Here is a 72,089-nt window from a genome sequence, read left to right as displayed (position 1 = left end):
AATGTGCCCAAACTGGGCTGTTTAGAGGCTCCCTCCACCATGAATTTGCCCAAACTGGGCTGGTTAGAGGCTCCCTCCACCATGAATTGGTCCAAACTGGGGTTTTTAGAGGCTCCCTCCACCATGAATTGGTCCAAACTTGGCTGTTTAGAGGCTCCCTCCACCATTAATTGGTCCAAACTGGGCTGGTTAGAGGCTCCCTCCACCATGAATTGGTCCAAACTGGGTTTTTTAGAGGCTCCCTCCACCATGAATTGGTCCAAACTGGGGTTTTTAGAGGCTCCCTCCACCATGAATTGGTCCAAACTGGGCTGTTTAGCGGCTCCCTCCACCATTAATTGGTCCAAACTGGGCTGGTTAGAGGCTCCCTCCACCATGAATGTGCCCAAACTGGGCTGTTTAGAGGCTCCCTCCACCATGAATTTGCCCAAACTGGGCTGGTTAGAGGCTCCCTCCACCATTAATTGGTCCAAACTGGGCTGGTTAGAGGCTCCCTCCACCATGAATTTGCCCAAACTGGGCTGTTTAGAGGCTCCCTCCACCATGAATTTGCCCAAATTGGGCTGTTTAGAGGCTCCCTCCACCATGAATTTGCCCAAACTGGGCTGGTTAGAGGCTCCCTCCACCATGAATTGGTCCAAACTGGGTTTTTTAGAGGCTCCCTCCACCATGAATTTGCCCAAACTGGGCTGGTTAGAGGCTCCCTCCACCATGAATTGGTCCAAACTGGGTTTTTTAGAGGCTCCCTCCACCATGAATTTGCCCAAACTGGGCTGGTTAGAGGCTCCCTCCACCATGAATTGGTCCAAACTGGGTTTTTTAGAGGCTCCCTCCACCATGAATTTGCCCACACTGGGCTGGTTAGAGGCTCCCTCCACCATGAATTGGTCCAAACTGGGGTTTTTAGAGGCTCCCTCCACCATGAATTTGCCCAAACTGGGGTGTTTAGAGGCTCCCTCCACCATGAATTTGCCCAAACTCTGCTGGTTAGAGGCTCAATCCACCCTGATTTTCAAAACAAATGTTGGTGCCAACCTCAACTTACTACAAGGGCTAAATTCACTGCTGGTGACAAGCTCTCCTCACTGCAAGTGCCAAATACACATGTTTCAAGGTGTTTTCCTACTGTCAGAGAGGTGGTATTGAGTGTGTAAAGTGTGTAGTTGTTAGGCTGTGATGTTGGGGTAATAGAGGGTCTTTGGTGTGTTAGATGCCCCCAGACATGCTTCCCCTGCTGTCCCAGTGTCATTCCAGAGGTGTTGGCATCATTTCCTGGGGTGTCATAGTGGACTTGGTGACCCTCCAGACACGGATTTGGGTTTCCCCCTTAACGAGTATCTGTTCCCCATAGACTATAATGGGGTTCGAAACCCGTTCGAACACACGAACATTGAGCGGCTGTTCGAATCGAATTTCGAACCTCGAACATCTTAGTGTTCGCTCATCTCTATTCAAGATCCCTTCTAGTGAAGCCGCTGACTGGCCTCAGTGGTCACGTGTGGCGAGGATTTATGCCATAAGATAAAAACAGACCGGGAGGACTGGACCACGCTGGGAGGCAACGGAGCACCGTGGAAAGGTGAGTATGGTTTTTTTTTAAATTTTTCCACTGCCACCAGCTGATTTAAATAATAAACTTGTCATATGTCTGTGTATATATACACACAATATATACACACATATCTCACAACGTATAAGGTTTTTTAGATGCTTTATCGTGAAGCACTGATGAACTACTTTATGTTTAGGGAAAAGTACATTTTAGATTTTGCTTTTGGTCATTTCGACCAGTATATAACAAACTATGAAGCTTGTTGAAATTTTTCATTCTGTATAGGGCATTTGCTTTGAGCTGAGGAGCTGAAATATTACAAATACTGTAATAGCTTTTTTCATGATATAGTATTAAAGTCATATAGAAATACACTGACATGAAATATTTGGAATTATGAAATTGATCTAATTGCTACAACTTCACACTCTATTCATTAAATTAGTTCTGTTCAGAAAATAAAGAATCCTGTATTTGCGCAATGACAGCTTTGCCGATACTTGGCATTCTAGCTGTCAGTTTCTAAACATATTTGTTATGCTTTCAAGCAATAAACAGAGAAATAACTCAACTGGATCACACAATTCACCTCCTTCGCAATGACTTTGATTTGTATTTCGGTACTCTTTTGGGAACTGGCAATTGGACGTTAGCAAAAACCAGGCAATGCAGTATAAAATGTTAGACAGGATCAAAGCAGGTTATTAGGCAGAAAGTCAGGAGCAGCAGAACCAGAAGATCAAGTAGGAAAATGGTCAGAAGAATGAGGGTCAGAGGTCACAGTTCAAAATAGAAAATAGACAAAGCTCAGAACTCTAAAGACCACTAGAAAGGCTGCAGGGACAAACATTATCACTGGCACCATATAATGTTCAGTACCAATATTTAACAAGACTTGCTGACTGTATTACCATTGCTTGTACTATAAATGGCTCACCTGACGTTATGACTCTCAGCTCTCAGCATATAAAAGTGGTAGTGCTGAAATCTTTTTTTTGCAATGTTCATGGAAAACTTCAATTCACACCTGTAAAGCCTGTAGCCATTAGCAGTAGGTGTCAACTGTAATACAACCCATTTGTGGAGAGATAGTGTCCAGACTACAGCCATTATTCCATAGGATGTATGGACAGTGACATAACTAAAGTTCTGTTAGTCTCCTTGCAAACTTTGACCAAGACACCCTATCTCATCCCTACAGCATGTTCTTGACAGCGGCAGTTATGGGTGCTGCTGTTGTATCCCAGAGGCTTGAAAGAAAAGCATGTATAATACCATAAAAACAATGCTGGGACGTGTGTGCTTTGGGAAACTGCTGATCTGTGGGGGTCCTGACACACAGACCCCTGACAATCTAAAATGAATGGTCCATCTTAATAATTCACAAGCTATTTTTAAAAGGTGGATAAACCCTTTAGGCTAAGGCCCCATGGGATGTCCTGCAGCAATAAAGCGCTGCAGAAAAACCGCAGCGGCAATGCATCACGGTTCTTCCCACAGCACTTTAGACAGAATGTTCGCTGAGTTTTTCCTCCGCAGACTTTCTGTTACAATTATACCTTTGTGGAAACAGCTTGCGTTTAAGTAGGTATAATTGATATGCTGCAATTTCCAAAACTGCGCCGTTTTTGAAAATCATGACATGTCTACACCAGAGTTTTTACCATAAAGTGGGCTTGGGATTTGCTAGTATCCCAACCACTTTGCCATTAGTGTAAAAAGCCGCAAGTTTTCTTGCAGCGTTTCTGCCGCAGGCAAATAGCGGCATTTACATTGTGTGGGGCTCTGGCCTTAAAGGAGTATTCCTGTTCCTTTGTATTGAAGATGTAAATCATGGCATTTGGGGAAACCCTGATAACCCAAACTCTGACTCCTATGTAAGGCTAATATACATCTGGAAACAGAGATTAGAACTCATGCCTGCTGCCTTAAGAGCAGTACAGTGATCTCCAGAGGCAGAAGAGAGTGCTGACCTCTGCTGTCAGATCTGTATTATCTTTACAAGGGATAAATAATATGCAGATCTATTCTCCAGGATGTAATTAGGAGAACAGTGCCTCTTTATGCTGCCCTCTAGAGGGCAGCCCCCTTAACATCATGCATGACTCAGTTAATAAGCCTACTAACATGATGCAGGGTTTATTGCCAAATTAATATTTCTATTCCAAAAGGAACAGGGACACAATGGTCAGGAAATCAGGCCTCTCCAGCTCGCCTAATCCTTTGGGTGTGCTTGCAACCCACGCCAACAAGATCATTACTCCGCTGCATTGGATATCAGAGGGAAGTCGCCACCTAGTCAAATGCCTCTAATATCTGAGCCAGCCCATTCATTACATAATCAAATATACATTTCTAGAACATGAGTCTTTGTGGCCATACTATATATGAAAAATTATAACTCAGTCATCAGTTATTGAAACAATCGTATTTTAATTATAATCTATTTATATATTATATTTATGCATATCTGGAAACAAAGTAACTTTTGCACATTCTGTGCTTTTTATATATTATATAATTGGTGCTTTATATATATAATGTACAGTGCTTTATACTGTGTATATTATATGACTGTAAATGCTATTTGTGTTTTTAAATAGATGTAAAACTATGTAGCACAGAGTTCCCACAAATTCTCATACCACAGTCCTGCTGTTAGCTGGTTAAGCTTATGACTTCCCGTATGACATCATTCTTGAACCACAAGTAGAGGAATGTTTTCCATCCATTATACTTGCACTTTGCTATCCTCTAGAAAGTTGTAGAACAAAGCTAAATAATGCTTTATAAATATCTGCAGACGGAGATAAATTTCTTTTCTACAGCTCAGTAAACAATTTGCTTTTGGAGTAAATATTGGTCATCAGCCTTTCCTAGGTGAAAATTTACAGTAAACAGATGTGCTTAGTTAAGGATCAGTGAATTTATATGTGACAATTGTAAACAGAATATTGTGTTGGTCTGCAGTGCAGAGAAAAGCTTTCACTACAAAGCTTTAGAAGTAAATAATATTTGTTAATAGTTTCTTTTCTGTGAGCAAATCATTCTAAAAAAAAGTCCTTTTCATTTTCTGCGTGCCCTTTCACTGAAATAAATGGGTAGCAAAAACATGGAAAATAACCCAGACCAGGTCACTTGAATGTGCACCATATCTCCTGCAGTAATTCACCTGTAAGGTAAATGAGCAGCCACTCAGAGAGCTTTCCCCCATTAATAACTACTGACTGCCAGGGTAAGAAAATCTCTGCCACAGTGATCCACAATCTACCAGGGCTAATAGTGACTGTTTCAGTGTGTTCTTGCGATTACATCTCATTTAGATCCTTTTTCATATGACCATAGTCAGGTAAAAAATATGGTGCATGTGTTGGAGAACTGAGTCATCAACATGAATTTTATGATGTTGTGAGCTTTAGAACTATTCTGGTCTACTGTCCCATTGTAAGGGAATTGCAATAGGAGCAATTCCCCAGTAGCTGCTGGTGAACCCTGGGGGGAGGGCACAATAGACAGTGAGCCCTAAGCTGAATTCCCCCCCACTGTCCCTTCCTGCTTGCTGGTCCTATCCTAAGCAATAGACGGCAACTGGTCAACAGGCCCTTCCTATATGAGTGACAACACAGAACGAAGAAAAGACAAACAACAACAAAGGGAAATCAGCTAGCCATGGGTCCAGTAACCGCCGAGCAACGCAGTACAGAATCAAAATCCAAGAGAGTAGCCAAAAGGTAAGCCAAAGGTCAGAGGTCAGTAATACAATAGTAGCAAACTAGGAGCTTAGCAGGGACAAAGTCACATTAGCCAGCAAGCCTGTGAGGGCCGATCACCAGTAAATAGGAAGCCCAAGACCCGCCCTAGGCTTGATTGGAAAGCAGGCTGTCAATCACACTGGGAAGGTTGGAAGAGGGTTGGAACAGTGATGAAGGGACCTGCAGTGGACCTGATGGTGGTGGTAGTTCTATCAAGCCACTTTCAGTTGTGAGGAGTTCTCTCTCTTCACATTGAGTCAGGTGGTTGGAAGTAACTTTGTTGGTCAGTGCAGGAATGACTCGGGATTCAGCATTTGCAGTTCAACCAAATGATATAACTTTACTGAGATAACATAAATAGATGCTGCTTCCAGATGAGTGTTATATTGAAATGGGAGTTCCACTATAAAAGATGGTACTAAGCCTGGTAATGGTTTTCACAGCAAGAAACGGGCCACTGGATGGGTTAAGATATGTGAGAAGATGGTGGGTATGTGAGAGCTGGATATGTGACTAGATGATGCAGGTCTTTGTTCTGTGCTACTGCATGTTTCTTCTGTCACAGTATTCCCTTAAAGGGGTTTTTCCATCTCCCTGTCTTCTCCTACAAGCCGGGGGGAGGCAGCTTTGACTGTTTGATGAACAGGATGCTATGAAGTATTACAATAGATATAGACTTTGTCTTCACCACAAAAGATTATTTATTATGATTATTAGAAATCTAATTTAGATACCAATCAAATAATATTCGCAGTAAATGTATAGAACACTTAACATGCTTCTACAGAAAAGAAACACAATATTAGCCTTGTGTTTACAGAGAGAGATAACAGGAACTGTCTGAGCTTTTATCAGCAAACTACAATTAGCTGAACTGATTGTCCTGACTGCAGAGATGTACATAACTGGGAGAGATTAGAAAAACACAACAATGGGCTAATAACAAAATATTATTAGAAAAGAGTGGAATCAGTTAACGATAAATAGCAAAACATTCCACACAAAATTCCACACAAAGAACAATTCTAACAATATAACTGTATAATGTATATTGTATATTTTTAGAACAAGGAGAGAGAGCTCAGCCACACAGAGAGCAATGGCTCAAGTCATCCATTCTGTCTCAGCTACTGGTCATGTACCATGGAAATGCTGTGTAAACAATTGGAGAATAATCATACATAGCAGACAAACAAAGCAACTACTATAGACAAACTGGGCAAACCATGTGTGATCCATAACATTGGCCAATCTGCAAATGTCCAGGTCAACTTTTTTTATCCTGGTGAGCTGTGCAATGCGAACATTTAATCTCACAGACTCTGCCATTGGCCCACTTTCCAATGACATTTTGCTGCAATGCCTGTTATGCTTCTGACTATGTGAGCACAGAGCACCGTACTGCATACCTCCCAACCGTCCCGATTTCCGCGGGACAGTCCCGATTTGGGTGACATGTCCCGCGGTCCCGGTTGGAGGGAGGTATGTCCCGATTTCAACTCAGATCTGCGTCCAGAGGACACAGATCTGAGTTGAACACATATGCGGCTGAAGCAAGGAGCTGACACAGGTCAGCTCCTCGCTTCGCCGCTGCCCGCCTCTCTCCCTGACACATGCGGCTGAAGCTGCTCGCGTGCTCGCTTCGTCGCTGCGTCTCTCTCTCGCTGACACATGCAGCTGAAGCGAGGAGCTGACCTGTGTCAGCTCCTCGCTTCGCTGCTGCCGCCAGCTCCTGGACTTGTAGACGCGATGTACAAGCCAGGAGCCAGCGGCGAAGCGAGGAGCTGACACAGGTCAGCTCCTCGCTTCAGCCGCATGTGTCAGCGAGAGAGAGACGCAGCGGCGAAGCGAGCACGCGAGCAGCTTCAGCCGCATGTGTCAGGGAGAGAGGCGGGCAGCGGCGAAGCGAGGAGCTGACCTGTGTCAGCTCCTTCCTTCAGCCGCATGTGTCAGCGAGAGAGGCGGGCAGAGAGCGGCGAGGGAGCGGAGGAGAAGGTAAGTTTAATGTGGAGGTGGAACGTGAATCTGGGGGCAGATGAAGGAGAGGACGGCATGACACTGGGGGCAGAGATGGAGAGGACAGCATGACACTGGGGCAGAGATGGAGAGGACGGCATGACACTGGGGGCAGAGATGGGGGACATGAATCTGGGGGCAGAGATGGAGGGACATGAATCTGGGGGCAGAGATGTGGGGACATGAATCTGGGGGCAGATATGGAGGGACATGAATCTGGGGGCAGAGATGGAGTGGACATGAAACTGGGGGCAGAGATGTGGGCACATGAATCTGGGGGCAGAGATGGAGGGACATGAATCTGGGGGCAGAGATTGGGGGACATGAATCTGGGGGCAGAGATGGAGGGACAGGAATCTGGGGGCAGAGATGTGGGACATGAATCTGGGGCAGAGATGTGGGGACATGAATCTGCGGGCAGATATGGAGGGACATGAATCTGGGGGCAGAGATGGAGTGGACATGAAACTGGGGGCAGAGATGTGGGGACATGAATCTGGGGGCAGAGATGGAGGGACATGAAACTGGGGGCAGAGATGGAGGGACATGAATCTGGGGCAGAGATGGAGGGACATGAATATGGGGGCAGAGATGGAGTGGACATGAATCTGGGGGCAGAGATGGAGGGACATGAATCTGGGGGCAGAGATGTGGGGACATGAATCTGGGGGCAGATATGGAGGGACATGAATCTGGGGGCAGAGATGGAGTGGACATGAAACTGGGGCAGAGATGTGGGGACATGAATCTGGGGGCAGAGATGAAGGGACATGAATCTGGGGGCAGAGATTGGGGGACATGAATCTGGGGGCAGAGATGGAGGGACAGGAATCTGGGGGCAGAGATGTGGGACATGAATCTGGGGGCAGAGATGTGGGGACATGAATCTGGGGGCAGATATGGAGGGACATGAATCTGGGGGCAGAGATGGAGTGGACATGAAACTGGGGGCAGAGATGTGGGGACATGAATCTGGGGGCAGAGATGGAGGGACATGAAACTGGGGGCAGAGATGGAGGGACATGAATCTGGGGGCAGAGATGGAGGGACATGAATATGGGGGCAGAGATGGAGTGGACATGAAACTGGGGGCAGAGATGGAGGGACATGAATCTGGGGGCAGAGATGGGGGACATGAATCTGGGGACAGAGATGTTGGGACATGAATCTGGGGGCAGAGATGTGGGACATGAATCTGGGGGCAGAGATGTGGGGACATGAATCTGGGGGCAGAGATGTGGGGACATGAATCTGGGGGCAGAGATGGAGAGGACATGAAACTGGGGGCAGATGAAGGGTGTATATGAAACTGGGGGAGAGATAGAGGGGGGACATATAATTTACAGGTGACTGTAGGAGGATTATACTGTGTGCAGGCACATGAAAAATTAACGAGTGGGTGGAGTCAAACCAAAAGTGGGCGGGGCTAAATTTGCAGCGGCGCGCTACGCGCGCCACACATTTTGTCCCTCTTTCAGTTCTTCAAAAGTTGGGAGGTATGGTACTGTACTCCTGGCCCTGTTTTCCTCCTCTACAGGATCCCATTTCCCTATTCTCTTATTACAAGCAGTGAACACAGCAAAGTAATAGGCACAATGATGTTTTTTTTATTACAAACTTTATAGGATTTGAACACTGCATATAATCTGTTTCAGCTACAGGAGGTGGGCCCATCATGGAGGTAAGGAGGGCCCTCTGCTACGCTGCATCATCAATCCTTTAAACCAAATTTGTGTTGAATATGCTTGGTAAGCATAAGGGCCCGCGGGGAGATTCAATGGTTCCCTGGTGGGCCAGTCAGAGTCTGGTTATGCTGCTAACTAAAGACTCAACTTAAAACAATTGAATTGCTGGTTCAGTGTCTCCTCCCTTTTCCCAGCCAAATGTTTAACATCCCAAAAAGAGGTACACAGTGGAACATATACAGCAGAACAATAGAAAACAAAAGAAACTATTTAGTAGTGTCCACTGGGATGCTGCACATGTACTTCATTGTACGTCTATAATTCTCTCACGTAAACCTCCAGAAAGTATACAGTATGTAGAAATAGTTAATGTAGCCCATCCTGTTTTTAGTTTCATCTAATTTACTAATCAAACAATATTTATTGATTTCTCATTATAAAGAGCATTTCATGTTATGTAACACTTGCAAATGAAATATCACACTTTGATGGGATTAGCTGCTGATTTATCTCTTGACTTTGGTTATCAAGCCTCAAATATCCCAAATGTATTAATAAAATAGAATATTCATGTAGTGCAGGTCTGTGGAGATTTTGAATTGCAAGACGCAATTTCTGTATTTTTCATTGAAACAATGAGATAATATATTTAAAATGTTCCTAAATGACTAAAATGTACATTTTTATAACACTACAACAAATGGAAACTATCATTTAAAAGAGTGTTTTGACTCTTTTTTAAAAAAACATTTAATATTGCTGCTGATAGGGCCAGTGAAATCATAAAAAAATATTACTAGTCTCTTCTTGTTTCTTCATTTCTGGCTATGCTGTCTGTTTACATGCCCTCCACCTGAAGTCAACACTGAAGTCCTGTTTGATCCAAATGACAGAGCAGCCAATGGTAGCTGCAGATACTGTTGTGTACTAGTGGTACCAGAGATGGGATAATTAGAACGTGCTACTAAATTTAACCACATTGCACCCTATACCATACATAGGTAGGAGTTTATGTACAGTGGTCTTAGTACATGGAAAGGGAATATGGAAAAGGCTCAGGAATTTTTGCTGTAAGAAATTTTTATTAAAAGTTTACTTGTTTTTTCACTCCAAAAAGCTATATTATGGGGGGAAAAAAATAAGAAAAATCTAAGCATAGCTGCTATTTCTGTATCTATAACTATTTAAAGGGATCCTATCATTAAAATGCAATTTTTTTGTGACTAACACGTAGGAACAGCCTTAAGAAAGGCTATTCTTTTCCTACCTTTCGATGTCTTCTCCGCGCCGCCGTTCAGTAGAAATCCTGGTTTTCTTTGGTATGCAAATGAGTTCTCTCGCAGCACTGGGGACGGGCCCAAGCACTCAAACAGCACTGGCTGAATCTGCAATGCTGCAAGAGAACTCTCCAGTGACGCCTCTATCTTCTTCTGGAACAGCCTCTCCCTGCGTCTTCTTCCAGCGCTGTGTAAGCGGACACACAAGAAAATGTCCACTTACACCAGGCAGGCGTGCGCAGTTGGCTCTGCCCGAGGCCTGACAGCAGAGCTGACTTGCGCATGCGTAGAAGTTTTACCCCAGCGCCGAAAGAAGATGTGTGGAGATTCCGTTCCAGAAGAAGAGAGAGGCGTCGCTGGAGAGTTCTCTCGCAAGATTGGGGATGCCCCCAGTGCTGTTTGAAGATATCTAAAGGTAGGAGAAGAATAGTCTTTCTTAAGGCTATTTCTACGTGTTAGTCAGAAAAAAATGCATTTTAATGATAGGATCCCTTTAAGCTATAACATCATGCTCTCTCTGAGCTTGGATTGTGCATTACAATGACTATACCAATTACACAGGCTGTGCTGACACATTGGAGCGAACTCTTCTGTAACACTAAGCGCAACAGTTAAAATACATCATTATCACCTTATGTTTTGGACTATTTTCAGGGGTGTAACTTGAGGGAGTGCAGTCACATTGATGCCCAGGAACCTTAGGGGGCCAATAAGCATTGGCATCAGTACTGAGATTGCAGTTTCCATCTAACCCATAAGCCAAGGAGACTCACAGATTACCCTAGCCACACTAAGGTTGATTAAACTCCTTAGCTCCTGCAACCATCAAGAATTCACTGTAGGGATGAGGTAGGGGGCCTGGACAAAAGATTGCACCTGGTCCCACAAGACTTTAGTTACGCCATTGACTATTTCATCATACCTCCCATAAAACAAATAAAACGTGATGAATTAGATGTCTGTACCCCAAAAAGGTATCAATGAAAACTACAGTAAAACTTGTCCAGTAAAAATCTGGACCTCAAAAATCTACATCTTTGAATGTGCCTATGGGTATCTCAGACACAAAATGTGGCATCTAGTTTTGGAGCATTTTTCAACTAGTTCAAGAGGGTGTTGCTTATATGAAAATGTGACAAGGGCAAGGCCATAAATGTACAATTTCCCCCAAAGTTCATTATAAAATTTTGGCACAAACTTTGTCCATTCAGTAGAGGTGTAAACCTTTAGACAAACAGTCTGTGCCGAATTTGAGCTATTGTGATAAATCTCGATCATTTTAACACTGCCTATATAAGTTCATTTGTCAGCTATTGTGGACTAATAAATGCGGGCAGTATGTTTTCCAGTTTCCGTGCAAATTTCCACCTTTCAATCATTTTATAGAGTACAGATTAGTATTCATCCTTTGTCTTGTCAGGAGGATTAATATTTCTACCTTGGAATAGACCATGTAATACATATAACAGATCTATCCATTTTATAGCCAGTAACAGAAAATATCAGTTTCCTTTAATGGATAGTGCTTAGCAAAACTGATAGGCGTTTACTAGCTGCTGAACCTTGAAGAACCTTTGTCAGTGGGAGGAAAGCTAATTGGGAATACCAGAAATTATTAGAAGATTAGTTCAGAATATAATAGTAAATGATAGGTCTGCTACCAAAAATGGGTCAGAATGGACGACTACTGTCACTAATGCAATTTGACTCAAGGATGGCAAAAATAAGTCATGATGGCAATTTACATCTACATTCACTTGCAAATAGTCTTTCCTAATGTGTAAATTTTATTGCCTTAGAATATGTTATTTGTCCTACAATAATCGACAAATAATTAAACTTTGCCTACATTGTACTGTTTGAGGAGAATAAAGGGATGATCCTGTGGAACACATTTGGCATAAAGTCCTTTTTTATGCCAAACGTAGGCGACAACCCTCGTTCTGTGCCTCTCTTGCTTCACTGTCTGAATGTGGGTAAGGGCAAGGAGGGGGGTAGGCCGAGTGAGGACGCCATATGCATTATAACTTGCCAGTTTTCTGGAATGGGTTATAATGGAAGTCTATGACAGTTCCCATCTGCATTCTGGTGCACAGCAGTCTGTCTGAATTATGAAGGGGCCGGATCCTCTCTACAAATCAGCTGTGTCCTGCACCAGTCAGGGCCTTTATTAAGACTGTCATACAACGTGTCAGCCTTAATAAATCTGCCCCAATATGTTTCATTTTGTATGATGACATTCATATTCCATTTGATGCTGCTCTGCATATTTTTAGGCCTTTTTAGTGGGTCTATCAGTTAAAACTGTTTTATTTGTTGAGATATAGATGTGCTTCTTGTGGCAATTGTTGTGACGGATATTCCAATAAATACATCATGCCTTTTACAATCTAGCTAACTTTTCTAACCATATTCTGTTCTCACCCAGATAACATCTCTGTTAGGAAAAGTCTTGCATATTTATTTTTATTTAATTTTACTTCTGTCCTACAATACACTTTTTCATTGGAATTGGAACTGTACATCAGCCACATTGACTAGTTAGACGCAGCAGCCTCCTAATCTTGGTGATCACATGGCCAGTCATGTTACTACTAGAGATGAGCGAGTACTATTGGAAATGGCAGTTTCGAATAACACGCACCCATAGTTAAGGGCATAGGGGGTTAAGCAGCAGGACGCCGGCCCCGCCTGCGTGCCGGTCGGCTCCATTCATTGCTATGGGTGTGTGCTATTCGAAACTGCCATTTCGAATAGTACTCGCTCATCTCTAATTACTACCTGGACCAATAAAGCATCAGCACTGCCGCTCTATTCCATATATTGGGAGAGATGTATCAGTGGAGATTTTCATATCTCCTGTGGGGGCAGGCCTCATCATAAATTAGGTGCATCCACTGGGTCTCCAATTGCCTGCAATAGATTTCAGGCTTCATTTACACCAGAAAACTGACATAAATAAAGAGGAATCTAGCACAGAAAATGACTTAACCCCAGAACACCATTGCCAAGTCTTCCTCTCTATAACATCATGAGGGCAGTGTAAAAATGCCAGTTACAACATTTTTTGTTGCAGCTGGTATGTCAAAAGTTGCGAACCCATGAATTACCGCTTTTTAATGCTCAGACAGTTGGTGGCATTTAAGTGAAGTAAAATTGATGTTCTATGACTGCAGAGGTTGTCCCTTCCAAATCTATGGTAAAACCCCTGCAGTACTCACTACAGCCACTATTAAAATATAGTAAGTTAGCACTGCAGCTCGTGTTGGCATGGCGAAACAGCTGATCTTAGGGGGTCCTAGCATTTGCACCCTGCTGATCTAAAATTGATGTCTTATTTTATAGATAGAATATCAGTTTTATAATGATGGAAATCCCCTTTACCATGAACCATTACAGGGAATCTAGTTTTATAAATATATATATATATATATATATATATATATATATATATATATATATATATATATATATGAAACAGTCTGAGGCTAAGGCCATACTTCGGCAAGCTGTAGCCATAAAGCACTGTGGGAAAACTGCAGCAGAAACGCATTAAGTTTTTTTCTCTCATTGCTTTTCGCAGAAAGTGTGCAGTTTTCCTCTGTGAACTTTCTACTTCAATTATACCTATAGGGAAACCACAGAAGTTTCCGTATAGGTATAATTGACATGGGATTTCCAAAAACCCAATGCTTTTGGAAATCGCAGCATTTCCACTGCACATATTTTTCTGCAATGTGAGGATGGGATTTGCCATCCACTTTGTAGGAACTGTAAAACGACACGTTGCTTGCTGCAGCATTTACACTGCACTTAAGCCACATGAGGCTCTGGCCTATAAGAAACTTTACAGGACTTTAATACTGATGAACTAACCTTAGTTCATCATAAAAAATCAGTAGGGAAAGGACTCTCAGCAACCCCACCGTAGACCAGACTGAAGTGACAACAGTGGTGTAGAACAGGCACAGCTCTGTACAGTACATTGTGTTGTGGTTGTAGATGGCATTGCAGCTCTCACTCATTCACATGGCAGATTACAAATGTAAAAATGAAATTGAAATTGTCATGGTGGCTGTCTATGTTTACATGCAATAGGTACACATAAACATATAACACATTGTGATACTATGACGATAGATAGATATGAGATAGATAGATAGATGATAGATAGATAGATAGATAGATAGATAGATAGATAGATAGATAGATAGATAGCGTTATAGATAGATATAAGTTGTCTTTACATATGACTTTACATAGATATGTCTCGGCATTACACAGTGAGCCTCTACATATTTTTATATCTCAGCAAACTACTGTATATGCGTAGATCTATGGCGCCTGAAGCCTTCCAGTGGAGAAGCAATGGCGTGAAGGCCATTAGTACTATTCACTCTCTCTACTGAGAGAATACATGCACTGTAAACATCACCTTTGACTCCAAACAGAGAATCTTAATAACTGTGTGGTAAATTCATGCTTTATTCACTCTATGAGTAATGTTTCAACTACGGACAGTCGAGCCCAAGGATCTGTTTTTTGTTGATGCCAAGAGCAAGTAGTGGGAAAATTTGCTTTCTCCAGGCATCCCTATGGCTCAAGCTCCATAAATGAAGAAATTCAGATAACAGTCATACCTATATTACAATCTCAATGGGCACTGACTGCTACACTTTCTCTTATAACAAACAACACTTAGCATAAAACATAACTTTTAATGTCAAATATGGTCAACTAAAATCTTTCAACGGTATAGCTAGGGCTAAAATTAGAATACATAACTCAATAAGAAAAGTAGGGAACACTATAGAGATATAGCTTTTTTGCAATGTTCCTAGATACTGCAGGGTAGTTCAGCTTAGGGGAGTGATAATCACAATTTAACAGGTGACGGTTAGCACTAAATAGGTGCCTGGATGATGATAATCTCACTGATACTGTAGCTGATAACAATGTTGTATAGAGTAAATACCTTCTTCCCCCCTACTGTTTTGATGCTGTTCACACTGCCCTAAAGCGTCCACTCAATAGCAAAGTTAACCTGACACCTAAACATATAACTAGTGTCCCTGTCCATTTGATAAATATGCCATTCTATAGGGTTCACACTAGATATGCTGTAAATAATTAATCTCTCTACGCGTTTCGATTACATATTCTCATCAGGAGAGGATAAGGAAAAATAATAAAGAAGATGTTGCGGTAAAAACCTCATTTCTCGGTTCCCCGATGGTGGGAGCCAGTACTCAGTGTCATTGAGTTATGTATTCTAATTTTAGCCCTAGCTATACCGTTGAAAGATTTTAGCTGACCATATTTGACATTAAAAGTTATGTTTTATGCTAAGTGTTGTTTGTTATACCTATATTACAGTGTTTGTATGTGTAATATAAAAATAAATTATATATATATATATATATATATATATATATACAATATATATATATATATATATATATATATATATATATATACAGTATATATATATATATATATTTCACTAAAGATATTTAGGGATTTTAATAAATTATTATATTTTCTAAATGTGGTTTCAACACCTGAATCCACTGCGGTCAGCTAATATAGTTCCAGCCACATATTTCTACAGCAGCAGCCACTGCTTGAGAAATGTGATATTACATGACAACCATTCAAGTGAACGGTGACAGATCTAATACATTGTCATGCCAAAACCAGATTCTAGCTGTTCTAGCTGAGATGGGAAAAGCCTAATAAAGCATATGAACAGGGCTTCAGTCCTAACTGAAGAATTTTAACCAGGCTATATTAACCATAGGGCAAACAGCACAGCCCTTGCATGAGAGAGCTTAAGTGGGACCCTTTTGGAGCAACCAATGCAAACTGCAGCAAAAAAAAAAAAAAAGAAAAACACTCGGAAGTGGGTGTTTTTTGCTCAGCAGATCTACTGGAGTGGACTGCACTTAGGTCCCTGGCACTTGGCTGAGTTTGACAGGCGTTGATGTCGGCCTTGCCTGCACCAAGCTCTATGGTCAATGACATAGCTATAGGGGTACAGAATTAGCAATTGCTAATGGGTCCAGAAGCCTGAGGAGACCAAAAGGCCACTCTATAATGTAGGAAGACTCCAATATTATAGATAGCACAAGTTAAGTGGGTTCACCATTACAATTTCTGCTAAAGATCCCAGGAGATTCATGTTACACCTCTGCTTATGGCAGTGGGGGAGCTCCCTCAGTCATCCTGGATCCATTCGGACAGTTCCACAGTCCTAGGCTATGGGGACCAGCAGCTCTCAACTGACTCCTCCAGCCCATCCCCCAAGTTAGGGCAGTGCTGAAGTGCCTGCAGTATACCTGATGGTGGTGCAAGTTTCTCCGGGGTACTTCCAGTTGTGAGGAGTTTCTCACTGAGCCAGATGATGGTGGTTGGAAGGGACATAGATTCTAAATGCAGGAATGATTCAGGAGACAGCATTTACAGTTGGACCAAATGATGCAACTTTACTGAGATAACTGCTTCAGATATAGCATCCTGATGGTAAGGCTTTGGTAAACCTTAACTTCTCCTTCAACTTGGCACTATATCAGCTCTCAGGATGCTGACAGTAAATTTCTTTGCTGTCTCAAGGTTGCAGCAATGGTGATGCTGGACTAAAGCTCTAGCAGGAACCCTTAAACACCACTTCCCTCAGAGGCAGTAATGGACTCTCTCTTAGTGTTCTTCTCAACTGCTAAGACTCAACTCTATAGAACTGACTGAAGATTCAGTCTCCGCCACTTATACCCAGCCGAATGGTGGTTGGGCTGCACCATGGTTCTGAAAAAAGAAGGGTGCATCATCACCACAGTCAGTGAAATATCCCTTAAAGGAGGAAACACACATAAGGAAAATGCAAACTATATACAGATTATGGCACATTATAGCAAAATAATATAAAGCAAAATAGTTTAGCAGGACCCACCAATGTGTTAAATATGCCCAGATTCCAATAATGTTTCATCATTAAAATGAGCGCTGCAGATTTCTGCTCTACTACTGACATTAGGACAAATTATTATGCATGATGCCACTCACTCAGAATGATTCTTTATCTGTCATACCAGAACAGACACAGCAATAAACATGTATTTAAAGAATTCATTAAACATGAAAGGACTTGTTTTAAAACTAGAACATAAAGTTGTCAGGTTTTCGTAATTATAGTAACTATATTTAAATGAAACCAAGTGTTTTCTTCGGGATATATTTATATAAAGTACAATTATTTTTTCTATACAAAGCTGTAACTGTAAACAATATGTTCTTGCTAATGAATATTACTATTTTAGACAGTGATAAATACCCTGCTAAGAACACTCCATTTATAATGTTCACATTTTTTATCTTCTATAGTTCTGTAAATACATTGACTGTTATACCCCAAATCAGCCCCCCCACACACACACACACACACACACACACACACTCCCCCTCGCCTCCAACTCCCCCCACACACACACACTTTACTAGCTTTGGCAATGCCAAATATCCATTCAGACGTGCCGATAAAGCTTATTTGATTTTATTTGATACATTAAATAATGGGATACGTTAAATGATGGAATACTGTGTGCAGGATAGCAGTAGCACGTGGTATTGGTGCCTGAGGGGCCCCAAAGGCTCCTCTGTCTCATAAGAAGACACCATTATTATAAACAGCACACAAATAGGGTTGTCTTCATGAGCAAGCAGTATTTACACCACTTAAAACAAGTGTTACACAGTTTGATGTCACCCGCATGGTCATATAACACCCAACATGACTTTATTATTGATGCTTCATGTTATTGCTATTATATACAAAAATGCTATGAAAGCATCAAACTACTGTCTATATTGACTTTAGTATGTATGTGTTTGGTTAGCTCAACTATGCTGTTTGATTCACTAGAGCAGAAACTTATATGTCAACATGGTGGATTAGGAAGAAGGCTTAAAATTAATAAGAATTTCTGCCTATATTGACTATTGGGATATTTAGTTCTCTAGAGAACATGAACCTTTCAAGTCTTAGGCCTCATTCTTAAGTCCGTTTGGGAGGTTCCTTTACATGGTGTGACAGTCGTCTATGGCTCTATTCACATGTCTATTTATATGATAGGTTAGGTTGACACCTGCGCATGCGCTCCATTTTAGGATTCCTTCTCGAATCCGCAGAAAATATGAAGATTTTTCGTGCAGATACCGGGTGGACCCACTATAGTCTATGACTTCTGGGGTTTCCGCAGGTAACCGCTTTTTAAGCAAATTGGGTTTCTGTTTTTTGGGTCCCCACACAGACATGAACAGAAACCTGAACGCAGGTGTGAACCTAGCATCAGTCGAAACAGATAAAGATTAAATAAGTCACACATTTTTCCAGGTGTGTAAAATGGTCCATCAAAAAGCTGGACATGTGAATAGATCCATAGATATTCATGGGTTTTAAAATGCCCATATGTTGGCCATTCAAAAACATGTCAATAAGCCGACATTCAGATGACCATCGGTGAAAACAGATGTGAATATTGTCTAATTTTTCTCAGTTATTTTGCACCCACAGGGCACAGCTTTCACAAATCCGTCATACATTTCAGTGTATGGAGGGATCTGTGAAAATGGACAAAAATAGAGCATGACTTGTATTTTGACGATTCATTACCGTCAAAGTCAATATATCAGTCATGTGAAAAGATCTTCTATTTATATGAACTGTTCAGGAATTGATAGATGGTTGGCAATCCTAAAAAGGTGACATTCTGATAAATGCTCGCTTCACTACAATAAGGCTTTGGATTTAAGGGCTCTACATGAATAGGTGTATATTTAGTGATAAAATAAAAATATATGAAATATGTCTAAGCATCTTATATCACATATGTGTAGAAAGTGCTGATTCCTAGATTAACAGATTAAAATATATACATATATATTAATCCGAAATCATGCAGCTTAGATGGCACAGATGTCAAAACTGCTGTTCACCCATCTGAAGACAGTTATAAAAATTTATACAAGCTGTGAGGCCTTATTATTTGAGGGATAAATTGTTCTTCATGATGTTACCATTTATTATTCTGCACAATTTACTGGGAAGCTGGAAAAAAATTATAATAGGGTGGAATTGGAGAAAAAGTGCGTTTGTGCAACTTTCTTATAGGCTTAATTTTTACCATGTTTATTGTACAGAAAAAATGACATGTCACCTGTATTCTATGAGTCTGTACGATTCCAGGAATACCAAATTTATATAGTTTTATATACATTTTAACTCTTTAACAAATATCTTAAACCTTGCAAAAAAAAAAAATTTCTTAAAGGGATCCTATCACTCACACACAATTTTTTGTAGGTACCAAGTCGGAATAGCCTTAAGAAAAGCTATTCTTCTCCTACCTTTCATCGTCTTCTCTGCGCTGCCGTTCGCCTACAATCCCGGTTTTTCTCGATATGTAAATTAGCTCTCTCGCAGCACTGGGGCGTCCCCAATGCTGCGAGAGAACTCTCTCCAGCACTGCCTCCTCTTCTTTAGCAGCGTCATCTTCAGCCTCTTCTTCCGGCGGTGGCTTGTAACTTCAAAGGCCTCGGGCCTCGGGCAGAGCAGACTGCGCATGCCCACAGGCCACGAGAAAATGGCCGCTTGCACGGTATTGTAACTTTATATTTCCGTGTAGCTAGATGTACTTTTTGTCATACCATTTTTGGCAAATTTCTATTGCTTTGATTACTTTTTATTAAATTTTTTATCAGAAGTGAAACAGCGAAAAAACAGCAGTTCAACACTTTTTTTTTTTTTTTTTTTAAGTACGGCATTCACCGTATGAGAAAAATATTTTTATAAGTTTGTAGACCGGGCATTTTCAGACACAGGGATACCTAAAGGATACCTAATGTGCATGCATAGAGCAGTCTTTCATACAAATTAAAGTTATACAAGCCTGGGAGCCTTCAATATGCTCCTGGCTGTCATGACAACTGATCTCAGGCCCTGGATCTTGTTCCGGGCACCGGCAATCCTCCCCAAATTGGCGGCACCCATACACCACCAGGAAAATGTTGCCTCATTCAGCACTGACTGTGGGCAAAGATTGTGGGCATTAGCACCAGGTCTTTGCTGCATAATATGAATGGGTTTTAATGTCTGCAGACATGATCTAGTTAAAAGTAAAACATATTGATGGCAGCCCTGGGTGGGCCCCACAGAGTCAGTGGGCCTGGGGCAGCTACCTCACTGTGTAAATCTATTGTACCTTTGTTTGTTTGAAAATAAATAAACAAAAGAACGATTCTGCTTGATTCTTGATTTCCTCTGTAACCGGAAGTTCTTCACCAAAGAATATTTTATTAGCACATACTCCTTTACAGGCCTTTCGTACTACACAAGTCTTCCATTTCTTACGCTTCCTCATCCCACTTGATAGAGACATCTTCTACTAGTTTTAAGAGACTATTCCTGTTCGGAGCAGCAAGGGCCCTCTTTCTTTTATATATGGATTGCTGAATGCCCCTGCCCACATGCAAACCTACAAAGACATAGCTGTCCACCAAAACCGACTGTTCACAGATGCTCTCTATTCAATATGACTGAGTTTGAGCTATTTTGCAAAAATAGGCAAAAATCTCAGTCTCTAGATTTGATAAGCTGATAGAGAAAGACTTGAAGTCGTAATTGCATAGAGAGGTGGCTCTACAAAGTATTGATGTGGGGAACTGAATACTTTTGCACGTCACACTTTTCAGATTTTTAATTGATGATAATTTTGAAAACCACGTATCATTTTCCTTCCGCTTCACAATTATCTGCTACTTTGTCTTGGTCTATCATGTAAAATCTCAATAAAATAGATTTAACCCCTTCCCGACATGCGCCGTAATAGTACGGCGCATGTCGGGTCTGAAACTATGGCGACCGCCCGGGAGCCGGGCGGCCGCCATAGCCGCCGGGTGTCTACTGCTTTAAGCAGTAGACAACCGGCTCTAATGCCTCCGATCGGTCCCCGGACCGATCGGAGGCATTAACCCCTCCGGCGCCGCGGTCAAAGGCGCCGGAGGCGCCATTTTCCCGGCGGCGCATGGGCGCAGCCATTTTGGCCGGGATCGCCGGCTCCTGGAGCATGCTCCAGGGCTGACGTCCCGTTGCCATGACAGCCGGGAGCCTTGTACAGGCTCCTAAGCTTGTCTGCAAATCCTCTCTTTTGCAGGCTGGTCTATGCAGCCTGCAAAAGAAAGGATGCTTTTTTGCAATGCATTGCAATGCATTAGCATTGTAATGCATTGCATTAGTGATCAGACCCCCTGCGGTTCAACACCCCTAGGGGGTCTAATAAATGCAAAAAAAAAAAAAGTTAAAAAAAACATTAAAAAAATATAAAAAGAATTAAAAGTTCAAATCACCCCCTTTCCCTAGAACACATATAAAAGTAGTTAAAAACTGTGAAACATATACATGTTAGGTATCCCCGCGTCCGAAATCGCCTGCTCTACAAATCTATAGAAATATTTTTCCTGTTCGGTAAACGCCGTAGCGGGAAAAATAGTCGAAAGTGCCAAACCACCGTTTTTTCACTGTTTTGATTCTGATAAAAATTTTAATACAAAGTGATCAAAGCAATAACATTTCCCGAAAATGGTAGAAATAAAAAGTACACCCGGCCCCGCAAAAAAAGACGCCCTATGCATCCCCGTACACTTACGTATAAAAAAGTTACAGCTGTCGGAATATGGCGACTTGTAGAAAAAAAATATTTTAACACAGTTTTGGAATTTTTTTTAGGGGTCAAAATGTAAATAAAACCATATAAATTTGGTATCCCTGGAACCGTACCGAAACACAGAATATAGGGGACATGTCATTTTGGCTGCACAGTGAACGCCGTAAAACCAAAGCCCGTAAGAAAGTCGCAGAAATGCATTTTTTCTTCAAATGCACCCCATTCTGAATTTTTTTCCTGCTTCCCAGTACATTATATAAAATAATTAATGGTAGCATCATGAAGAAAAATTTGTCCCGCAAAAATTAAGACCTCATATGGCTCTGGGAGCGGAGAAATAAAAAAGTTATGGGGTTTAGAAGGAGGGGAGTCAAAAACGAAAAACGAAAATCAAAAAATGCCATCGGCGGGAAGGGGTTAAGTTTGTGGTTGCAAGGTGACAAACCCGAAAAAGTTCAGAGTATGAATACTTTTGCAAGGCACGGTATGATCCAAAAACTACGGTGTGATTCTCTTATGTTGTGAGTGGGTTAAGTCTCAGACGTCAGTGTTTTGAGTTGGGTCCAGAAAGTAGTTGGCCAGAGCAACCATTTTTAACCATGTCAGAGATTTACAGATTTCTTAGTGAAATCCATTTGTCATGCTTTCTCCTTTCTCCTGGAAACAATAAAGCAGTGGTATTCCTGGTGTCTGAACATTTACTTTATACACAAGGTCTCCTGGCATTAGTGATCATTGCATCCACTCTCATCTATCCCATCGGCTAGTTCTCCATGACATTATTATTATTAATAATAATAATAATAATAATAATAAATTTTATTTATATAGCGCCAACATATTCCGCAGCGCTGTACAATTTGTAGGGTTCAAATACAGACAGAAAGATACATTACAAAGAAAGTCGATTCACACAATGGGACTGAGGGCCCTGCTCACAAGAGCTTACAATCTATGATTATTATTTTTTTCATAATCATATCTTCAGTGACATTCTATAGAAATACTGTGAATCCATGTAAATGTTACACTTAGCTCTTTATATCTACTTAGGATTTACATAGGATACACTTAGGATTTACATAGGATACACTTAGGATTTACATGGGGTTTATACAACAGATGCTCTACATAGATTTCCTGATCATCGTAGATCTTTGATATCCACTTCAAAGCCATTCATGACACAAAAGAGAGTAGCAATGTGAATCACTTTGAAACACTTGACCCACAAGATCTGTACCTTAAAGGAGCAACATAGAGATTCTTATGATACAGTCCTATGAAAAAGTTTGGGCACCCCTATTAATCTTAATCATTTTTTGTTCTAAATATTTTGGTGTTTGCAACAGCCATTTCAGTTTGATATATCTAATAACTGATGGACACAGTAATATTTCAGGATTGAAATGAGGTTTATTGTACTAACAGAAAATGTGCAATATGCATTAAACCAAAATTTGACCGGTGCAAAAGTATGGGCACCCTTATCATTTTATTGATTTGAATTCCCCTAACTACTTTTTACTGACTTACTGAAGCACAAAATTGGTTTTGTAACCTCAGTGAGCTTTGAACTTCATAGCCAGATGTATCCAATCATAAGAAAAGGTATTTAAGGTGGCCAATTGCAAGTTGATCTCCTATTTGAATCTCCTCTGAAGAGTGGCATCATGGGCTACTCAAAACAACTCTCAAATGATCTGAAAACAAAGATTGTTCAACATAGTTGTTCAGGGGAAGGATACAAAAAGTTGTCTCAGAGATTTAACCTGTCAGTTTCCACTGTGAGGAACATAGTAAGGAAATGGAAGACCACAGGGACAGTTCTTGTTAAGCCCAGAAGTGGCAGGCCAAGAAAAATATCAGAAAGGCAGAGAAGAAGAATGGTGAGAACAGTCAAGGACAATCCACAGACCACCTCCAAAGAGCTGCAGCATCATCTTGCTGCAGATGGTGTCACTGTGCATCGGTCAACTATACAGCGCACTTTGCACAAATAGAAGCTGTATGGGAGAGTGATGAGAAAGAAGCCGTTTCTGCACGTACGCCACAAATAGAGTTGCCTGAGGTATGAAAAAGCACATTTGGACAAGGCAGCTTCATTTTGGAAACAAAAATTGAGTTGTTTGGTTATAAAAAAAAGGCGTTATGCATGGCGTCCAAAAAGAAACAGCATTCCAAGAAAAACACATGCTACCCACTGTAAAATTTGGTGGAGGTTCCATCATGCTTTGGGGCTGTGTGGCCAATGCCGGCATCGGGAATCTTGTTAAAGTTGAGAGTCGCATGGATTCCACTCAGTATCAGCAGATTCTTGAGAATAATGTTCAAGAATCAGTGACAAAGTTGAAGTTACACCGGGGATGGATATTTCAGCAAGACAATGATCCAAAACACCGCTCCAAATCCTCAGGCATTCATGCAGAGGAACAATTACAATGTTCTGGAATGGCCATCCCAGTCCCCAGACCTGAATATCATTGAACATCTGTGGGATGATTTGAAGCGGGCTGTCCATGCTCGGCGACCATCTAACTTAACTGAACTTGAATTGTTTGTCCAAAATACCTTTATCCAGGATCCAGGAACTGATTAAAAGCTACAGGAAGCGACTAGAGGCTGTTATCTTTGCAAAAGGAGGATCTACTAAATATTAATGTCACTTTTCTGTTGAGGTGCCCATACTTTTGCACCGGTCAAATTTTGGTTTAATGCATATTGCACATTTTCTGTTAGTACAATAAACCTCATTTCAATCCTGAAATATTACTGTGTCCATCAGTTATTAGATATATCAAACTGAAATGGCTGTTGCAAATACCAAAATATTTAGAACTAAAAATGATTAAGATTAATAGGGGTGCCCAAACTTTTTCATAGGACTGTATATATTAGAAATGGTTTCATCTTTAGTAAACAGAGGGTACATACATTTTCCTCCTCTCAGTGTTAATAACAATTATACGATTGTGTTACATGTCGGTTCTATGCCTATTCAATATACTGTAAGCCTCTTTGATCTAGTGGAACATATTCTGTTAAAAAAGTGGAGCGATCGGCCTATTAACACAGCTTGCGGGCCATTAATTCTGTGCCATCAAATAACAGGCCAGACAACAGGCTTCTGTGTCATGAAGCCTTCCCGCTTTCCCAGAATCACAGCTTTTAAGCAATGCTTGTAAGCCTTTCCAACCTCAAAATAGTGTGCAGTGCCTTATATTTCTATCTGCATTTTGCTTCCTACGGTTTCTCTCTGTTCTATGAATGGAGCTGCTATCCACTTTCCAAGGATAGAGTATGTTAGTTATAATAGATATAGCTCTATACAGATACAATTGTCCATGTTTGCTACGCATTATACATGTTTCTAAAGAGTACATTCAGCTTTGTTAATATAGCTGACATTTCACTCTGCGGTATAACTCACAGTGTATCATAAGGTAACTGCTCTTTTAAGTGATATCATATCCTTACGTATTTGCAATGAATCAGAGATATTACATGTACAAGGATAGAAGTCAGCTTCGTGGTGACACGTATTATAAAAATAAAAATAACTTCAATTCCTGTTTGAAGCCTATATATCAACCAGTGTGTGCTCAAATCCAGCCCAACCCGAAAAACATCTGACTTTGACGTGCTCTGCATACTATTGTACTATAATATGAAATATGTACTATAGGTAAATATAAAAATAGGTAACATGAGATGAAAAATCCTACAATTTCTCATTTTGACTGCTCTATGCGGTGGCACAAAATCCACTATTAGTTTGGGGCAACACGGTGGCTCAGTGGTTAGCACGGCAGCCCTGGAGTTCTGGGTTTGAATCCTGCCAAGGACAAAACATCTGCAAGAAGTTTGTATGTTCTCCCCATGTTTGCATGGATTTCCTCCCATACTGGACATACTGATAGGGAAAAAATGTACATTGTGAGTCTACAGTCCCTGACAAAAGTTCTGTCACTTCTCCATGTTGTGGAATCAAAAGCTTATAAACTGACTTTAAATTCATCTATTGGTTTAAGAAATGACTCATATGAACAGTGGCGGATCCAGGCTTTGCGGGGCCCTGGGCAATTGACTTTTACGGGTCCCTAGTTACCGGGGGGTCTGGGGGGTATGGAATACCCCCCCTGGCAACGGGGGTCTGGGGGTCCTCCCCCAGGATTTTTTGAAAAAATTAGCTCTAAAAATGCATTTTTGAGGCTTTTTTTACCCCCACCCCACTGTATTATATGCACCTCAGTACCCCTTTACTGTATTATATACTCCTCAGTACGGTACCCCCACACCCCACTGTATTATATGCACCTCAGTACCCCCCCCCCCTGTATTATATGCACCTCAGTACCCCCCCACTGTATTATATACGCCTCAGTACCCCCTCACTGTATTATATACTCCTCAGTACCCCTTTACTGTATTATATACTCCTCAGTACCCCCCACTGTATTATATACTCCAGTTCTCAGTACAACAAACACATCATACTGTCATACACTGACTTACCCATGTGAAGAGCCACAGGCCACAGCCGAGCGTCCTCCTCCTTCAGACTGCCCTGCAGGACTGGAGCGATGACGTCATTGCGCCTGCGTCGGCCTGGCTACACTGACAGCTTTCAGTTCTATGTCTGTGCATAGAACTGAAAGCACAGCAGCGATCCGCTCACTATCAGGGAATCGAATCGGATTCCCTGTTATTTAGTGAGCGATCCACACAGTGGCGTAACTAGGAATGGCGGGGTCCCGCGGCGAACTTTTGACATGGGGCCCCCCCGACACCGAAGATCTCGACCGAGTCCCTCCTGCGCATTCCTGCGTGCTCTATTATGTCCCATAGTGGCCCCTGCACACAGTATTATGCCCCATAGTGGCCCCTGCACACAGTATTATGTCCCATAGTGGCCCCTGCACACCGTATTATACCCAATAGTGGCCCCTGCACACAGTATTATGTCCCCTAGAGGCCCCTGAACACAGTATTATACCCAATAGTGGCCACTGCACACAGTATTATGTCCCTTAGTGGCCCCTACAGAACTAAATACTGTCACGTCACCGCTGAACGCTATACCAGGACAATTGTGGATAAAAAATCTGGTCATGTGCATTACAATTTAGTAACTCCATGTGCCTCATATTAATAGCAGTTAACCCCATCATGTCCCTCACATTAACGCTTGTGTACCTCACATAAGAGTTACTGATATGTGAGAGACATGGAGGTAATAATAAAGTATCTTCATTATTATTACCCCCATATGTCTCACATATTAGTAACTCTTATGGTGAGGCACACAGGGGTTAATGTGAGGGACATGATGGGGTTAACTGCTATTAATATGAGGCACATGGAGTTACTAAAACAAAAGTAATCACCCCAAACGCCTGATATTAATAAGTATAGTAACCCCAGTATGTACCTGTGTATCTGATATTAATAAGTAACCCCAGTATGTACCTGTTACCTGTTTTCTTTCTTCAGTTTCATTTTCCTTCTTCCTTTCTTCCTCTTCTTCTCTTGCAGGACGGCAGGAGCTCGGCAGGGATAAGCCCCGCCTCCTGGGCTCTCCTCAGCCCTCTCATTGGTGGGCAGAGGACAGGCAGAGAAAGGGAGGGGGGGGGGAGAGGGGGAGCGTCCTGAAGCGCTGAGAGGAGCCAGACCTGCAGCTCCTGTGTGCCAGCCATTGCTGCAGCTTCGGGGCCCCCTGTTGGTGGAAAGTATTGTGGAAAGCAGTAGCCGAGATTTACTACTATGACATTAGTGTTTTTAATTATGGCACATCATACCAAATCTAGTTTGGGCTAAAATGTTTCGACTTGTGGATATGTGGGTGCGGACTCACAAAAAAGGAGGTGTCTTAAATGCATCATGATGTGACAAAATTGCAACAAAAGTGTCATAAAATTCTGTCTCAAAGTAAGCCTGCAAAGATGGTATGAACGTTAACTAGGTAGTCTACAGATATGAGAGATTTAACATTCAGCATCAGTATCTGTGATAAATCTGGCACATTTTCAGACTGCCTAAGTTTACACTGCCAGACTATTAGTAAATCCGGCCAATGCTTTTATGGGGAGAATGGCTCCAAAACATTTTTATTCACATTATATTCTGACTGATGAATTATGAATCCATATGGTCATTATAATATGGATCTGCGCAAAAAACAAATAGAATTCTTCACCCTCCAGGATTTTTTCTAATTTACTAATTTTAATACAACCTCTCATTACAAAGCAGATTTCCAACCATTTTTTTCATTGCTATTAAGAAATATATAACTGCATAGAGTAACATTAGCTTTCATCAGTTATGTCAGTTGTTAGTACAATATGTTGTAAATATCCATTTTATCATATCCTGTGTTGAAAAGCAGATAAGTTGTACTGTATGTCATAATTGAGTTCCAGCAAAATAGAGATCATTTAATCGATAGGTCTCCTCAGATCTTGTTGAATTCAGTTAAAATATAACTTTTATTTAATATAAAGATAAAGATAAAAAAAATGTGTATCAGACAAAACATGCACATGATAAAATGCCTGCTTAGTGCTTGCAAATTTCGTCATTCACAATACCATATATAGTGAGGCAAGCATCAGGAGAGAGGGAGGAGAATAGAAGGGATATATAAATAAGTCACAGTTTGTATAACCCATATCCACCTATATAACAATAGTAGCCTGAGATGGATATGGTTCCAAGTCACTTTATTGATATATCTCAGGCTCCAACATGCTATCAAACATGTCAGAAATACTATTATAGGAATCAGGGTCCGTATATATAGTTCCGTCATTTAAATAGTCAGATTCCCCAGTTTAAAGCCTAAAATCCCCTATCATCCTTTAAAGCAGGACTGGATGACTGGAAATATTCACACAGTGAAATCAATGGCAACCAACACTGTAGATTGCTTTAGTGCTGTCTAGTATTAGAATTTCAGCTAGGTCACTAGTATGCTGACTAAGCTCATCCACCACAAGCGCTCTGAAAAGAGTGCCCTGCTAAATCTTTGCAATCCCCACAACTATATAGGCTTAGAAATCAGTATTCGTGCAACTCCTGGCAAGCAGCATTCCTTAATCTACATTGGTAATTTGTTCCCTATGCATTTCCCCTGCCTAATCATACTGTTTCTTCAGGGCAATGAAAGAGAAGTAAAACAAAAAAGTAGCAGCCTTTCCTGCTGAAAATCAAATGGCAGTGGCCTCGTATGCTCGTTTCGCCCGGATTTAAAAAGGACAAAGCACGCCCTCCACTGTGATATTTACCATCGTGGAAAGAAATCAGACAACAGGGGAATGGTCAAGGACCAAAATACACACTCTTTGATTATAATGTACCGTCACTCGGTTAGAAATAAGGTGCTCAGAAAAGGCCTCTCACCGCCATATCAGAAAAATAGGAAATTTCCGGCACACAAATTGAACTTTCAAAGTAGCAGTGAACTTTACTACATCCAAAATCATAAACGTTTCGGTCCCACGGACCTTCCTCAGTATATCGGATGTAGTGCAGTGGGGAAAGTAGAATGGAAGCCTAGTAGGATGTCTAGAAAGGTCAGCTGTGCTTTCAACAGGACCAAGAAGAGGACTGGACCGGACCAAGAAGAGGAGCTGGGAGCTGCAGGTAAGTGGACAATGGTGGGGGGAAGGGGTTAATCCGATACTGCACACTCAGCTCAACTACTCCGGAGTTGAGCTGAGCGCACGGCCCGATGTAGCAGAGCTGTTAGATGTAGCAGTCTGATGCAGCAGATTAACATACTCAGCTCTGCTGCGTTGGACTACTAACATTGGCCAGCTCTGCTACATCTCTGGTGTAGCAGCTCTGCACTACTCCCAACCATCCCTCCATCTACTCCTCCTGTCACATACATCTCGTGTGTAGCAGAGCTCAGCGCACACTCAGCTCTACTACATCTCTACAACAGAGTGTAGAGATGTAGCAGAGCTGAGTGTGTGCTGAGCTCTGTTACACCCCAGATGTGTGTGACAGTAGGAGTAGCTGGAGAGATGGTTGGCAGTAGTGCAGAGCTGTGTGTGTGACAGGAGGAGTAGTTGGAGGGATTGTTGGGTGTAGCAGAGCTGAGCGCTGCTTCATCTCCGGTGTCCGGAGTAGCCAAGCTAACCGCACGGCTAGCTCTGCTTCATCTCGCCATAGGAATGCATTGACCAGCATTGATTGGCCAGTGTACGGCATTCGGCCAATCAACGCTGGTTCTGTCGGAGGAGGCAGAGTCTAAAATCGAACCAGAATGGAAACTGCTGTGGACCGATTTTAGACTCTGCCTCCTCAGGCATAACCAGCGTTGATTGGCCGAATGCAGAACACTGACCAATCAACGCTGGTCAATGCATTCCTATGGGAAAAAGTCAGCTCCGGCATATCGCAAGCTGACAGGGATCCAGACATAATAAAGGTACTTGATGCCCCCAGACATGCTTCCCCTGCTGTTCCAGTTGCATTACAGGGTGTTGGCATTATTTCCTGGGGTGTGATAGTGGACTTGGTGACTCTCCTGTGTCGAACGGTGGGATAGGATCCCCTGTAGCGAAGCATTTTCTCCCATAGACTATAATGGGGTTCGTTCGAATAGTCGAATATTGAGCAGCTATTCGAAATGAATATCGAACATTTTACTGTTCGCTCATGTCTAGTTGTCACCTAACAAATCTGAAGCAATCTGGTCTCTCATTATGGTGAGTGTGATGATCAAAACCCAGTTATGTATTTTTCAGTCATGTATTTTTCTTCTCAGTATTATTACATGCTCATATTAACCCTTTTGCTGCAGGAATGTGTAATTTCTGGTTTGTAATCAAAGCCCTTTGTTGTCTTGTCCCTAGTTTAATTAGAATACCCGTGAAACACTCATTATCTCCGCTAGGGTTCCCTGCCAAGCCATGGCTGGAGGAGCCTTATGCAAACAGACCAAAGTCTGCCTGGAGCTGGCCACGGTACAAAGAAAATATGGTTTTATGATTATATTTCCCCAGTGGAACTGCATATAATCACACCGAAAAATCCCTTGGATGCGCAAAGAGGAGAAAAGCGCCCCAAATCCAGATTCAGTAGTGTTGAGAGAGCAGGGGAAAGGTCCAGACACTGAACTCATTACCTAAAGTGAATAGGGTTGTCATCCTTGGTGTCTACATGATGGGGATCCTACTACGAGCCTCATCATATCCCTCACCTGACTCTCCGGTCATCTGACAAGGAAATATGATGATTCAGGGTTATTTGACTTGAATGAAGGAGGGTTGGACTTACCTCTAATGACATTACTCTGTCTTAAAATAGACATATCAAGAGAGCCAATGGGTCCTCTTTAACCACTTCCGGACTACACATTGGGTAAATACATCCAAATAGAGGCTTCCTTGTTCTGCAAGTACATATCGGTACGTCCAAGCAGTTTTCAACAGTTGCAGGAGCTCCCATGGAGAAGACAGGGAAGGTTTATTACTGTCCCTGCCTTCCCAATCGCTGTGTACACAGCACTCAATGAGCACTGTATACACAGCTATGCGTGCCAACATGGTATGACTCCCCTCTGACCCGGCAGTCACATGATCTGCTTGGATCAGAGTCTGTTAGAGCTGCTGGGTCCTACAGCCCCCAGATCAGTTCTATAGTTATATGCAGGAAGCTGTATTCCTCCTGCAACCTGAGACTAAATTTACCAGCCCCAGTTACAGGGGAAATCAGCCTCTCTCCAAAAAAAAAAAAAATTTGATCAGATGTCCACAAAAGTCTATTATGATTTCATGGGGACATAATGTAAAAGGAAAAAAAAAAAAAAAGAGTAGAGAAGTAAAAAAAAGTAAATAAAATAATTAAAAGAATAAGTAGAATAATATGTCAATAACAACACCATACAAAATAAAAATTACCGTAATGAGAGGAAAAACTATCTTATGAAGTTTTTTTTAGAAGCAATTTGTGCTATTAAGTAAAAAAACAAACAAACAATGAAAAGTGAAAACAAACATTTTCCCGCCTCTTTTGTTTATAGCTTCTCAGATATAAAAAAAAATAAAATGAAAACACATGCAAAAATAAAAACAACATAGAAATAAAGTCCTATGTGTCACCGAAAAAAAGATACAGAAATTAGTTGAATAACCAAAATGATAAAAAATGTTAAAGCCCTCAAAACGGAACATACAAAAAAAAAAAAAGTGTGCTTGAACCGGTACTGAAGTGGTTAAGAGAAAACCATATACTGAGTTCTAATATTTTATAACAAAATGAATTCTTTCTTGTAAAGCATTATTTCTTGTAGTTTAAATTTATTTTGTCTGCACACAATAAGATTCTTATCAGCTTTGCATTCTATTTATACATGTAGAATTGTAATGGAACTTTCACACAATCAATCAGCTTTTCTACCCCATGACAGTCTTTTTAAGTTTGCTTTCAATACACTAAGAGATTTACAAGAGCAACAGAATAACATCATTAAGTTAACAAGACATAGTTGGGTTCCTAATAAAGTACGTGATTTAAGCACTGGTAGGCATTTGTCACTTACGGGTCCTGTAAAAAAAAAAGTGTGTGGGAGTATGGGACAAACATATAGTGTGTTTGCTATCTTCAATTAAAATGCAAACTTCTCTGTAGTACGATTACTATAACAATCTAATAAACATTCACAAATACCATTTAAAGTGGAACTGTCATTAACTAATCATTTCAGCTGATAATATGTACGTGCAATCCTCTGGGACGGCTATAGAATTTTATACAAGTTAGTAGCTGGGCCTATGGAGTACATTGAGTACTACAGACTATGTCTGTCTATTCCACATCTACCAAGTTATAGGTGTGCCATTTTAATAAATTTGGCACAATCTTTACCACTTTCACTGAGACTTAACCGTATGCACCTTATAATGCTATTTAGCTGCCCTAAAGTGTATCCCACTGCACTCACCTTAGGTTATGATTATTTAGTATTCTATTAAATACAGTACAAATCAACCAGTATAAATCTAAAGAAAAGGGTATAAGTTTCTGATCAGCGATCAGGAGGACAGGGGACCAAAGTCCCCTTAAAGCCTTCACGCTCGTATACAAGACTTCTCCCGAGTTCCACCACTTCTCTGGAATGCTCTATCCCGGACAGTCAGATTAACTCCCAATTTCTACAGTTTCAAGCGCAAACTAAAGCTTTTCAGAGAGGCCTATCACAATTCCCAATGTAAACCCTTCCGCACCATAACTAGAATTAACCCTTCTCTGTTCCAGCTCCCACATTACCCCACATGATATGATGCCGTTTCAGGCTAGATTTATATGTCCAAGCACGATCTGCACGTTAAAGGACACGACTGTTGATGGCTCATAAAGTTTTATGTTTGTGTAATGACAGTAATCTCTATTACAAAATTGTCTGACCTCTGTATAAGCAATGCCGCCCCTGCTACCTCTTGTGTCACCCCCTCTACCTCATAGATTGTAAGCTCTTGCGAGTAGGGCCCTCAGTCCCATTGTGTGAAATGACTATTTCTTTGTAACGTATCTTTTTGTCTGTATTTGAACCCTACAAATTGTACAGTGCTGTGGAATATGTTGGCGCTAAATAAATAAAATATATTATTATTATTATTATTATTATTATTATTATTATTATTGTGAATGGAGCACCAGTGCGATTGCATGACCATTATGCGCTCCGTTTATTTCTATAGGGCTGTCGGGACTTCATTTTTTCAATATTATGTTCATTTAGCCCTAAAATTTACACATTCACAAGGGGTAAAGGAGAAATTGCATCACACAATTTGCTATTCAAGTTCTCTATACATGTAGATATACCTGGCTGTTTAGGCATATGGCAGTGCGCCAAAGGGAAGGAGCACCATTAGGTGTTTCAAGATTTTGCTAGAATAATTTTCAGGTGCCATGTCTCATTGGCAGAGCCTCTAAAGTACCAGTACAATAGAGATTCCCCAAAAGTGACTCCATTTAGGAAACTATACTCCTCAAGCAATTTATCAAGGGGTATAATGAGCATTTTGACCCCACAACTAGTTCACAGATTTTATGAACCCCTTTCCATCACAGGCATAACTTTTTTTAGTGTAAATATTAGACCCCCTTGGGGTCTTGAGAACAAGGGGATCTGATCACTAATAGAATAGCAGCACTTAGCGGCATAGAGCAATCTGTAATAGAAGTGTATTCCAGACAAGCCTGGGAGCCTTCAATAGGCTCCCAGCTATAATGGCAATGGGTTGCCCAGGGATCTCGTTCCAGGGGCCATCAATGCACTGATCGTGGGCATTGCTGTAGCTTTTCTGGTGTATAATACAGTGGAGATCCAGGCAGCTATAGCAGATGCTCAGTTCTGGTGCCTTCCAGCGTGGTCCAGTCCTGTTGATTCAATGTTTTCTACCAGCGGGAGTCACTTCCACACTTGACCGATAAGGCCAATCACCTGTCTAAGGCTCCATTCACACAGAGTAACGCCAGACGTTATTTGTGTGTAATTTGTGTGTCTTTTACGGCCGTCATAAAACGTTTACATAGAGTTCTATAGGAAAAGACGTCCGTCATTTACGGCCGTCATTTACGGCCGTCATTGTAATGACGGCCGTAAATGACGTCCGTAAATTACGGACGTCTTTTCCTATAGAACTCTATGTAAACGTTTTATGACGGCCGTAAAAGACACACAAATTACACACAAATGACGCCTGGTGTTACTCTGTGTGAATAGAGCCTTAGGAATGAGATCGGGGATGTCACAGCTGGTGAAGACTTCCACTGCAAGAAGACATTGGATCAGCAGGACCAGACAGTGCTGGGAGAAGGACAGGTAAGTATGTTGTTGTTTTTTTTTACCTCCCGCAGCCTAATTACAAAAAAAAAAATAAAAAAAATGAATCCTGGACTACCCCTTTAAGTCTGGTCACATCTGTATATGATCTCTCAATTTATAATGGAAGCTAATCATTAAAGAGAAGCTTTTATTTGTGTATGTGTAGACTGGTATTTCATTTAGCAATCTGACCACAATCACATCGCTTGCTGGTAATATTTGCTGTTAGACAAAACATGGAAATCTACATAGGACCATTCTGGTTAGACTGTTAGACTTCTCATCTCGTGGTAGAGAGATAAGAAACCTCTGCAAACTTGGCATTTTCAGTAAAAAGAAAAGGAAAAATATTCACTGATCTTAAAGGGAAACCCCAGTCAGAAATGTCAGTTATTAGACCTCTCATTTCTCTGTAGAAAGATAAGAAACCTCTGCAAGAGAGTAGCCTTGGTATCTTGAGTAAAATGGAAAAAAATTCACTGGTCTTAATTGGAAAACCCCAGTCAGAAATATCAGAGTTGTTAGACTTTTTATTTTGCTGTAGAGAGATAAGAAGCCGCTGCAAGACAGTAGCCTTAAGTAGAAAGGAAAACCAAACACACAACATTTTTTCTGTGCTAGATGCGTTCATATTGTAGAGGTGTACTTACAGTAGGTGGAAATTTATCAATGTATTTACATCAGTATTCTAGTGCAAATACAGTCTTGATGCCCCTCTGTTCTGCTGAATAATATGGTTTATGCAGCAATGGGAGAAGAAACCAGCGCACTGCTCATATAGTGTACACTCTACACATAGTTGCCAAATAACAGAATAGAATAGAACTTTTCCATAAATAACATAGGAATGTACAAAAAGTCAAAATATTATATTTGAGTAGATATTCAATAACGCACAAAATAAGGTATGAGAGACCAAACTGTGCTCAGAGATCCACAATCCAGATGAAATGAGTAACAATTCTCCTTGCGCCAAATCTTACATGTCTCCACCAGTCTTAACATTATGTAAGGACTGGAATTTTTCTTTAAAATATTTTACTTTAAGTGTTGTGTTTCTTTAAATCTGTAATGTCAAAATGTTTCTGTAATGTCTCTTTTGCAAACACTGCAATAAAAACAGGAACCTTTGTTATGTAAACTATTTCACAGTAGAAACCACACGTGTGAGCCACCTACATAGTTATGGTAAGCTACAGTATCACACAGAAGACCATGAGCCCTGGAATGGTGCAGAACTAGCTACACTACATCATAATGAATATAAATGAGTCTATAGGAATACATTGCTCAGTCTGTAGACAGCCTTGACGTTGCTTAGGAAGTGTTGATAAATGACAATGCATCCATTTATAAATGTCCAGAAAGTGATTGAAAGCCTGCTGAAATCTACGAGGCCCTTTTCACAGTTTGGATGCAGATTTTTTTTGCTTTGCATTGTCAGGTAAAGGGATTGGAAAATACAGTACATGTAATTGTGCCACAAATATAATGTTTCACTACCACTACACAGATGTTGCTTTTTTCCCCAAAGGCAAATACTGTATATATGGACAATCTGTTTTTTGTTGTTGCCTTGTGTGTGAATTACAGACATTGTATTTCTGAGAATAGCTATGACAATGACAATGATAAACATTTCTCATACGCTTTTCTGATGGAGACTCAAAACACAGGGAGCATTGTGGAGTAGGGGAGTTAGTGGTTGCCAAATCAGAATACCTCGAGGAAACGCAAGCATTGGGAGAATATACAGGCGTCATGCAGAGGTTAATCTTGGTCGATTTTGAATTCAGGACCCCAAGCACTGCAGGGGAACAGTGCTGGCCAATGAGTAGCCTATTTTTGCTCCATTCATTGACTCGATTACAAATAGACTGCATCTACATGTGACTTGTAAACCAGGCCTTGAATGGGTTTTTCCCCTCTCCAGGCTATATGATTTATTACAGAATATGAATGTCATATGGCACAGAGTGGAGAATTTCTCTTTTTATTTCAGTTTTCTGGCGTCGAAAAGGCACAATTTTTGTGCAGATCATTTTTCCACCAAATGTTGTTCGTCTCCAATGTCTTTATACTGTTCATGCCACTTTTACTAAAGGTGGTCAGAACAGGACTAGACATAGTCGAGAGCATGGCAGGGTCTCTATAAACAGACACATTTATTAAAACACAGGGATAAATTATAACTGAAATCAACATTAACTCCTAGCTGGCATGATGTAGGCTCCAGCTTCTGGTGCACAGCCCACCCCAAGATGCACCAATTTTTTTAGAGCAGTATGCTTCCCAACAATGGGGGTGCTTCTAATGAACACTGGCATACTATACATCAATTTTAATAACTCAGAATCATTATTATGAGCATTTGAACACCCTCCATGCAATGTTACATTTTCCTGCAGTGGTTGTTGCAGGGATAATTTATTGCTGTCTGCAACATCCACCTAAAATAACAGCGGAGCACCAAGCCTTTTATAAACTGGACATATGGCTAGATTTTACAAGAGGTTGTCATCGTGAATCGACCACTTTACCGGTAATTTCAGGTTTTAGCACTCCTCTCCATATGCCATTGATTGAGTTTTTTTAAGTTGATTCTGGAATTCTCTATGCATTAGTTAAGATTCCTAGCGTCCATGAGGTTCCATACTATGGTGACATAGGAAGTACATGGTTCATTTCTATCAAATCACTCTGTAATACAGCATCTATTGAAACTGCATATCTCTGTATGGCATTGAATAAATACAGTATGAGTCAAAAGACTTTGATGAGTAACATATTAAAGTTCTCCATGAGTAGGAGCATTATAAAGCTGTAATATAGCCGTGTGTCTAAGGCTGCATTCACACCAGCATTTGTTTTCCATTTGGGGATTCCATCCCCCATTCTGCTTGAAAAATACAAAGAGAAAAGCTTGCAGGACTCATTTTTTGGGCAGAAACCAAGTGGATTCCATTATGGCCTATGGAGTCTGTGTGTAACCACTTTTTAAGTAGATTGGGCTTCCATTTTTCAGGTCCCCAAGCAGACCCGAATAACGGAAACCTAAGCGCAGGTGTGAACCTAGGGTAAGACTTTACAGGGGTTTGACTAAGTCAACAAGTTCTATCAAAGGATCCAACTGCACGGATCCCTACCAATCCCAAGAACAGTCTTGTTTTTCCAGTATTAATTGAGGGGAAGCTCCCTTATACCTGTTTGTACAACATTCATCTATGTTGGGACTGCTGGAGACAGCCTGTAATCCGCCATCTTCAGTTATCCCATAGAGATCAATCAAGTGCCAACGTGCATAGGTGACCTGCCAATACCTGAAACATGGGACCCTGTTCTTGAAAGCATTAATTTATAGAAAAATATGTCCTAATACAATACATATCATAGTTGATATAGTTTATCTATTATAAAAGATTGCAGTGACAATTGTTGCATACTGATAGTGTAGTGTGAACAAAAAAAATAATTAAAAATCCTGCTTTTTCTCTAGAGAATCCTTACCATACAATGTTTTTGGGACTGTCTGATCAACTTCTAATAACCTACCGCACTTTCCTCTATCACACATAGGCTTCAAGTCTTCAGCTTCTCTAAAGGAGCCATAGACTTAGTGTTGAACACAAGAGCAGCAAAAGGCTTCAGCAAAGAGCTACGGCTTTCTCTCATCACATATAAGACTGAAGATCCTGTATTTTAGGCTAGGCTCATCCATGTGTGCCTTGTATTTCTTTTTTGCAGATTGTAAGTAATAGCATGTGTGTTACACAAGTAAGCTCCATACAACTGGCATCCATTTGTGATAAAAATGGAATTATCCATTTTTGGTAAATGCCATCTCAGAGGCTCGTAGTATATACTACCACCTCCTCTTTAGGAAACTGCAGTATGAAAATGGTTGTTCAGAAAGGGTAAACCATTTTAAAAAACCATCACCCATATAATAAGAAACAAGCACATTACTAAACATTGGTACTTTATTAAAATTAGCAAGAGGACAAAAAGTCAGCAATGACAGATTGTATTAGGCCCATTTTTAGAACATACTATAACCCCACAACTGATAGCTGAGACATCTCCTTGTGCTATAGTAAAAGCGACAATTATTGGTATACACACAAAGAATAAGTAGGATACTTTATTATTTATGCCTTCCAAGACTGTTTATAACATTTCAGTCTATATATGAGAAGGAAATTAGATACATAAGATATCTATTTTCCATGTATATATTGTGCAAGTTCTTTAAGCTAGTTATGTTACTTGAGAGCACTAATATATGATTAAAAAACTAAATGATTCCTGTAAAATGTTTTCTCTATATATGTACAATGAAATTTTATGTATTTACAGACGTTTACTGCCAAAGAAGCAGTCAATACAGAAATGAAGCTTCCTAAGTGAGTAATGTGGCGACATACACTGCAGCAATGGAGAGAGCAAGGTATTATCAGTATAGACGTCACCCCATTCTATAAAAGTGCTAAGGCTGTTATGGACTGAATTATTTCCCTACAATCGGGTGGCGTAGAGAAGCGTATTAAAGGGGTAGTTCCCCCCGCAGCAGTTTATAAGTTGTGGATGGATGATAAATTGCTGAGGTGGGAAGACCCCAAAAAGTTTTCACCCAACCAATAGTGAAATTTCTGATGTCTGAGTGATCCTCCCCTTCAGACACCAATGGGGTTGTTTTGTAGATGGACAGATGTCTCAATATATGTGGAGCCAGTGAGGCATCAAGAGGTCTATGGTTGACTTTTTTGGATATTGAGCTAGGGAATGATCTAGTGGGATGATGTAGTTAGCCATATTTGGCATTCAGACGGACTACCACTGTTAAGAAAGTCCAACACAAAAAGCCGAAGGTGATCTTAAATTGCATTAAAATTGGGCATATTATGGTCCTAGTATTATGTCACATCATACAAGTGACAATCAGGTGATACAGATTGTATAGGAACATTAGATATTCCATACATTGTGGCCTAGGATTATTTTATTATTTCCACCTATACAGTTAATTCTAATGAACTATTGCTAGCATTGGTATATATTGTGTAATTCCCTTATTGTTAAAAGAAATGTTCAAGCTTCCAAATTATGAAATGGCTGCAAAAGGTAGATAAATCATTTTATTGCTTCTTTGAATGTTTTCTATTCTGCAACAAATGAGACTATATATATAGTGAGTTAATGCATTTATAGACTTCACATGACCACACCGGCCCAGTATACTACATAATGCAGAAGTGACACATCTTCACTGCTCAGCAGATGGAAAGAGGGGATGAGCTTATTGTTAGTGTCATGGATTTTCTATTATTGCCAACAAATACTGAAACTAATTAAATTAAAATGAGCAAAATCTTTGGTAAAGCCATTGTGATCTGATGTCTGCATGGTTATATATATATATATATATATATATATATATATATATATATATATATATATATCAGCTAATTAATATACTATGTGCTTCTGTAGACAGCAGGGAATCAGAGAGCATATCAAGTCAAGCTCAATGCGTATGGAGAGTCGCTGCAGTAAAAGGATTATAAATCATCCCTACTCCACTGTGTGTGTTTCTGTCTGTCTGTGTGCAATGGAACCACAGCAACATCGTCATTAATATCCACCCGAATACATGAAAATATATTTATTTTCACATTATTATTTTTAAAAACCACAAGGAACCAACACTAAGACTATTAGAATTATGATTTATATTTGTCCATCCTATCATAATAAAAAGTGGCAAGTACAGCAGCCTCCTGCTCATTGCCCATCTTGGTTGGCTTCATGCACAATATTGTTATGAGAATGAGCATATAAAGTGCACAACACAGTTCACATCAGATAGGGGCACAGGCCTTATGAAATATATTACTCAGACCGATGTCTCAGATAGTCCAGCAGTGAACTCTGTAAATAAGCCCTTTAGTCATTTTAATTAAACTTTGAGGGTGATGAATCACAAAGCTGAAACATACAGAACTCATTGCCAGCGAGGCAACAAACACACTCACAAGCCTATTGTTAAGAGTTGAAAATGCAGCTCAATTCCATGAATTGTATCTGTGGTCTTAGTGATCATATACAACAATATCATGGAAGCATAATAAAGCTAGTCATAATGTATACTGCACTTCAGATATATGTCTGGCACAACTCTAATCCCTATTGTTCGTCATAATGAAGACAGTACATAGTAAAATGAGAAAAAAGAAAAAAAAACGCTGAATTAATAAATGAATTAATAAATGAATAAAATGACAAGTTCCATTTGCGATGGGAGATTATCTGTGTATTCTACATAACTACACACTTAGTAATAGTTTAGTATTAAATTCAGAGTATGATGTTTAATAAAGGTGTACATACTTACACATTCTCTACATTCTCTATCATTGCCCTGCCATCCCCTTACAAAAATATGAAGCAGTCATGTGATATTTTGTGCCCCTCACCTTCCTAACCTGAAAGATCTAATGGTGTACTGACAAATTCCAGGAGTAAGCGGTTAAGAAAGGTTACTTAATTTTTTTTTTTTTTTTCTGCCTCTCTGACACAAGGAGACAGCTGATCTCAGACACAACCTTCTGAGAATACTTCAGTACATCTATATGAAAACTAGTACTGCACAAATCTTGAGCTTTTACGATTGCTGTGCTGAAAGTGCATCTGTATCAGTAATTTTCTGGAAGTTGATGCATCAGTTCCACTTCCTTTGTTTGGTTAGTCTTTCATTGTAGCTTGTGAAGGATCAATATAATATAGGTGATAAAGTAAACTCAGCTGTATTTTCTGCACATCTTGGAATTTACTCAAAAAGACTTCAGTCTCTGCAGAAGACATACTCGGTGTAGCTGGTCCACACTTTGTCCTCACTCTGGTCATTGCTGGCAAATGCACATGTTCCAGTGGAACTACATGCCACCATATGAAAACCAGCTTCAGACAACTTGTCAAAAGCTTGCTCCAGAAAGTTAAACTTGAGGTAGTACCTGGAAGTGTATCTCTCTGGGGGTCTATCAGGATCTCGGCTTTCATTTAAGGTTTCTCCAAAAACTTCTTTAGCCAGAGAGGTTTTTCCACAAACGGTAATACGGGCAACTCTTCTAAATTTGGCATCAGCTTGTGCTTCACGGCCTATAGTATATGAACCCCGATAGCCAACTGTTATGTATCCAGATCTTCTGCCTTCAAGGGACTGGGAAGGAGTAAGTCTAGGAACTGAGGCAGGGCTGCAGGAAGAGGAGGCATTAAAACGATATGGATCTAATGTTGGGGAGGGTACACCAGCTGCAGGAGAAGATGAAGCTGGAATTATTGCAGTGTCCAGATCAGAATCTTGAGTGGCTGCTGGGGTGAGAAGCAAAGGTGGTTCTTCACCTCCTATGGAGCTGTCCTTACTGATACGCAGGGGACTGAGACGTTTCACTAGTTCAGGAAGCTGGAAGTGCTCTGCTTCTCTTTGTAGACGACTTCTCTCAGGAAAGTAATCTGGCAAAACAAGCTGCAGGTCTCGTAGATAATCCAAAATATAACGAAACAGAAAACCATCCCTGTCCAGGAAGAAGCGTCCTTTACTGTCCCGAGCAAGCTCTCCTGGTTTCTGCTGTGAAAACATACGCCAGAGAAGAGACTCTGGGACTGACACGAGAGTTGTGTGTCTAGTCACATAAACCTGTCCCCCAACATTCAGTTCCACTATTTCTGGAAACAAAGGATCCAAAGGTTTGCCCCCTGTGCAGCTACCACCTCCACCTCCTCCATTTGGCAATCCACGTGCACTGTCCAGTAAAGCCATGAAGGCTGTGAGGAGATAAATTTCTTGGTAATCTCAGTCTCTTTCCAGAAAAAAAGAATTCAACGGAGAGAAAAATGCAAATAAAAGCAGGAGAAAACTAAGTACTTGAGGAGATCAAGCAGTCAGCGAGCATTCAGTGTCCTTCTCTGCAGATTAGGTGCAAAGACTGCAAGAAGAAGCAATCGCTTAGAACATACTGCCTTGTTCTCCTTTCTCTTCTCCCTGGGTTTCTGATTGAGGGAGCTGGCAGGGTCTGTGTTTTTATGTAGAATTGCACACTGGAGGCGTGGGAGGGAGGAGGGGAGGGAGATGGAGGAAGCACAGGCACAGCTGATCACATATATACAGAAAGGGGATGTGTGCACAGGATTTGCATGCTTTGCAGATGTAACTGATGTTTTCAGTGCTGAAAACATGCAGAGCTACTCTGCTCTATTGTTGAGCTGTATACCCCCAGAGCCAAGAGATAAGCCAGTATGTGACAATAAAGTGTGCTTTTACTGACATGCAACAAAAAGCAGGAATGTAAAAATCCTTCACGTTAAAATAATTGCATAGCTTACATCTTAGGATATTTATTAGTTTTAGATTAATAATACAGAAAATCATTAAAGGTACAGGGGCATCATACGTGTAAAGGCCAATTTCTAGTACAAATATTACAGCAACATAGTTCAGTAGTGAAAAGCAGAGAAAGCGATTTACATGTTACAAATACATCACTTATCATAGACTGTGTGCAATTGGCAATTCTAATTAGTTTATTGCCTCATACTGCGACATTTCGGCTCCAAGAAATGGCTCCTGTTTCCGGCATGAAACAGGCATGAGGCAATAAAACTCCTTCAGTTTTTTCACAATTTTTGGTATATTTTATATATATATATATATATATATATATATATATATATATATATATATATACTAGAGGGAGGACCCGGCTTCGCACGGGTATATTACATGTTATGTTTGTGTAGTGGCCCCATAAGAAATGTCCAATTTTGCACTGGTGTATTTTGTATGTTGTTTGTGTGTATGTCCATAAGCGTCATGTGATTATGTGTATCTCATTTTGGATATCAGTGAAAAACCTGTGATCATTTGTTATGGATACCTGGAGTAAAACTGTATCTAATCCTTCCCCGTGTAGTACTGTGTTTAGACGCAAGTATCTAATCCTTGTTGGTGTGGTACTGAGTGCAGATGCACATATCTAATCCTCCGGCATGTGGTACTGTGTGCAGATGTGTGTATCTAATCCTCCCCATGTGGCATTGTGTGAAGAGGCATGTATCTAATCCTCCAGTAAATGAAACTGTGTGCAGACGTGCATATCTAATCTTACGGTATGTGGTACTATGTGCAGACGCACGTATCTAATCCTCTCGCGTGAGGTACTGTGTGCAGACAGGTGTATCTAATCCTCTGGCGTGAGGTACTGTGTGCAGATGCACGTATCTAATCCTCCCCAGTGTGGTACTGTGTGCTGAGACGCGTATCTAATTATCTGGCATGTGGTACTGTGTGCAGAGGCATGTATCTAATCCTCCAAAGTGTGGTACTGTGTTAAGACCCACGTATCTAATCCTCCCCTGTGTGGTATTGTGTGAAGAGGCGTGTATCTAATCCTACGGCATGTGGAACTGTGTGTAGACGCATGTATCTAATCCTACAGCATGTGGTACTGTATGCAGACGTGTGTATCTAATCCTATGGCGTGTACAACTGTGTGAAGATGTGCGTATCTAATCGTCTGACATGTGGAACTGTAAGCAGACGCGCGTATCTAATCCTACGGCATGTGGTACTGTGTGCAGACGTGCTTATCTAATCCTCTGGTGTGTGGAACTGTGTGCAGATGCGCGTATCTAATCCTCCCCTGTGTGGTATTGTGTGAGGAGGCATGTATCTAATCCTACGGCGAGTGGAACTGTGTGTAGACGCGCATATCTAATCCTACGGCATGTGGTACTGTGTATTGAGACGCGTATCTAATTCTCTGGCTTGTGGTACTGTGTGCAGAAGCTTGTATCTAAACCTCCAAAGTGTGGTACTGTATGCAGACACACATATCTAATCCTTCCCTGTGTGGTATTGTGTGAAGAGTCGCATATCTAATCCTACGGCGTGTGGAACTGTGTGTAGACGCGCGTATCTAATCCTTTGGCATGTGGTACTGTGTGCAGATGCGTGTATCTAATTCTTCCCTGTGTGGTACTGTGTGCTGATGCGCGTATTTAATTCTCTGGCTTGTGGTACTGTGTGCAGAGGCATGTATCTAATCCTCCAAAGTGTGGTACTGTATGCAGACATGTATCTAATCCTCCCCTGTGTGGTACTGTGTGAAGAGGTGCGTATCTAATCCTACGGCATGTGGTACTGTGTGCAGACGCGTGTATCTAATCCTCTCTGTGTGGTACTGTGTGCAGATGCACATATCTAATCCTCTGGCATGTGGTACTGTGTGCAGATGCGCGTATTTAATCCTCCCCCGTGTGGTACTGTGTGCTGAGACGTGTATGTAATTCTCTGGCTTGTGGTACTGTGTGCAGAGGCATGTATCTAATCCTCCAAAGTGTGGTACTGTGTGCAGACACACGTATCTAATCCTCCCCTGTGTGGTATTGTGTGAAGAGGTGCGTATCTAATCCTATGGCATGTGGAACTGTGTGTAGACGCGCGTATCTAATCCTACGGTATGTGGTACTGTGTGCAGACGCGTGTATCTAATCCTCCCTGTGTGGTACTGTGTGCTGAGACGTGTATGTAATTCTCTGGCTTGTGGTACTGTGTGCAGAGGCATGTATCTAATCCTCCAAAGTGTGGTACTGTGTGCAGACACACGTATCTAATCCTCCCCTGTGTGGTATTGTGTGAAGAGGCGCGTATCTAATCCTACGGCATGTGGAACTGTGTGTAGATGCACGTATCTAATCCTACGGCATGTGGTACTGTGTGCAGATGTGCATATCTTATGCTCTGGTGTGTGGAACTGTGTGCAGATGCGTGTATCCAATCCTTTGGCATGTGGTACTGTGTGCAGATGCATGTATCCAATCCCCCGGCGTGTGGTACTTTGTGCAGATGCGTGTATCTAATCCTTCGGCATGTGGAACTGTGTGCAGAAGCATGTATTTAATCCTCTGGTTTGTGGGACTGTGTGCAGACGCGTGTATCTAATCCTCTGGCGTGTGATACTGTGTGCTGATCTGTGTATCTAATCCTCTGATGCGTGTATTTCAGTTTGGATATCAGTGTTGTATTGTGCATGTGGAGTGACCGTGTGTATTGCAGTTGGAATATGAGTGAAAGACTTGCAGGTTTGTATTGGCTAAGGGGGGGGGGCATTGTGTTTGGAATGCTGTATCTCAGCAACGGTAAGTCCGAGCGAGTTGGAGTCTCGTCTTAAACCTTCCAGGATACCTGAAGTATCTCTGTGCCAAATTTAGTGAAGATCGGTCCAGTCGTTTGGTTCGCATTAGAGCACAGACAGACAGACAGACAGACAGACAGAAATTCATTTTTATAATATAGGGAGATATATATATATATATATATATATATATATATATATATATATATATACACACACACACACAGTACAGACCAAATGGTCTTCCAACAGTCTTGAAGAAGTTCCCAGAGATGCTTAGCACTTGTTGGCCCTTTTGCCTTCACTCTGCGGTTCAGCTCACCCCAAACCATCTCGATTGGGTTCAGGTCTGGTAACTGTGGAGGCCAGGTCATCTGGTGTAGCACCCCATCCCTTCTTGGTCAAATAGCCCTTACACAGCCTGGAGGTGTGTTTGGGGTCATTGTCCTGTTGAAAAATAAATGATGGTCCAACTAAATGCAAACCGGATAGAATAGCATGCCGCTGCAAGATGCTGTAGTAGCCATGCTGGTTCATTATGCCTTAAATTTTGAATAAATTTCTAACAGTGTCACCAGCAAAGCACCCCCACACCATCACACCTCCTCCTCCATACTTCACGGTGGGAACCAGACATGTAGAGTCCATCCGTTCACTTTTTCTGTGTCGCACAAAGACACAGTGGTTGGAACCAAAGATTTCAAATTTGGACAAAGCACAGATTTCCCCTGGTCTAATGTCCATTCCTTGTGTTGTTTAGCCCAAACAAGTCTCTTCTGCGTGTTGCCTGTCCTTAGCAGTGGTTTTCTAGCAGCTATTTTACCATGAAGGCCTGCTGCACAAAGTCTCCTCTTAACAGTTGTTGTAGAGATGTGTCTGCTGCTAGAACTCTGTGTGGCATTGACCTGGTCTCTAATCTGAACTGCTGTTAACCTGCAATTTCTGAGACTGGTGACTCGGATGAACTTATTCTCCACAACAGAGGTGACTCTTGTTCTTCCTTTCCTGGAGCGGTCCTCATGTGATACAGTTTCTTTGTAGCGCTTGATGGATTTTGCAACTGCAGACACTTTCAAAGTTTTCCCAATTTTTCGGATTGACTGGCCTTCATTTCTTAAAGTGATGATGGCCACTCGTTTTTCTTTACTTAGCTGCTTTTTTCTTGCCATAATACAAATTCTAACAGTCTATTCAGTAGGACTATCAGTTGTGTATCCACCTGATTTCTGCACAACACAACTGATGGTCCCAACCCCATTTATAAGGCAAGAAATCCCACTTATTAAACCTGACAGGGCACACCTGTGAAGTGAAAACCATTTCCGGTGACTACCTCTTGAAGCTCATCAAGAGAATGCCAAGAGTGTGCAAAGCAGGAATCAAAGCAGAAGGTGGCTACTTTGAAGAACCTAGAATATAAGAAATATTTTCAGTTGTTTCACACTTTTTTGTTAAGTATATAATTCCACACGTGTTAATTCATAGTTTTGATGCCTTCAGTGTAAATCTACAATTTTCATAGCCATGAAAATACAGAAAACTCTTTGAATGAGAAAGTGTGTCGAAACTTTTGGTCTATTCTACATATATATATATATATATATATATATATATATATATATACTAGAGGGAGGACCCGGCTTCGCACGGGTATATTACATTTTATGTTTGTGTAGTGGCCCCATAAGAAATGTCCAATTTTGCACTGGTGTATTTTGTATGTGGTTTGTGTGTATGTCCATAAGCGTCATGTGATTATGTGTATCTCATTTTGGATGTCAGTGAAAAACCTGTGATCAGTTGTTATGGATACCTAGAGTAAAGCTGTATTTAATCCTTCCCCGTGTAGTACTGTGTTTAGACCTTGTTGGTGTGGTACTGTGTGCAGATGCACATATCTAATCCTCCGGCGTGTGGTACTGTGTGCAGATGTGTGTATCTAATCCTTTGGCATGTGAAACCGTGTGCAAATGCACGTATCAAATCCTTCAGTGTGTGGAACTGTGTGCAGAAATGCGTATCTAATCCTCTGGCATGTGATACTGTGTGCTGATCTGTGTATCTAATCCTCTGATGCGTGTATCTCAGTTTGGATATCAGTGTTGTATTGTGCATGTGGAGTGACCGTGTGCATTGCAGTTGGAATATGAGTGAAAGACTTGCAGGTTTGTATTGGCTAAGGCGGGGGGCACTGTATTTGGAATGCTGTATCTCAGCAACGGTACGTCCGAGCGAGTTGGAGTCTCGTCTTAAACCTTCCCGGATACCTGAAGTATCTCTGTACCAAATTTGGTGAAGATCGGTCCAGTCGTTTGGTTCGCATTAGAGTACAGACAGGTAGACAGACGGACAGACAGACAGACAGACAAGAATTCATTTTTATAAGATAGGGAGAGGAGATATATATGTACTGTATTTGTATTTTAATATATGTGTGGTGTGAGTCTCAAATCCTAATCCGTATCTAATCCTCTGGCGTGTGGTACTGTGTGCAGACAGGTGTATCTAATCCTCTGGCATGTGGTACTGTGTGCAGATGCACGTATCTAATCCTCCCCCGTGTGGTACTGTGGCATTGGGAACAAGCTAAACTGTGACATTTGAAAAAAGAAAGAAAAAAAAAAGAAAAAACACAAGACAAAAACAACAGCCTATTTAATCTAATGCGATGTAAGTTATTGAAGTGGATAGGTAGTTATTCTTCTTTCCAGTCTGAAAATGAACAGGGCCATATTTATAGTCCATGCTTCCCTTGACTCTAATCCTGAATATGCTCCCAGTAAAGATATATTTACACTAATTAATTGCCAGGATTTCCTTCTTTCCATTAGCGATGTGGTTGGACCCCTCCGAAGGATCTTCTGGTCCTCTAGTGGATCCAGGCAGGGCCGGGGCCTGACCAAATCACTAACGGAAAGATGGTCAATAGAAGCCTGCGCAGGGAAGATGATTAAAAATAACAAACATTTATACTCACCTCTCCTGGGCATTCAGCGGTCCGACGTCATCTTCTGATCATTTCTGGACTGTGGCTGATGTCACACGACACTGGGGTCACCGCTGAAGCCTGTGATTGTGCCTCAGCGGTTACATGGGGTGTGCTGGACGTGACAGCTAAGGCCCACTCTCAGGCCTCAGCAGTGAGGTTCAGGACACGTGATTTCAGCCACAGACCTGAAGATGAAGCTGAAATGACATGTGGATGAAAAGAAGAGGTAAGTAAAGGAGAGCATAACTGTTTGTTATTTTCCATCACCTCCCCTGGGTCTCTACTTATTATACTCTGGGGTCTCTTCAGAAACCCCACATAAAACTGAAACGAACCGGAGGGACAAATCCCATGAATAGTTCTGGGGAACTTATTATATTCTATGGGGCCACTATGGAACATTATACTGGGGGGGGTAGATTCTGGGGAGCATATTATACTGTGTGAGGCTATTGTGGAACATTATATGCTATATAGGGTCACTGTGGAAGGCTCAGGGGAACATTTAATACAGTGTGGGGCCGCTATGGAGAATTATATACCATGTAGGGCCCAAGGGAGCATTTCATACTGTGGAGGGAACTATAAAGTATTATAAACCATGTGGAACATATCTACTGTGAGGGGGCTCAAAATTCCTGATGGTAGCCCTGTGTGCTATGGTTGCAACACAGCTTCTTCACTAACATCTTGCACATGCATGGGGTGCTCCATGCCATGGAGCTAATGGGGCAATCTCAGTACTATAGAGAATGAGAATACTGGCAAAAAAGTTAGCGTATATGTAAGAGATCGGTGAAGGAGCTTTGGTGTAGCATAGTAGCAGGAAAGCTGTTGTGTGAGCCCCCAGAATAAGTTCCTCTAGTGGGCCCTAGGCCATCAGTCCAACACTGTTTCAGAGCAATGGTAATGATGATTGGTCAGTGCTAAACAATAAAGCATTTGTTTATCCTCAATTCTGATGTTGTAAAATATTGGTGAGGGGATCGATATATGTAAATGCCACTCTGTGAAATAGTTATTGCTGACTAGTGCACAGCCAGGTCCAGATGTTTAGTGATATGGAGGGAGTTTTGTGCTTTATTAAGAAATACATGACTAATACCAGAATCTGTATATATATAAATTAACCATTCCAGTAAGTAATAATATGGATAACATCTCCATATAATGACTAATTATTAAATGCCATACTGCTGAACAAAAAAGACTATGATAATACCCAAATTCACCACTGTATGTGAATATTACCAGCATATTGAGACTAGATAAGGTGATCATATAGTGGTTTGTTTTTCCAGTTTTCCACATATGGCCCAGGAACTTTACCAGCTATGACTTACTTCTTCTTCACACAATCTTTGGCTACATGTTTTTCCAGCACATTGACAAATCTCTAATTTTGCTGTCCCCTTTAAGGCGAAGGGCCCACGTTGCGGAAACGCAGCATCTTTTGTTGCAGATTTTTTTTTTTAGCCAAGGTCTGGAGTGGCTGCAAAAAGGAATGGAAAATATAAAGAAAGCTCTTATACGTTTCTCTTCTGTTAAATCCATTTCTGACATTGGCTCAAAAAAACCGCAGCAAAATCTGCAAAAAAAAATGCTCTGTTTCCGCAACGTGGGGCCTCAGCCTAATAGTGTCATCCAGCTCTTACTCCTAATAATATGGTTGCTGTGATGTTCAGTACCACACATTTACAGTTGTGTGGTGCTTAACAAGTGGTTAAAAGAATAATCTAATATTGCTATTTAAAACTCAAAAATATTAGTAATTAAATGAATAAATAACAATCTTGGCAACTTACATTGTAATTTATGTGGCATATAGTACATTTTTAGTTTCCACATTGTGTAACAGCTAGGAGCTGCTATCTCTGTGACGTACATACTGTATATTTTCCTACACCAGCATATGGTGGTGTCATTTATATAATAATTACTTTTCCCTATGTTCTCGCACCGCAGAAATGTCTGTGACTGTTTCATTTTTCAGTATGTTTGCAAAATCCAAGGACTTGACACATGCAACAACCCTATTGAGATAAATGGAACCAATTTTCAGTAACTTTTGCAATAAATCTGCTTCCTAGACTTACAGTCTCAGCTAGGTACACAGCCTAAGTCAGAAAAGCCAGGGCAAACAAATAGCAAACAGCTAAATCTGTCAAGAGTCAGCACATGTTATGTGTAGAGATGAGCGAACACTAAAATGTTCGAGGTTCGAAATTCGATTCGAACAGCCGCTCAATGTTCGTGTGTTCGAACGGGTTTCGAACCCCATTATAGTCTATGGGGAACAGATACTCGTTAAGGGGGAAACCCAAATCCGTGTCTGGAGGGTCACCAAGTCCACTATGACACCCCAGGAAATGATGCCAACACCTCTGGAATGACACTGGGACAGCAGGGGAAGCATGTCTGGGGGCATCTAACACACCAAAGACCCTCTATTACCCCAACATCACAGCCTAACAACTACACACTTTACACACTCAATACCACCTCTCTGACAGTAGGAAAACACCTTGAAACATGTGTATTTGGCAGTGAGGAGAGCTTGTCACCTGCAGTGAATTTGGCCCTTGTAGTAAGTTGAGGTTGGCACCAACATTTGTTTTGAAAATCAGGGTGGATTGAGCCTCTAACCAGCAGAGTTTGGGCAAATTCATGGTGGAGGGAGCCTGTAAAAACCCGAGATTGGACCAATTCATGGTGGAGGGAGCCTCTAAAAACCCCAGTTTGGACCAATTCATGGTGGAGGGAGCCTCTAAAAACCCCAGTTTGGACCAATTCATGGTGGAGGGAGCCTCTAAAAACCCCAGTTTGGACCAATTCATGATGGAGGGAGCCTCTAAACAGCCCAGTTTGGGCAAATTCATGGTGGAGGGAGCCTCTAAAAACCCCCAGTTTGGACCAATTCATGGTGGAGGGAGCCTCTAAAAACCCCAGTTTGGACCAATTCATGGTGGAGGGAGCCTCTAAACAGCCCAGTTTGGGCAAATTCATGGTGGAGGGAGCCTCTAAACAGCCCAGTTTGGCCAAATTCATGGTAGAGGGAGCCTCTAAAAACCCCAGTTTGGACCAATTCATGGTGGAGGGAGCCTCTAAAAACCCCAGTTTGGACCAATTCATGGTGGAGGGAGCCTCTAAACAGCCCAGTTTGGGCAAATTCATGGTGGAGGGAGCCTCTAAACAGCCCAGTTTGGGCAAATTCATGGTGGAGGGAGCCTCTAAAAACCCCAGTTTGGACCAATTCATGGTGGAGGGAGCCTCTAAAAACCCCAGTTTGGACCAATTCATGGTGGACGGAGCCTCTAAAAACCCCAGTTTGGACCAATTCATGGTGGAGGGAGCCTCTAAACAGCCCAGTTTGGGCAAATTCATGGTGGAGGGAGCCTCTAAACAGCCCAGTTTGGCCAAATTCATGGTAGAGGGAGCCTCTAAAAACCCCAGTTTGGACCAATTCATGGTGGAGGGAGCCTCTAAAAACCCCAGTTTGGACCAATTCATGGTGGAGGGAGCCTCTAAACAGCCCAGTTTGGGCAAATTCATGGTGGAGGGAGCCTCTAAACAGCCCAGTTTGGGCAAATTCATGGTGGAGGGAGCCTCTAAAAACCCCAGTTTGGACCAATTCATGGTGGAGGGAGCCTCTAAAAACCCCAGTTTGGACCAATTCATGGTGGACGGAGCCTCTAAAAACCCCAGTTTGGACCAATTCATGATGGAGGGAGCCTCTAAACAGCCCAGTTTGGGCAAATTCATGGTGGAGGGAGCCTCTAAAAACCCCCAGTTTGGACCAATTCATGGTGGAGGGAGCCTCTAAAAACCCCAGTTTGGACCAATTCATGGTGGAGGGAGCCTCTAAACAGCTCAGTTTGGGCAAATTCATGGTGGAGGGAGCCTCTAAACAGCCCAGTTTGGGCAAATTTATGGTGGAGGGAGCCTCTAAAAACCCCAGTTTGGACCAATTCATGGTGGAGGGAGCCTCTAAAAACCCCAGTTTGGACCAATTCATGGTGGAGGGAGCCTCTAAACAGCCCAGTTTGGACCAATTCATGGTGGAGGGAGCCTCTAAACAGCCCAGTTTGGACCAATTCATGGTGGAGGGAGCCTCTAAACAGCCCAGTTTGGGCAAATTCATGGTGGAGGGAGCCTCTAAAAACCCCAGTTTGGACCAATTCATGGTGGAGGGAGCCTCTAAAAACCCCAGTTTGGACCAATTCATGGTGGAGGGAGCCTCTAAACAGCCCAGTTTGGGCAAATTCATGGTGGAGGGAGCCTCTAAAAACCCCCAGTTTGGACCAATTCATGGTGGAGGGAGCCTCTAAAAACCCCAGTTTGGACCAATTCATGGTGGAGGGAGCCTCTAAACAGCCCAGTTTGGGCAAATTCATGGTGGAGGGAGCCTCTAAACAGCCCAGTTTGGGCAAATTCATGGTGGAGGGAGCCTCTAAAAACCCCAGTTTGGACCAATTCATGGTGGAGGGGGCCTCTAAAAACCCCAGTTTGGACCAATTCATGGTGGAGGGAGCCTCTAAAAACCCCAGTTTGAACCAATTCATGGTGGAGGGAGCCTCTAAACAGCTCAGTTTGGGCAAATTCATGGTGGAGGGAGCCTCTAAAAACCCCAGTTTGGACCAATTCATGGTGGAGGGAGCCTCTAAAAACCCCAGTTTGGACCAATTCATGGTGGAGGGAGCCTCTAAAAACCCCAGTTTGGACCAATTCATGATGGAGGGAGCCTCTAAACAGCCCAGTTTGGGCAAATTCATGGTGGAGGGAGCCTCTAAAAACCCCCAGTTTGGACCAATTCATGGTGGAGGGAGCCTCTAAACAGCAGAGTTGGTGGAAATCAGGGTGGAGGGAGCCTCTAACCAGCAGAGTTGTGGGAAAGCAGGGTGGAGGGAGCCTCTAACCAGCAGAGTTGGTGGAAATCAGGGTGGAGGGAGCCTCTAACCAGCAGAGTTGTGGGAAAGCAGGGTGGAGGGAGCCTCTAACCAGCAGAGTTGGTGGAAATCAGGGTGGAGGGAGCCTCTAACCAGCAGAGTTGTGGGAAAGCAGGGTGGAGGGAGCCTCTAACCAGCAGAGTTGTGGGAAAGCAGGGTGGAGGGAGCCTCTAACCAGCAGAGTTGTGGGAAAGCAGGGTGGAGGGAGCCTCTAACCAGCAGAGTTGGGGGAAATCAGGGTGGAGGGAGCCTAGTATTAGCAGAATTGTGCAAAGCTTATGGTGGATGAGTATGAGGATGCGGAGGAATTGGAGAGGTTGAGTACAGACATGGAGTTTCATGTTGGGGTGCTTTACACAGGTGGGCACAAAAATGAAGGCTCTATCCAGTGGTGGTTCATTTTTATCAAAGTGAGCCGGTCGGCACTCTCAGCTGACAGACGGGTGCGCTTGTCAGTGATGATGCCACCGGCTGCACTGAACACCCTCTCAGATAGGACGCTGGCGGCAGGACAGGACAGCACCTCCAAGGCATATAGGGCAAGTTCAAGCCACAGGTCCAACTTCGACACCCAATACGTGTAGGGCGCAGAGGGGTCGGAGAGGACAGGGCTGTGGTCGGAAAGGTATTCCCGCAACATGCGCCTATACTTCTCACGCCTGGTGACACTAGGACCCTCCGTGGCGGCACTTTGGCGAGGGGGTGCCATCAAGGTGTCCCAGACCTTAGACAGTGTGCCCCTCGTTTGTGTGGACCGGTGAGAACTTGGTTGCCTACTGGAGGAACTGCCCTCCCTGCCGCCAACGTCACATGCTGGAAACATCTCCATCATATTCTGCACCAATTGCCTGTGGCAAGCATTGATGCGATTGGCCCTCCCCTCTACTGGAATAAAAGACGAGATGTTGTTTTTATACCGGGGGTCAAGGATAGCAAAGATCCAGTACTGGTTGTCCTCCATGATTTTGACAATACGCTTGTCGGTTGTAAAGCACCCCAACATGAACTCAGCCATGTCTGCCACAGTGTTAGTTGGCATGACTCCTCTGGCCCCACCGGAAAGTTCAATCTCCATTTCCTCCTCATCCTCCATGTCTACCCATCCGCGCTGCAACAATGGGACGATTCGAAGTTGCCCGGAAGCCTCCTGTATCACCATCACATCATCGGACAACTCTTCTTCCTCCTCCTCCTCCTCCTCCTCCTCCATTAAACGCAGTGAAGCGGACAGATGTGTGGACCTACTCTCCAGCTGTGACGGATCGGATGCTATCCCTAACTCCTCTGTGTGATCTGAGTTATCCCTGATGTCAATCAGGGATTCTCTCAGAACACACAAGAGCGGGATTGTAAGGCTCACCATCGCATCCTCAGAGCTCACCCTCCTTGTGGACTCCTCAAAGACCCGTAGGATGTCACAAAGGTCTCTCATCCATGGCCACTCATGGATGTGAAACTGAGGCAGCTGACTTTGTGGCACCCTAGGGTTTTGTAGCTGGTATTCCATCAAAGGTCTCTGCTGCTCAACCACTCTATTCAACATCTGAAACGTTGAGTTCCAGCGTGTGGGGACGTCGCACAAAAGACGGTGTTGTGGCACATGCAGGCGTTGCTGGAGTGATTTTAAGCTAGCAGCGGCTACTGTCGACTTGCAAAAGTGGGCGCACATGCGCCACACTTTCACCAGTAGCTCTGGAACATTGGGGTAGCTCTTTAGGAAACGTTGCACCACTAGGTTGAAGACGTGGGCCAGGCATGGAACATGTTGGAGTCCGGCAAGCTCCAGAGCTGCTACCAGGTTCCGGCCGTTATCACAAACGACCATGCCTGGGCCCAGGTGCAGCGGCTCAAACCATATTGCCGTCTCATCGAGGAGGGCATCCCTCACCTCGGAGGCAGTGTGCTGTCTGTCCCCCAAGCTGATCAGCTTCAGCACAGCCTGCTGACGTCTACCAACGCCAGTGCTGCAACGTTTCCAACTCGTACCTGGGGTCAATCTAACAGCGGAGGAGGAGGTGGTGGCGGAGGAGGAGGCGGTGGCGGAGGAGGAGGCGGTAGAGGAGGAGGAGGAGGGGGGTGTTCTTCTCGTGTCCCTGCCAGGAATGTTAGGCGGGGAGACGAGGTACACCGGGCCAGTTTGGGAAGCAGTCCCAGCCTCAACTACATTCACCCAGTGTGCCGTCAGTGAAATGTAGCATCCCTGTCCGCATGCACTTGTCCACGCGTCGGTGGTCAAGTGGACCTTTGTGCAAAGCGCGGAACTAAGGGCCTGCCTGATGTTGAGTGACACGTGCTGGTGCAAGGCGGGGACGGCACACCGGGAGAAGTAGTGACGGCTAGGGACGGCATAGCGAGGTGCCGCAGTTGCCATCAGGTCCAGGAAGGCGGGAGTTTCAACAAGCCGGAACGCCAACATCTCCTGGGCCAGCAGTTTAGCGATGTTGGCGTTCAAGGCTTGCGCGTGTGGGTGGTTAGCAGTGTATTTCTGCCGCCGCTCCAATGTCTGAGAGATGGTGGGTTGTTGTAAAGAAGCGCCTGATGGTGCCTTTGATGGTGCAGGAGAAGGAGATAAGACAGGAACAGGGGAGGATGAGGGAGAAGTCAACAAAGTGGCGGAGGCAGATGAAGTGGTGTCCTGGCTCGTCCTCTGGAGTGCATCGCCAGCACAGTCAGCAGTGGCAGTGGCAGAGGCAGAGGCAGTGGCAGTGGCGTGAACGGCAGGCGGCCTTTGTCCTGCCGTTGCTGCCTGCCACTGATTCCAGTGCTTGGATTCCAAATGACGGCGCATTGAAGTGGTGGACAGGTTGCTCTTCTCAGAGCCCATAATCAATTTCGAGAGGCAAATTGTGCAGACAACACTATATCTGTCCTCGGCGCATTCCTTGAAAAAACTCCACACCTTCGAGAAGCGTGCCCTCGAGGTGGGAGTTTTTCGGGGCTGGGTACGAACTGGAACATCTTGGAAGATTCCGGGTGTGGCCTGGCTTCGCCTAAGCTGCTGACCTCTGCCTCTGCCTCTAGCTACCCTTTTTGGTGCTGCACCTGCCTCAACATCCACACTACTTTCCCCGCTTGACATCCCCCCTGTCCAGGTCGGGTCAGTGTCCTCATCATCCACCACTTCCTCTTCCAACTCCTGTCTCATCTCCTCCTCCCGCACAATGCGCCGGCAACTGGATGCCCTGACGGCAACTGCGTCACATCATCGTCGATGAGGGTGGGTTGCTGGTCATCCACCACCAAATCGAACGGAGATGGAGGAGATTCTAGTGTTTGAGCATCTGGACACAGATGCTCCTCTGTTAGGTTCGTGGAATAGTGACGTGGAGAGGCAGGTTGAGGGGCAATGAAAGGAGCGGAGAACAGCTCTGGGGAGCAGGGACAGTTGGGGTTATTGTTCTGTGAAGCTTGGGAATTTTGGGAGGAAGGAAGACAAGACTGTTGGGTAATAGGAGGAGAGGAGGCAGAGTCTGACTGGCTGCTGGACAATGTGCTGTAAGCGTTCTCTGACAGCCATTGCAAGACCTGTTCCTGGTTCTCGGGCCTACTAAGGTTTGTACCCTGCAGTTTAGTTAATGTGGCAAGCAACCCTGGCACTGTGGAGTGGCGCAATGCTTGCTGCCCCACAGGAGTAGGCACGGGACGCCCTGTGGCTTCACTGCTACCTTGCTCCCCAGAACCATTCCCCCGACCTCGCCCACGGCCTCGTCCACGTCCCTTTCCAGGAGCCTTGCGCATTTTGAATTCCCAGTTAGAAATTGGCACTATATACCAGTAGCAAAAATTGTGGGTGCACGTAACCCCAATATATTCTTTGAATTACCAGTCAGAAACTGGCACTATATGGCAGTAGCAAGAAATGAGGGTATTTGTAACCCCAATATATTCTTTGAATTACCAGTCAGAAACTGGCACTATATGGCAGTAGCAAGAAATGAGGGTATTTGTAACCCCAATATATTCTTTGAATTCCCAGTCAGACAATGGCACTATATGGCAGTAGCAAGAAATGAGGGTATTTGTAACCCCAATATATTCTTTGAATTCCCAGTCAGACAATGGCACTATATACCAGTAGCAAAAATTGTGGGTGCACGTAACCCCAATATATTCTTTGAATTACCAGTCAGAAACTGGCACTATATGGCAGTAGCAAGAAATGAGGGTATTTGTAACCCCAATATATTCTTTGAATTACCAGTCAGAAACTGGCACTATATGGCAGTAGCAAGAAATGAGGGTATTTATAACCCCAATATATTCTTTGAATTCCCAGTCAGACAATGGCACTATATACCAGTAGCAAGAAATGAGGGTATTTGTAACCCCAATATATTCTTTGAATTCCCAGTCAGACAATGGCACTATATACCAGTAGCAAGAAATGAGGGTATTTATAACCCCAATATATTCTTTGAATTCCCAGTCAGACAATGGCACTATATACCAGTAGCAAGAAATGAGGGTATTTGTAACCCCAATATATTCTTTGAATTCCCAGTCAGACAATGGCACTATATACCAGTAGCAAGAAATGAGGGTATTTGTAACCCCAATATATTCTTTGAATTCCCAGTCAGACAATGGCACTATATATCAGTAGCAAAAATTGTGGGTGCACTTAACCCCAATATATTCTTTGAATTACCAGTCAGAAACTGGCACTATATGGCAGTAGCAAGAAATGAGGGTATTTGTAACCCCAATATATTCTTTGAATTCCCAGTCAGACAATGGCACTATATACCAGTAGCAAGAAATGAGGGTATTTATAACCCCAATATATTCTTTGAATTACCAGTCAGAAACTGGCACTATATGGCAGTAGCAAGAAATGAGGGTATTTATAACCCCAATATATTCTTTGAATTCCCAGTCAGACAATGGCACTATATACCAGTAGCAAGAAATGAGGGTATTTGTAACCCCAATATATTCTTTGAATTCCCAGTCAGAAAATGGCACTATATACCAGTAGCAAGAAATGAGGGTATTTGTAACCCCAATATATTCTTTGAATTCCCAGTCAGACAATGGCACTATATACCAGTAGCAAAAATTGTGGGTGCACGTAACCCCAATATATTCTTTGAATTACCAGTCAGAAACTGGCACTATATGGCAGTAGCAAGAAATGAGGGTATTTGTAACCCCAATATATTCTTTGAATTACCAGTCAGAAACTGGCACTATATGGCAGTAGCAAGAAATGAGGGTATTTGTAACCCCAATATATTCTTTGAATTCCCAGTCAGACAATGGCACTATATACCAGTAGCAAGAAATGAGGGTATTTGTAACCCCAATATATTCTTTGAATTCCCAGTCAGACAATGGCACTATATACCAGTAGCAAAAATTGTGGGTGCACGTAACCCCAATATATTCTTTGAATTACCAGTCAGAAACTGGCACTATATGGCAGTAGCAAGAAATGAGGGTATTTGTAACCCCAATATATTCTTTGAATTCCCAGTCAGACAATGGCATTATATACCAGTAGCAAGAAATGAGGGTATTTATAACCCCAATATATTCTTTGAATTACCAGTCAGAAACTGGCAATATATATGGCAGTAGCAAGAAATGAGGGTATTTATAACCCCAATATATTCTTTGAATTCCCAGTCAGACAATGGCACTATATACCAGTAGCAAGAAATGAGGGTATTTGTAACCCCAATATATTCTTTGAATTCCCAGTCAGACAATGGCACTATATACCAGTAGCAAGAAATGAGGGTATTTGTAACCCCAATATATTCTTTGATTTCCCAGTCAGACAATGGCACTATATACCAGTAGCAAAAATTGTGGGTGCACGTAACCCCAATATATTCTTTGAATTACCAGTCAGAAACTGGCACTATATGGCAGTAGCAAGAAATGAGGGTATTTGTAACCCCAATATATTCTTTGAATTACCAGTCAGAAACTGGCACTATATGGCAGTAGCAAGAAATGAGGGTATTTATAACCCCAATATATTCTTTGAATTCCCAGTCAGACAATGGCACTATATACCAGTAGCAAGAAATGAGGGTATTTGTAACCCCAATATATTCTTTGAATTCCCAGTCAGACAATGGCACTATATACCAGTAGCAAGAAATGAGGGTATTTGTAACCCCAATATATTCTTTGAATTCCCAGTCAGACAATGGCACTATATACCAGTAGCAAGAAATGAGGGTATTTGTAACCCCAATATATTCTTTGAATTCCCAGTCAGACAATGGCACTATATACCAGTAGCAAAAATTGTGGGTGCACGTAACCCCAATATATTCTTTGAATTACCAGTCAGAAACTGGCACTATATGGCAGTAGCAAGAAATGAGGGTATTTGTAACCCCAATATATTCTTTGAATTCCCAGTCAGACAATGGCACTATATACCAGTAGCAAGAAATGAGGGTATTTATAACCCCAATATATTCTTTGAATTCCCAGTCAGACAATGGCACTATATGGCAGTAGCAAAAATAGTGGGTGTATATAGCCCCAATTCTATTGCTAGGGGACTTGCAGTGTATTTCTGGGGTGAAGGTGGGGGGGCACACCGTTGGAACGGGTATCGGGGGTATATATCGGGTATACGGGAATATACTGACAGTGTATTCCATTCAGGATCCTGGGAAAGCTGGGTTGCGGCGATTGAGCCCGTCAGTGCCACGTTACACTGACAAGCTTCTCCCTGGAATTTAGCTCTTATAAGAGCTGTTGGTTGTCTTCTCCTTCCTATCCTAGCCTGTCCCTGCCTACCCAGAATCTAAGCCCTAGCTAACTGGACGGAAACCTCCGTCCCCGGTGAATTGCAAGCTCAGAATGACGCGAAGATGGGCGTCGCTGTTCTTTTAAATTAGAGGTCACATGTTTTCGGCAGCCAATGGGTTTTGCCTACTTTTTTCAACGTCACCGGTGTCGTAGTTCCTGTCCCACCTACCCTGCGCTGTTATTGGAGCAAAAAAGGCGCCTGGGAAGGTGGGAGGGGAATCGAGTAATGGCGCACTTTACCACGCGGTGTTCGATTCGATTCGAACATGCCGAACAGCCTAATATCCGATCGAACATGAGTTCGATAGAACACTGTTCGCTCATCTCTAGTTATGTGTCATTCTTAATACTGGTGTCTTCTAATACTGCAAAGTAGCTTTTAAGGCCCCCTCTTGTACCAGGGTCACATGATACTACCTCCGCATCCCCTGCAGCCACTCTACGGTCACCAACATCAAATTATGTACTGATTTGGGCTTTCCTTTAAGAACTTGTGATTTACAAGGGGTTGGAAGTCATAATGATGTCTGGATTGTGTGAGAAGATTGCATTAGTGATGTCTGTGATTCAGGGCCATCATTGATTTCCATCACAAAACAACTATTTAGAGCATTTGTCATAGATTCTGCTTTTAAAAATCCCATCTTATAACATTAACTCACACTGGTTGTACGTTCTATCTAATCAAACTAAGTTGATGACATTTTTTCAGAATAACAATTTTTTACAGGGAATGACAGGAAACAAGAAGTATTTGCAATTATATATGCAAATTATATGAAAATATGATTGGCTCATACGAGGGTCACCCCATTCACAGCTTCCAATCATAACATTCCAAATCAAAAGATCCCCATAGTGCAGAATGTTTAGAAAATAAAAACATATGGAAACCATTCAGTCAAATGAAAAGTATAATCTAATTGTAGGTTTACTGTCCAAAGTAAAAGTAAAAAAAAAAAAAATCACATGCTAAAAGAAAGTTCATGGGATGTGGACAAGAGCATGCCACTTATTTTCTAAAGGAATCAAGACCTTTGTAACATAATGAAAAGCAGAGTCTCTATAAGGAACACTAAACCTATAAACAAGAAATGTAAACCATACATAAACCTATTTGTCAGAAAAGCTTGCAAACAGTCCTATAAAAATCGTAATTATGGGAAACACCAACAGTGCTAATACCAGAATATAATCAGTGGGAGTCCAACATCCACACTCAGCACGATCAGCTCATCCAGCTGCCTCCCTCCTGGTATAGGAAGTTGTATACATTGTATATGGTCAGAAATAGCTGCACCAATTCTAGTGAATGAGAGTAAAATACAGTTCCCTGATGCCACTACCACTACAGTACACTGAGGTCCTATATATATTGTAGGGATCAGCTCACATCACATTAGCTTGGGTTTTCAACTTCAAGGGTGCTTATTTTCATTTTATTTGGTGTTTAGCTTTTCAGAAATTTGTGAACTAAACTGATCCGAAATTATTTAAGAGCCCTAGATGGGAAAAACTGGGTAGCAATCAGGGGAGGTAATCTACAGCAAAGACATGTTCTTAACCTAATTTACATATAAATAAAACAGCAATTTTCCTAATAGTGAAGCAGCAAAGCTAAGCATAATTGGAAAGCAAAGGCATAATTGGAAAGTTTGTAAGAACTACAAGGCACTGTCATTGCTTTGATTCTGATTTTGCTGATGACAGACTTCCTTTAAAAAGGAAGTTAAAATCTATCATTAAAGGTGATTGTTTTATGTCCTATATGTTAGTTCTGTTTCATTAGTTAGACTGTATATGTATGATATAATACAGCTAAGGCAATGTTAAAGAGATTCTACCACTAAATTGCGTCTCTTACCTTTAGACGTGGTCTCCGCGGCACTGTTCCTTAGAAATACTGGCTTTAACCGGTATGCAAATGAGTTCTACACAGCAATGGGGGCGGCCCCCAGCGCTCAAATGGCGATGGGGGCATCCCCACTGCTGCCAGAGAGCTCTCTCCAGCGACGCCTCCATCTTCAGCTGCAACCCCGCCTCTTCTGTCTTCCATTTTGGTCCAACCTCCGATGCCTGCGCAGTATGTATTGAACTGTATTGAACTACAAAAGCAAGAGCGGCCTCCCAAAAATGGCTCTTGTAGTTCAATACAGGAGCATACTGTGCAGGTGTTAAAACCGGTATTTCTAAGGAACAGCGCAGTCTAAAGGTAAGAGACGAATAGCCTTTCTAAAGGCTATTATGACGTCTAAAGCACAAAAAAAAAGTGATTTAGTGGTAGAATCCCTTTAAAATGCTTTCACAGGCTTCCAGTATTGACCATCGTTTTTGTGCCTTGTTCACATGGATTTCTCCAGATTCTCTGAATCTTTTAATGATATTATGTACTGTAGATGGTTGGATATTGAAAGTCTTTGCAATTTTACCTTGAGGAAAAAATTTTCCTGAATTTCTCCACAATTTTTAGAAGCAGTTTTCACAAATTGTTGAACCTCTGATCATCTTTGCTTCTGAGAGATTCTGCCTCTCTAACATGCTTTTTTTTTTTTTTTTTTTTTTTAAATGTAGATTATGATCCCCATATAGAGCTCACAATGCACATTTTTCCCTATCAGTATGTCTTTGGAATATGGGATGGAAATCCATGCAAACACGGGGAGAACATACAAACTCCTTGCAGAGGGTTTTCAGCCCTGGGCGGGATTTGAACACCAGGACTCCAGCGCTGCAGTGCTAACCACTAAGCCACCGTGTGGCCCCCTTCTAACATGCTTTTTTATGCAGTCCTGTGATTTAGTTGAAATTGATCCTCCAGCTATTTTTCACTACTATCACTTTTCCAGCCTTTTGTTAACCCTGTCCCAATTATTTTCAAATATATTCTTGACATTAATTTCTAAATTAATTCTTTTTTTTCCAAATTAAATGGAAAAATGATAAAACTTTCAACTTCCTATATGTGTTCTATTGACTAAAATGTGTTCTTGTGAATAAAAGGTGGTTAAATGAGGTTTCCAAATCATTACCTACAGTACTTGTTTATTTTACATTGTGTACAGCATACCAACTTTTTTGGAATTGGTTTTGTATGATGACATACAAGAAACATATATATTTAGATTTTTCATATCTTTTGTGACATAAAATCATGCTGCAGCAACTACAAGTACAGGTTACTGAATGTGACATACAGTCCTATGAAAAAGTTTGGGCACCCCTATTAATCTTAATCATTTTTAGTTCTAAATATTTTGGTATTTGCAACAGCCATTTCAGTTTGATATATCTAATAACTGATGGACACAGTAATATTTCAGGATTGAAATGAGGTTTATTGTACTAACAGAAAATGCGCAATATGCATTAAACCGGTGCAAAAGTATGGGCACCTCAACAGAAAAGTGACATTAATATTTAGTACATCCTCCTTTTGCAAAGATAACAGCCTCTAGTCGCTTCCTGTAGCTTTTAATCAGTTCCTGGATAAAAGTATTTTGGACAAACAATTCAAGTTCAGTTAAGTTTGATGGTCGCCGAGCATGGACAGCCCGCTTCAAATCATCCCACAGATGTTCAATGATATTCAGGTCTGGGGACTGGGATGGCCATTCCAGAACATTGTAATTGTTCCTCTGCATGAATGCCTGAGGATTTGGAGCGGTGTTTTGGATCATTGTCTTGCTGAAATATCCATCCCCGGCGTAACTTCAACTTCGTCACTGATTCTTGAACATTATTCTCAAGAATCTGCTGATACTGAGTGGAATCCATGCGACCCTCAACTTTAACAAGATTCCCGATGCCGGCATTGGCCACACAGCCCCAAAGCATGATGGAACCTCCACCAAATTTTACAGTGGGTAGCATGTGTTTTTCTTGGAATGCTGTTTCTTTTTGGACGCCATGCATAACGCCTTTTTTTATAACCAAACAACTCAATTTTTGTTTCCAAAATGAAGCTGCCTTGTCCAAATGTGCTTTTTCATACCTCAGGCAACTCTATTTGTGGCGTACGTGCAGAAACGGCTTCTTTCTCATCACTCTCCCATACAGCTTCTATTTGTGCAAAGTGCGCTGTATAGTTGACCGATGCACAGTGACACCATCTGCAGCAAGATGATTCTGCAGCTCTTTGGAGGTGGTCTGTGGATTGTCCTTGACTGTTCTCACCATTCTTCTTCTCTGCCTTTCTGATATTTTTCTTGGCCTGCCACTTCTGGGCTTAACAAGAACTGTCCATGTGGTCTTCCATTTCCTTACTATGTTCCTCACAGTGGAAACTGACAGGTTAAATCTCTGAGACAACGTTTTGTATCCTTCCCCTGAACAACTATGTTGAACAATCTTTGTTTTCAGATCATTTGAGAGCGGGCTGTCCATGTTCGGCGACCATCAAACTTAACTGAACTTGAATTGTTTTGTAGAAAGAAATGGTCCAAAATACCTTCATCCAGGATCCAGGAACTGATTAAAAGCTACAGGAAGCGACTAGAGGCTGTTATCTTTGCAAAAGGAGGATGTACTAAATATTAATGTCACTTTTCTGTTGAGGTGCCCATATTTTTGCACCGGTCAAATTTTGGTTTAATGCATATTGCGCATTTTCTTTTAGTACAATAAACCTCATTTCAATCCTGAAATATTACTGTGTCCATCAGTTATTAGATATATCAAACTGAAATGGCTGTTGCAAACACCAAAATATTTAGAACTAAAAATGATTAAGATTAATAGGGGTGCCCAAACTTTTTCATAGGACTGTACATCTGTATGCACAAGGGCACTGTTTTGGCAATTATTTTACTAATAGTTTACGGGATACACGAACAGAAACCTTAGCTGTTGGTCTTCACTTTATGTTCCAAGACTCCCTGGGCTACTTTCATATTTTCACTTCTTCATTGTTTTGTGTGAAGATCTTAATACCATCAAGCAAGGACACTTAGGGATCATCTGTCACTCTGCTGGGTCAAAACAGGCAAAATGGAATTGGAACTTCACATAATTGACAGGCAGATTATATCTCTCTGCTTCTTATGCGCTAATGATGGAAAAGGCATCAATCTGCCTCCACAATATGGGGGTGTCCATAAGGGTTAATCAGCATTCCACAGCTCAATATCATGCTCACCCTTCATTCAGGCTGTAAATTGCGCACAAGTCATGTCCAAAATAGTCCATACACCCAGGAATACCGATGTTACCTATACACTTGGGTGCTAAGGCTAGCAGTAAAGAGATAATATAAGTCAGTTTATTCATTTCAGAGAGCCTTCTGTAGGGCAAGAAAGTAAAATGATCACTGCTTAAAAGTTACAAAAAAATAAATGAATATACAGAGCACAGCATACTGTACCTAAAATCTGCTGAAACAGTTATAACATAAAAGGTGAGAACAGAAAAGTCCATTTGAGGCTAAGGCTGCATGGGACGATACGCAGCACTATAGCGCTGCGGGAAAAACCGTGGCAGGAACGCATCGTGGTTCTTGCCACAGCGCTTTGAATAGAAAGTTCACAGTTTTCCTCTGTGAACTTTCTGTTACCATTATATCTACGGAAATGCTGGTAGCATTTCCGTAGATATAATTGACATGCTGCAATTTCCATAACCGCACCAGTTTTGGAAATCGCAGCATGTCCACACTGCAGTTTTAAATGCATAGTGGGCATGGGATTCTCATGAATCCCATCCACTATGCAGAAACTGTAAAACGCCATGATTTTTCCCACAGCTTTTCCGCCGCAGGCAAATTGCAGTGTTTCCAGCCCCTAGGGCCCCAGCCTAAGGCCCCAAGTTGCGGAAAAGCTGCTTTTTTTGTTGCAGATTTTGAGCCAAAGCCAAGAGTGGCTCAAACAGAAATGGGAAATATTTAGCTAGGACTTATTCTTCTCCCTTCTGCTAAATCCATTCCTGATATGTTGGACGGTATGACAAAAACTTAGATGTTTATACTTGACTTAAAGCTTGGAACACACACATGAAACTTATGACAATTATACAAAAATATTGTAAATATATTTTCTAATATAAGATACAAATGTGTGTCCCCCGAACCTTAGTTTGAGTTTTTGTTAAAGGATACAGATTCCCATGAAACCAGCCAAAAGTAAAGGTAATGACATAGCTATAGTCCACTGCCAGACTTAAAGCAATGTAGAGTATATGCACAGGTAACAAGTGTTAATTTGACTAAGCAAATGTTAAGGACATTTAGCATGTTATATACCATTGAAGTCATTGTGTAAAGTGCTTTAATTTAACATTTGCTCAGCCAAGTCAACATTAATACATATATACAGTCAGGTCCTTTTCATTGACTTGGTTTACAGATAATTACTACAGCACCAGAGGTTTTAGGAGGTATCAGAGGCATTTCCAATTGCACAATGTTAGATGTTAATCAGATGTTAATTGTATTGCAGAAGAAATCTCTGGGGGAATGTGTATACATAACAGAGTTTGGGAGACAGAACAGAGATAGTGCCGGATATGGCTAAGTAAATAAAATAACCTTTTCATTCCATTGTCTCCAACAATATTTTAATAAAATTACCATACATTCCCAAAACTACTTTTCTTACGGTTACTATTATTATGGTTATTGTTGATTTTATATACAAGGTTTCCATACAAGAACATTTATGAAAAGTGACTAATGTATTATTTATTTATTTATTTATAGAACACCATTAATTATGGTATACAAATACAATACTAACAGTGACCGACTGGCACATTGGAATTGAGGGCCAGTGTGATGACAATTACGTTATTGGAGGTTGTAGGCCATCGTGAATAGGTGAGTCTTTAAGGTCTTTTTGAAGCTTGTGATTGTTGGGGTCAGTCTTATATATCTTGGTAATGAGTTCCAGAGTATGGGGGATTCATGGGAGAAATCTTGGAAATGGTTATTTGAAGAGCGGATAAGAGCAGAGCAGAGTAGGAGGTCATGAGAGGATTGGAGATAACCTGTGGGCAGGTAGCAGGAGATTAGGTCAGAGATATATGGAGGGGACAGGTTGTGGATGGCTTTGTATGTCAGCATTAACATTTTGAACTCTATTTACTGGGCGATAGTTAGCCAGAGGGCAGAGGGGAGCAGCGGATAAAGAACAGGAGGAGAGGGGGATTAAGTGAGCAGCACAGTTTAAGGTGGACTGAAGGGGACAAAAGCATTTGCTGGGAGATCGTGCAGAAGGGTATTACAGTAGTCTAAGTGGGAGATTATGAAGGTGTGGACTAGCATTTTTGTAGTTTTAGAGGTAAGAAAGGAGAAGATTCGATGGATGTTGTTGAGTTGTAGGCGACAGGAGATGTTGAGGGTTTGTATGTGGTACGTGAAGGATAGGTCAGAGTCAAAGGTTATTCCAAGGCAGTGGACCCATGGGACTGGGAGAACCAACATCATTCTACTACAACTGATGTATAAGGTCAATTTCAAAGAAATAAGGGCCATTAGTATCTATATACCGGTCACTAATGGGATTGAGCTTCAGTTGGAGTGGTTAATTGGTTTATCGGTTTATCTCCCAGAAGACATACAGGGCTGGCTTTTTTGGCCAGGAGTGGTCTGTCAAAGTAGTTATGAGAACAGTACCCCAGGCGAAGACCACCATATATGGTACATGGTATCCCTGTGCTGAATCTCCTAAAATATAAGGGTGAGACTGAGGCACAAATAACATTGAATCTAAAAGAGATGCAATAAATCCTGTGAAAAACCTTCAGGTCATTCTCAACCAAAAAAATCTGCCAGCGGACTTTGCTAAGTCTCACAACAAATTTGCCACTTTTGAGGTGAAAGCAAAATTGACTCATTTAAAATGAGTGTGATGTTACATGTGTATTTAATGTCAGAATATATTATACATAAAATCCCATTGTAGTCTACGGAGAAGATTATGTTCTCCTAATAAATCCTTGCTTTCACAGTACATCATGCATTCTGGATTATATACGCTATATTAAAGGATTTCAGACTTGGAATCAATTTATTGAAATATGAAACCGCTTTAACCGCCAAGAAGGAATAAGAATCCTAAGAATAAGCAAGGACCATATATATTGTATATATACAATGCATTGTTCTTTTTCTTAATGAAATTAATACATTTCTATTATTAATTGTTTGATTTAAAGAATAGCACAGTATTAGTATTATTATGAAAACCTCACCAGACAGTAAACGGTTAAACTATGCAAGCTTCTAAGATGCCTTTAAGTAGTTTGTGTTGGCTCTAGTAAAAACTTGGAAACAGAACGAAGGCTTGCATCATCTTCTGGTTCACAGATGAGGACATGCTATGTGCAAATTAGTTGCACATAATTGAATTACATTATTATTTTTTATCATTTCTCTAGTGGTACGAGTTGTTAATATGGTGATCAAATCATCTCTACCCCTTCATGTATGTTTCTATGGAGGTACATACTTTGTGTACCACTATATTAAAAACACATTTGCTTTGTGTTAGATGCTACATGGGTGACACTGACCAATAGCAACACATAGTACAAACAAGAGGAATTGTAATATTCAGTTTAATTTGGTTACTTCATATTATTCATACATATCCAGGAGGAATGACAGAGGAATGATACAACACAGATTCTCCAGAATTGTTAGTTCATGGGAAATGAAAGCGTTCACAAACCAGACATGTCAGCTGATGAGTCCACTTTGAGGAAGGAGGGGGAATTAACATATGCAGTATCCATCATACAAGCATGGTGGATTCTTAAAGGGATTCTATCATTGGCTCTAGTGATTAATAACTAAGCATATATTTGGATAGCCTTTACAAAGGCTATTTCAGAAATACCTTTTGTTTATCAAAAAAGAAAAAAAAACGGTTTCCAGGCGAAGAGGCTGCATACGGACTCCGGCGGTCACCTTTAAAAACTTATTCAAATGGATGGGTTTTAAAGCAGATCGCTGGGAAGCTGTCCACTGTCCAGTTTCCCTGGGGTTTACCTCGTAAACCAGCGGCAGACAGTGGCGGTAGTGCGCATCTAGCCTTATATAGTAAGCCTCATGCATAAAAACTACTGCCCCAAAATCTATTCTTCAGAAATCAAAATGAGCTTCTTATTGCTATTAGAACACACACACACGACTGAGTGTGTCCATACAACCTCTGTACAATGCCATAATTTGGCATCCATCGTCTTTATGTGCCACAGATAATTTGTATGCCTATTTACTGCCTCCTTTAAACGGCAGTGCCATGTGCAAGAAATCTTAAACTCAAGCCAAGTTTGTATTAAACATTTGGAAATTTAAGAAGCCTGATGGGCCATCACATTTAGGAACTTCTCTAATAGCCACACACTGCTCTATATATGTCTTCAAAGCTTAGGGATCTTTGTTCAGCCTTCTTACCATAGCTCACTGCATGCATGTTTATACAACTTGCTTTCGGGAACTTGCCAGAAGATTCTTATTGTTCCAACCACATCTCTTTCCAAGTCTTATGAAAATATACTGTAGAGTAACTTGCAAATCATGCCAAGTCAGTCTGAGAGAAACCAGAGGAAAGACACTCAGAGGACTTTTGTAATTGCTTTCCAACATCCACCTGAATATGGCAGATGTTTAAACATGGCACCCGCACAGGAGTAAGGACATCTCTGATTGCGGGCATTAAATCCTTCACTATTCAGATGCAACCAAGTCCGCACCAGGTAACAATGCATGCACTGTTTTGTTGCTATTGAAGCATTCTGAAGGTTCTCATACCTGCCAATGTTAAGCTACTATTGAGCTCTTTCTGTGACAGGGCTGTATGGGGAATGGTACAGTATTGTATGGGAAATTACATGACCATAGAGCTCTCCACGAATGCACAAGATTTTAGTAAGGGAGCTGTTTAGGGGTTCTGTACTGGCAAAATTTGTGTGCCCCCATTCCTCTCTTGTATATCTTACATCTAGGTTACAGTTTTCTGTCCTGTGGCCCATGCACAGTATAGGTAATTTTCTTAGTACTCCCCACATGGTATGAAACTTACCCACAGTATAATGCTTCACATGGTATATAATGCTTCATAGTGGTCCTACACAGTATACCCCCCCTCCCCATCTAGCTTACTCATTTCTAATAAAAAAAAAAAGAAAAGAAAAGTACGGGTACATTGGGACTGCTAGGCATAAGAGCTTATTACATACCTATTCAGCTGGGCAAATGAGACCATGACAAACCTAGCCAGAGCTGTACAAGGCCCATTATTTTGGAAGGAATTCTAGTGTCCACACCTATAGCATTACTCTGTGTAGTTACTTAACCATCTCCTCAGAGGCGCATGTGAGATTTGGCAGGACTGTTGACATTGTTTGGATCCAAGTCCATCTCCATGCTTCCCCACATTTCTCCCCGCATGCCACGTACTGGGCCAACCAAATGTCTACTGTTGTACAGTTTGGAAACACCTTCGCTCTCTCATTTTGAAGGATCTGTTGTAACACTGATACCTCTGTTGAACAGATAATTGAATGACATTTTTCAGACACTAAGCTTTCTTTCCTACATGAACAACACCTAGAAGGTTTATACCAATCTAGTTAAAATTTTTTAGACTTCTCGACAATTATCTAGATTTGAGAAGCCCATTTATCTAGACACATTGTCACTAGGATACTATCAATGATCCTTTGCTAATACAACAATTTTTCACAGCTCTCAAATCCAGCATTTGTAACAACATGGGCACGTGAGCTGCAGAGAAATGTATCTGGGGATGACTTAAAATTCTAAGACATGCACATGGATTCTACCCTGCATCAGACTAAGAAAACCATTATAAGATCCTGACCAATTGGTAAAAAACACCTCATTGGTTATCTGTCCGCAAACAACTACTGGCGTTGGTATACAAACACAGGCAATCTTATACATATTTGGTGCTCTTTGCCCAAGTATCCATTAATAATAAAGGCCCCAACTGGAGCAGGAAACGGGAGCATAATGAAGAGGATACATCATCTTCATAAATCTATCAGACGTCCCTAGCCAGAAAGTAGGAATTAATGCCAAAAATGTGCTGATTGTTATAATAAATCTCTCTCAGACCCCCAGTATAATCTCCATTAGTGCCCCCACATGTTATAATGCTCCATTAGTGCCCCCACACTGTATAATACTCCATTAGTGTCCCCACACTGTATAATACTCCATTAGTGCACCTCACACATTACAATGCTCCATTAGTGTCCACACATGTTATAATGCTCCATTAGTGCTCCCCACATGTTATAATGCTCTATTAGTGCCCCTTACATAGCATATTGCTCCCCCACAGTATAATTCCCCATTAGAACCCCACACAGAGTATAATGCCATGTTG

At 41.7% G+C, this 72,089-nt stretch overlaps 1 protein-coding gene across 1 annotated transcript; it reads right to left on the bottom strand.

The window, feature by feature from the left end:
• Window positions 1-38,802: 38,802 nt before the first annotated feature.
• Window positions 38,803-42,879, bottom strand: KCTD12 (potassium channel tetramerization domain containing 12). Its single transcript, XM_075265401.1, has one exon. It carries the CDS (start codon window positions 42,654-42,656, stop codon window positions 41,682-41,684), a length of 975 nt encoding a protein of 324 aa, XP_075121502.1. The 5' UTR covers window positions 42,657-42,879; the 3' UTR covers window positions 38,803-41,681.
• Between the last annotated feature and the right edge of the window lie 29,210 nt (window positions 42,880-72,089).

The sequence above is a fragment of the Leptodactylus fuscus genome, chromosome 2, assembly GCF_031893055.1.
Source record: "Leptodactylus fuscus isolate aLepFus1 chromosome 2, aLepFus1.hap2, whole genome shotgun sequence".
NCBI lineage: Eukaryota > Metazoa > Chordata > Amphibia > Anura > Leptodactylidae > Leptodactylus > Leptodactylus fuscus.
Note: the sequence above shows the minus strand (reverse complement) of the source record. Positions and strands in the feature narration are given on the sequence as shown.

Bases quoted from the DNA above. Each gene is read 5' to 3' on its own strand.
- KCTD12 (XM_075265401.1), bottom strand. From the start codon at position 42,656: ATGGCTTTACTGGACAGTGCACGTGGATTGCCAAATGGAGGAGGTGGA.